The sequence below is a fragment of the Xenopus laevis genome, chromosome 1L (assembly GCF_017654675.1).
Source record: "Xenopus laevis strain J_2021 chromosome 1L, Xenopus_laevis_v10.1, whole genome shotgun sequence".
NCBI classification, from domain to species: Eukaryota; Metazoa; Chordata; class Amphibia; order Anura; family Pipidae; genus Xenopus; species Xenopus laevis.
Genome location: NC_054371.1, coordinates 165,365,823 through 165,426,770, shown reverse-complemented (window position 1 = coordinate 165,426,770; position 60,948 = coordinate 165,365,823). Strand labels below are relative to the sequence as shown.

The 60,948-nt window shown below is 39.3% G+C and overlaps 3 protein-coding genes across 3 annotated transcripts; 2 read left to right on the top strand and 1 right to left on the bottom strand.

Moving 5' to 3' along the window:
- Positions 1 to 821: 821 nt before the first annotated feature.
- Positions 822 to 8,366, top strand: LOC108716029 (leucine-rich repeat-containing protein 75B). Its single transcript, XM_018261818.2, has 4 exons — positions 822 to 1,872; positions 2,367 to 2,495; positions 5,468 to 5,580; positions 6,908 to 8,366. The coding sequence occupies exons 1-4, from the start codon at positions 1,609 to 1,611 to the stop codon at positions 7,383 to 7,385; spliced, it is 984 nt and encodes a 327-aa protein (XP_018117307.1). The 5' UTR covers positions 822 to 1,608; the 3' UTR covers positions 7,386 to 8,366.
- Positions 8,367 to 18,739: 10,373 nt separating this feature from the next.
- On the bottom strand, positions 18,740 to 24,931 carry snrpd3.L (small nuclear ribonucleoprotein D3 polypeptide L homeolog). Its single transcript, NM_001091467.1, is given in 4 exon segments — positions 18,740 to 18,916; positions 20,658 to 20,850; positions 22,810 to 22,958; positions 24,791 to 24,931. Coding segments are annotated over 3 exon segments (381 nt in total). The 5' UTR covers positions 22,936 to 22,958; positions 24,791 to 24,931; the 3' UTR covers positions 18,740 to 18,854.
- A 2,095-nt stretch (positions 24,932 to 27,026) lies between these two features.
- On the top strand, positions 27,027 to 38,140 carry gucd1.L (guanylyl cyclase domain containing 1 L homeolog). Its single transcript, NM_001097779.1, is given in 6 exon segments — positions 27,027 to 27,226; positions 27,557 to 27,641; positions 31,315 to 31,480; positions 32,396 to 32,487; positions 36,073 to 36,314; positions 36,617 to 38,140. Coding segments are annotated over 6 exon segments (756 nt in total). The 5' UTR covers positions 27,027 to 27,147; the 3' UTR covers positions 36,709 to 38,140.
- Positions 38,141 to 60,948: the final 22,808 nt, after the last annotated feature.

Sequence of the window (60,948 nt, the reverse complement as noted above, 5' to 3'; positions counted from 1 at the left end):
ACATGGGATAATACTCGTTTAACAAAAGTGTGTGTGACATCTGTATTCAAAAGGAAATTCCTTCTCTAGTGGCCAACAATGTGCACAAGAATAACTCCCTGTCTGTGTCTGGCGATTTCCATTGATCCAAACAGGAAGGTATTTTGAGGAGCTGTATCACCCACAGGAGCAGCAATTTTCAACAGATGAGAAAACACCCCACCTGCTATCAAACTTAGGGTCACACTGGGAGGTTTACAGCAGGGGGTGCAATATTATCTTACACAATTTTCAAATGACTATGGTATGCAGTGTGCACAGAATCCTGGATTTGGTTCGGGATTCAAACAAATATTAGAACCTGGTTAAACTGAAGCTGAACCCTTAAAACGATGTGACTTAAAGGTGTATGATTAAGGTGATCATAATACTTCACACTTCAGGGGAACTCATTTGGTTCAGGATTTTTGCCGAATCGTTCCTGAAAGAGTTGGGGTTCACAGAAATTCCAAAAATAGGTTATGGGCTATACTTACAACATACTTACAGTGATTATAACATATGCCATCACTAAGCTCTCTTTATATGGACATGTTTAACAGGATATATATATTGTAAAATATGAGGATATTATAAGCCACAAGGAGTTCCATGACCAAATAAATGCAGAAGGCCTAGTGTTTTTATACAGGTCATGGACCCCTCGAGATGACTTATAATATCCTCATATTTTGCTACAGGGGTATTTCATTTATTATAATAGACAAGTTTTAATGAGTCATGTGACAAAAATGGCATCACTACTCACCGTTTATAACGAATGACATCACTAGTCACCGTTTATAAGGATATCATTTACAAGATATTCATGGCTTTTGTGTATTATAGGAATATATTTTATAAGTTCTTTATTGCTCCTGTATTATATGTACTGCTTTGCTCTGTATCTAGCCACAGACTACATGCAACATAATAATGTGTGTCACTAAAAATAATGATAGATAAGTACAAAGCATTGCAGAGCTTCTCTACACATCTTGACAGAGGACATTCTTCCCCACACAGCATCCAATAAAGGTTGGTAAAGTAGCCCTTTCCCCGAGAACCTTCCCTAAATGTACAGCCTCTTTTCCCCCCACTGCTCATCACAATATAATCCCTACCCTTCACCCCTCCCAACCCCCACTCTTCAGACATCCCACCCATAATGTAGCCCTTGTCACCCAGACACACTGTCTCCCTCCTCTCTACACTTGCTGCCGGCCCCTGATTGGTCAGACTCTGAGGGAGAAATATAAACAAACAGAAGCCAGGCGGCTCCAGGCGGATAGGCAATCGGAACCGACAGACCCAGCTTGATCTGTAACCGAACCCTTTGAAACAGACTATAAGAGATATATATATAGAGTAGCATTGAGAGCATCAGCCCCGCGATAACCTGTCCTTAGAGGCAGCTTCAGCACCAGCAGCGGTCGGACAGCTCCACATGTGAGAGCCCAGCACGTAGCCCAAAGCAGCGGGGTCTGCGATCCTCCTGACAAGCGAGTGCATGATGTGGCTGAACGCTGGCTGATTAGGATGGCTTGGTGGTGAGCAGTCCCCTAGTACAAGAGCACAGGCTGTAACAGTATGGGCGGCCGACTGAGCAGACAGAGTAGCCTGGAGGATGAGACAGACGAGGCAATGGATTCGGGGGGCCAAAGTGCGGACGCTTCCAGGGTGGAGTTTGCCCTCACGTCCCTGATGCTGAGTTCAGAGCGCATCCCCGGGGTGCTAAGGAGAAGCAAGCCGGCTCCCTATGTGCGCAGATCTGCCTGGATCCGAGACATCCAAGCGCTGCTCCGGGACCACAAGCAGCAACGAGCCCTGCAGGTCCTGAAATTGCTGCGCAAGGTGAGGAACCGGGACCCCTCTACCCACCTACATACCAACTACTGCCGACTTTATACTGCATGCTTTGTCTGTTCCATAGATCACAACTGTCAAACTGGAGCCCATAATACAGTATTTATAGCAGGTGTGTTTGGTCATTTATTGCAATACATACCACATATGCCTAGAAAGCAATGTGCATGTCATTATTAACCCCTAATGCAACTTGTGCAAATAAATTACACTGGGGATGTCTAAACTGTGCTTTCTCTTGTTGATTTACAACTCCCAAATCAATACCCCTGTCTGAGATGATTGGGGGGTAGTGCAGAGAATAGAGCCACTGAAGGTTAGATATTCCTGCTGTACCAAACACATCTTCACTTGCACAGAGTATCCCTGGTACAGCCCTTTCTTTCTTTCTTTCTTTCTTTCTTTCTTTCTTTCTTTCTTTCTTTCTTTCTTTCTTTCTTTCTTTCTTTCTTACCCTGGCTTTCCGCTTTGTTCTGTTCCAGGACCTGGGCCTGGAGGGGACATTCCTCAATGACATCTTATATAGACACGTCACCGTTCTCAACCTGGTGGATCCTATCTCCCATGAGCTGCTGCTGAGCCTTGCCAGAGAACTACAGTGTCCTAGAAAGGTAAGCATGACAGTGATCTACTGCATCCATTGATTAGCATGCCTATTACTAGAAATTATGTTTATCCGGTCAATTATTGGGTCTCAGTTGTAGAAAGCCAATTTACATTGTAGCCCCAGAGGAATGCATGCACTTCATACATGGAAAAAGTGAGGGTCTGCCCGCACCCCAGCTAATTACCAACACAAAGTGTTGCTTAGTTCTCACAGTAAATGAGTTGAAATGAAATCTTGTTTGCTGCTCATTTGTTACAGATTTTTCAACACATTTAACTATCTTTAGCAGGTTTGGCAGGTTTTTGCCATTCTCCTTCCAGAAAGCACAAGGCAGGTTCTGCATATCAATTATAAGGAGAGGAGCCAGAGAGAGTGAGGGAGGAGATTGGCAGAGAGACAGAAGCATGGAGAAGGAGAGAGAAAGGAGAAACAGACAACTTGGTGATGATGGGAAGGAGAAAAGGTCACATTAAGGGGAAAAAGAGAAACACATGAAGGAAGAACTAGGCTCAAACTGGAAAACATTGTGTGATTGGAGTAAAATAGAGATTTTAGAGATGCTTGATGCCAGGCAGAAAGTCTGTAATAAAACCTTTTCTTCTATTATTTATTACTCCTGTTTTGGGAAGCAGGGAAATTAGATAATCACCCATGACATCATCAGCACATAACATCATAAATCAATGTCATCATCACCCCATGACAACATCAGCACATTACATCATCACCACATGACAACCTCCAAGATTTGAATATCTGTACAGTCAGAGGCTCTCTATCTCTTGCTGAATTACAGCTCCTAATCTTATATTTGTGGTTTGCAAACTAAGCTGGAATGTTATAAATGTCGGCTACCACGACATTTGTAGTTACAAGGTGTCAGAGGATGCTGGTAGTTCAACAACAGCTGTAGAACATTAAGGTCCTTTTACCTACTGCCAGAAAAGATTAGGGTCCACATACAGGTCTGTTGTCCATAAAATGTGCCCATAGACTTAGTGCCCACTTAGCTAATTTAGTGTCTTCTAGTGTACAGATACTGAAATACACATTAAAGGCAAGGGAATTAAGCATTAATAACATGTATTTATATAGCGCCAACATATTGCGTAGCACTGTAGCATGACTGAAACATCAAATGTACAGCTATTGCATTCAATTTTGTTCTGCTTCCCCTTCTTATGGTAATTCAACTGAATAAAAATATCACAAAAAAAATGTTTATTCTGTATAGGTGATGTGTTAACTACTTTTTCTTCGATAGGACCAGGGGTGCACTTACTGTATAATTGTTGGCTTTAGCCGAACACTGCAAAAGGTGCTAGATATTCCCAGTGTACTGAAGGCACATTCACATGCAGAGAACATTCCTTTTCCAGCACGTCTTTCAGTTTTTTAGTTGCCAGGGCCCTTGATCTTAACAAATATATAGCATTTTAAATTGCATTATGGAAAAAGCAGACTAGGTAGGTGCATAATGAGAAACTCCCTTTTTGACATTGTTGGGCTCTTTGTCACAAGCCATTGGTTCAGACACTTGAAACCAACTTCAGTGCAGTTTGCTGGCACATTTGGAAATGTGTATCATTAACCCTTGGGGTTAGTATTCAATCAAACCTTTGTAAGGAATTAAATTAATTAGGGAAACAAGCTTATTTATGTTTTGATTATATCATTTTAAAGGGCAGCTAAAAAGAACGATTGGCTGTAATTTACATATCTGGGCAAATAACTGATGAACAATTCCAGCTGAACACAAGCTTTGAGCAGAGAAAATCATTTACTGTTGAGTTGTTTCAATGTACTTGAAATGCTCATCTTCCTTTACTATGTTACTGTTTAAGTCATTAGCTTCCAACAATCACATGGGGAAGGAATCCTCCTTTGTACTCAAGGTTGGACTAGCAACATTTTTACTGCTGCATTAAAGATAGACTGCACTCTCACACATGGTGCCTTGTACTAACTTGTGTGGGAGCTATTCTTGCTAGCCATGAGCCACTGTACAGACTGTAGCGCTGTACCCAGCACTGAGAAGACAAGCTAGCTCCAGTAACATTTGTCCATTTGTATCAGTGCTGGAGGGAGGTTAGACTTAGTTATCTGGGTTGCACAACCCTCAGTGTTATAGTATTTTTGTATTTTTACAGGTACTATAGGAATTAGTGTGCCTTTAGATTTGGCTGAACTACAACACCCGACATTATAACTCTGCATCTTGACTGCTACTTGACTAACCCCGTATCTTGTGTGTTTCATGATATAGGGTTAATTAATTATTGAAACATGAGCCTTAAACAAGAGGACCCCCTCAATAACCCCATTAAATCATATAATTTATTAAATAATGTTCCCTGCAGGGCTGTGCTGAAATCTACACACATTCATTCATATTTCATTCATATTTTTATTTACTACACCATGTAGGGCTATGATGAGCCTTATGCTGCATAGTGTGTTATCACATCATCCCTTACATTTCTGAGGCACTTGTGTCTAAACACACTCCTTGCACTTCTGCCTGATATGTCTGTCCTGCCTGTTGCTCTGAATCATAACACGTGTCCCTTTTGATATAGTGGACTGGAGCTACGTCAATTGGCACAGAGTACTTGGTTGCCTGTTTACATTCCTCTGTGTGAAAAAAGTCCATGTTAGCTTTAGATTACCCAATTTTTATAATTCTGCCTGTCTCTTTGCTTCCTAATTCCAGTTTCTGTGGAGTGACCCACACGTAGCACACATGTCAACACAATCATGAACAACTGACCACCTTTCTCCCTGTCCCTACCCATTTAACTGCAATTCAATACAACATACTCTTATAAGTATAATATATTGTTCCTACATTTGAACTATTGCTTATGCTTATTTTGTTTATATAGTATTTGAGTAACAATGAGTCTGTGTTTATATATAAAACAAAACTACATACTATATATAGAAACACAATATTTATTTTGAAACTAATTGCAGGAACATGACTCAATGAAATCCACAGACCGTATTTGTCGCCAGCTTATGTACCACCTGACACCTCACTCCAAGTGGCATCGGCACAGCCTGCCTCAGAGAAAAAACCTGACAAGGTAAGATAGCATGGAAGGTGTGCCCAAGAAAATGCAAATGGGGAATAAAGAAGTGTACTGGAGTGCTGCAGGAGGCTAGATTTTAGCTCAGAGCTATTCCAGTCACAGACTGTGTTTGAAAGGACAAATCTACAGGGTAATGCATTTGCTACATGAATATATAGATTGGTGTGTACAATCACTGCACAATATAATCTCTTTCTCCCCTTTGCTGGCCATCTTGGTTGTTTTGTTTTTTCACATTGTTACTTCCCCAATGCTGGCTTATTTGAAAAAACATCAGACCAACAGGAAGAGGCAGATTTACTAAAGGACGAAGTGGCTGTCGCTAGCCAAAAATCACCAAAACAACTATCTGCAGGGATATCGCAATATAAAAAAGGCATAGAGGACAATTCGCTAACAAAAGAGCTCAGCGCTCGCAACGTTTTGGGGCTTTTTTGCCAGGAGATCAATACTCTGCAATACTCTGCAAATTCACCAGCTTATACCTGCCAAACTGATAAGATGACGCTACATCCTCAACAATCTTATGTCAGTGACATCATATCCTGTATTCCAAAAAGTCATAAAAAAAAGAAAAGTTTTTTTCATAGTTTAATGTGGTATTATGTTTTAATGTTGTAACTGTTAAATATAATTTTTTTTAACCATTGGAAGCTCATGCCACATTTGTTTTAGGATGGGCTCATGTCTAGGACAATAGAGGATCTCTTTTGTCTTTATTTGTCTTCCTTGGACATTTTTAATAATAAGTGGCCACTTCCAGAAATTTCACCAACACTAATAAAGACATATATATGACCTGTATGTACCCGCCATATACATAAGAGTACGTATGTTAACAATGTTTCACTAGGAAGAAAGTAACAATAGTGAAAATGTCTGTGCTGATGAATTTTCGTTGATGAAAATTTGCCAGCCATTCACCTGCTGAGATAAAACATCGCATTTCGATGAATACGTGTATTTGCTGTGAATTAACATCTGACAAAATTGTACGAAGTACAGCGAAGCCTTCCAAGGCAAAAATTCGCCCTTTAGTAAATTTGCCCTGAAGGCTAGGGGAAGAAATAAGGGTTACAGGAACTAAATACAGAAACTCTAATTACACACGAAAGTAGGATGTAACAGGTACAAAGTATAAGTCTGTGCTTTGAAAGGAAACTTTGCTCCTGTTATTACATTGCCCAACAGAGTTACCATACAGAGAGGCATATCACCTTATAGGTTAGAATAGATTTTAGATATTTTAAGGTGTTGTCTCTACCCAATCTGCTTAATGCTGCCCTTCTATTATGATCTCTAAATGTTTCTCTTGGTACAGCCTGAAGAACACCCTACTGCAGAAGCTGAGCACTGAATCTCTGGATCTCTCTGGAATCCCACTTTCACCCCGTGATGCACAACGTATTGCTCTCTACTTGCAGAGCCATGGTGACCACCTCACCAGCATAGATCTGAGCTTTACTGACCTTACTGATGGCACTTTACACCTCGTGCAACCAGCTCTTTCTGCTTTACCTAATCTTACGCACCTTGCACTCAATGGGAATCGACTGACGTGCAGCACCCTGAAGGAGCTCAGTGAAGCCATGAAGGATAATGTCAACTTCCCCTGCTTGAGCTGGGTGGACTTGGGCAATAATGTAGATATCTTCTCTATGCCCCAGCCTCTGCTTCTTGGGTTAAGGCGACGTTTGTGCCAGCAGAATCTTCTTCCCACAATCCCTGAGGCTCAAGATGGTGACATTTCTGAGGGGAGCATTCCTGTGTCTTTTCCAGAGCTGCCATGGGACAGGTGACATTGCTAAATGCAGTGGTCATGAAGACAACAAGTGACCCCACACAATGTCCGTCCCACCTCTTAATGAATCAGTGAGTAGGTCTCACCTTCACTGTAATAGTGGTACTCTGTGCCCAGTTACAGAGGAGGAGCACTGGATACAGGCTGCCCACATCCCACTCATTTTCACCACTCAGTGATATTAAACCCAGCAGAAGTTGTAAGGCTGCACATCTGCACAGCTACATTGAAGGAGCACTGGATACAGATTGTCCACATCCCCACTCATTTTCACCACACAGTGATATGAAACCTAGCAAAGGTAGTAGAGCTGCACATAATAGTTTCACACCCGCCTCATTGCTGTGTCCTGCTGCTTAATCCTTTAACAAAAGGAGCCAGGAATCCATCAGAACTGCATTGTCAGGAAAATTTGGAAGGGGATGCTATCCAAGTATGGTAATATTGTGGTTGAAGGGAACATCAGTACCCACCCCTAATTTCTGTTTGAAACTACAGAACCTACAACAGCTACCCACAAACAAAAACAAGCAGTATGAATTATTGGCTGGGTGCAGCAAATCTATCTACTGGCTCACAAGGTGTTTATGTTTTAAAGATATGGGTAGGATATGTGTTTGGCTTATCAACATTTACTAACGCAGTCTGACAATTAAACTGTGCAAATATCAAAGGCTTTCAAGGACAAAATATGATAGAAAAGGCTACTGTTCAGCAAAATCAGACTTAGCATTGTTGGAATTAGTTAAGCCATATTTCTGCATTGCAGATCCCCACACGCGTATAAATTTGTTCTATTAAATACCGCGAGAGTCCTACATTTTTGGCTGTGTAGGTATATTCTGTACTTTTTGTCTGAACATTTGTGTGCAAAATAACGATGCTGTCATATCCAGTGCACAGCCACAAGAAAAAATGCTTACGGACTTCCAAAGCTATTTAAAGTGCACTTCCATCATTAAAGAAATATTCTGTACCATTTATGACTATTGGCATATTTTATTAATATTAAACTAATATTTTATGTGCTGTTAAACTGTGTTGGAAAAGCCAGCTGATTAAACACAAAGGATTAAAATACTTTCGCTTGCTCTACTGCAGATTCATCACAGTACATTTATACAGTATAGGCTAGATTGCTGTCCAAAACGTTAGTCTGCTTATACTGAATAAAAATCTTTATTATTTTCATTTCAAGACCTGCAAGTGCGGATACTCCTTTTTTCAGTATGGATAGCAGCATGGTGACCTTGAACCCAGGCAATAAATTCCTTGTCATATCGTAACATTGCAATCACTGCAATTAATACACTTAATACATATTAGTCACGGTAATCCAACTTAATCACTGGAAATTTCTTTGTTTCTCATTTTCCTGTGATTAAGCTGGATCACTGTAAGTGTGTGCCGCGTGCTACCACTGCATGGTTCTGTGTTACATACACACAAAAGAACTCAGAAAAAACACAGCTGTGCACACATACTGGCAGCATTTCTCCTTGATCTACTATGGCATTTCATAGTTCCAACCTGCCTTCTCTATATACTCATGCTTCCCAATCATTGATCCTGGGAGCTCTAACACTTGATTCCTGCTCCCCTAGTCCTGTCCCTTGTGTTGATTCCTGTTTTTGACCCTGGCTTGTTTATTAGTTTTCCTCTTAATTCAAAGATTCTTATCTAGATTTAAATAAGCCCGTCTGACTACATTTAGTTCTGACTTTACCAGGTCCTTTTCTGCAGTTTACGTTTGTCTGCCTTTCTTCCTCACTCTGTTAGAGTCTTTGGATTTAAATGTCCTGGCAGCACCCAAATAGCCGAGGTCCAGGCCCAAAGGCAAAGGTGGCTGTTATAGGTAGAAGAGCACGCCTAGACAGAAATCCAGTCACTCACAATGGGTTTACCTCACGTCACAACCACTTATGACTGAACTGAATTTCTTGACAGGCACAATCCATCACTGTCGTGTTAAAAGGCACCGATTGCTGTAAGTAAGCAGGCTGTGATTTATGTGATTAAATGTGATGAATACACTTATCAGTGCAGGGAACACTGCCATAAAACAAAGTGCAGCTTGTGTGAGGAGGAAACGATAAATGGAAATGATGTGTTCTGATAAAAACATACGCAATTCCAACAAAAAGCCAATAACCTTTAATAAAGCATTTGTGTGTTTAGGAAGAACAATAAATGGAATGTGAGCACCTAGTGCAAGGAACCTCCACTGTCATTCTTCATACAGCAACTCCTGAACTGCAGCTCCCAGCATGCTCAGTCAGGCATTCATTTCAGACAACGGCTTTGGTTTTTAGATTCAGTCATTTGCAGCCCATGACATGGCGTAGGTTAAAATGAAAAAGATTTAATTTTTTCTTCATTATTTGTTTCTGGCCACTGTATTCATAGATTGGTTGTTTCCAGCAGGCTGACTGACACCCAGATAATATTCCTGGTGCAACATGACAGAGAGCAGCACCAAAATGGAGCCTGGAACTCTCATAATTTCATAGTATAAAAATAAATGATCCTTTTAAAGTTGCTTCACACCGCATTTCATTTGCAGCTAAGAAAAGCTCTGCATATTGACTATGGGGCAGGTCACATGGGCAACTGTAGCAGTTAGTTACTGTCATGCAACCAACATAACTTGTTTTCCCCCTACATTTGAGCTTCATGGATTTGCACTGATATCATGGAGTTCTGTCTAGACATGTTGCGGTCAGTTGTATTTTACCCCAGAGTATTTTGGCTTCAAACAATGTATTTTCCTTAAACTGTAACCACCAAGATGCATCAGATTTACAGATATTAAAGTGCTGTGCTTTGAGAGAACAGTAAGCGCGTACATTTCCTAAGGTGTAATATGATTCACTAGCCGCACAGTGGTTGCTTTAGTTTGTATTCAGACATGGAAAGGGCACAGTTTGTTTATAAAAAGCCTGATTGTTATACAAGCATGGCACCAATATTTAAACGTTGTACTCTCCTACATCCTGAAGTATTTGCCTTACTAGATCCAAATAAGAAATTGACAGGCCGGATAGAATAGATAGACCTGCCTATAAAGTGCCATTTGTTTTAATAGACAATTTCCCCATTAAATGGACAACTATAGTAATCAAAAGATAGATTTATTGGGTATGTATACTATATATTACACAAGAGCCTTGAATATTCTGTAAATTATATGTTAATAAACAGTGCTAAGTAATTGCTGCACAGTGATGTGATATTACTGAAACGATTATTACAATAAATAATGTACCCCTGGTGGAAAATATCAGGATATTAGTAGGGATGTAGCGAACGGCGGAAAAAATGTTCGCGAACATATTCGCGAACTTGCGTCAAAAATGCGAACGGTTCGCGAACGTCGCGAACCCCATAGACTTCAATGGGAAGGCGAATTTTAAAAGCTAGAAAAGACATTTCTGGCCAGAAAAATGATTTTAAAGTTGTTTAAAGGGTGCAACGACCTGGACAGTGGCATGCCAGAGGGGGATCAAGGGCAAAAATGTATCTGAAAAATACATTGTTGACACAGCGCTGCGTTTTGTGCTGTAAAGGGCAGAAATCACACTACGTCACTCAGGTGATGTTTCTGGACACGGAATGTGAAAAAGCTCACACAGCTAGGTGGCACTTGGTTAAAGACTGGGCAAACAATGCCTGCAAGGGCAACGTATACAGTAGTGGGTATGGAATATATTATTGCTGCTGTAAAAACATCACTCAGGTGATGTTTACGGACACGGAATTATTATTGTTATTTAGACAGAATGTGAAAAAGCTCACACAGCTAGGTGGCACTTGCATACCTCCCAACTGTCCCTCTTTTGACCACTCAACCCCCTGTCCCTCTTTTGTACTGGAAAGTCCCTCTTTTCTCTGAACTGAACAGCCAGAAAAAAAACAGTTTCTAACTTAATTAGCTTTTGGCAGAGAGCTCAGAACAGCTAACAGGTGCAAATAAGATACTTTGTAACAATTTTGACTCTGGTTGGTGCTGGTAGTGGTGAACTACTAGGAGGAGCAGCACACCAGTCCCTCTTTTCTCTGAACTGAACAGCCAGAAAAAAACAGTTTCTAACTTAATTAGCTTTTGGCAGAGAGCTCAGAACAGCTAACAGGTGCAAATAAGATACTTTGTAACAATTTTGACTCTGGTTGGTGCTGGTAGTGGTGAACTACTAGGAGGAGCAGCACACCAGTCCCACTCCCCAACACAGCTAGACTAATAGCACTGGGCTCTTATAGTAGCAAAGTAAAAAAACAAAAAAGAAAATAAAAGCAAGGACTATTGGGTTATTACAGCAGTCAGCAGATGAGATCAGAAGCAGTGCCCACAGCAGCTACATACAGAGCACTGCAGTAGAAGGTAGATTACTAGTCAGCAAAGCTAACTAACCTAAACTCACTGTCCCTCAAATCCCTGCAGAGTTCTGTCCCTACAATACAGAGCAGTATCAAGTAGATTACTAGCCAGCAAAGTTACTATCAACTGTCCCTCAAATCACTAAACAGCTCTCTCGCTACACTAGCTCTTCCAAGCACACACAGGCAGAATGAAAAAACGCTGCAGGGCTTCAGTTTATATATGGAAGGGGAGTGGTCCAGGGGGTGTGGGGGTGGTCCAGGAGGGAGAGCTTCCTGATTGGCTGCCATGTATCTGCTGCTCTGGGGTGAGAGGGCAAAAATAAGCGCCAGCTAAGGCGAACCCAAATTGGCGAACGTCGCGCGACGTTCGCGAACATTCGGCGGACGCGAACGGTCGATGTTCGCGCGAATTAGTTCGCGGGCGAACAGTCCGCGACATCCCTAGATATTAGAAGTCACCTCGAAATTCCATGACCAGTATAAAAGCTTTCAGTCATTGGCCCGTACTTCTGTATGGTACATACTAAATGTTAACTTAAAGGTCAACCGCCCTTTTAACCCTTTAAACCATATAGTTAGAGGTTAAACTGCTCTGGTTGTGTTTATTCAAGACTACTTAGATTCACAACATGTTTCAGACCATTTAACCCTTCAGGGTGCAAAGGACTAGCATGAAATATTTTTCTTCCTCATTGGCTGCCAATGTGTTAAAATAACCAAGCTTAGTATAAACAGAAAGGTGATCAGTGGGATCATTCCAGTTTGGTTGGAACTGCCTGAGATTTGGCACCATGTTCACCTCCAAGCTTATTAGCAGTGAAGCGATCACATAATTAGACTTTCTGCAGTGAAGATAATGTATTGTTGCTATAGTCACATCTCCTCTACTGCTAATCCCTATGGGGCATTGCTCAATTCTAACAGAGACCTATGAAGCAAGCAGCAGTGCGAAACCACAAAGTACAGAAAATCGTTGCCAGACTTTCATAATCATTACTGAAGCAATGGCTACCTGACACAATGGGGCAGTGTACAGAGACAAACACATCCAATTTAAACAGACAATATATTATCAAGCCTTTTACATGTCTTATAGGATACGTAAACCTTAAAAATAAGTGAATGTAAAATTAATGAAGGTGCTATTCTAAGCACTTTTTTCATTATTAATTTGTTCATTATTTATTTATATTGAATTCCAAGATATTAAAGGAACATGTTCTGTTAAAGGGATCCTGTCATCGGAAAACATGTTTTTTTCAAAACACATCAGTTAATAGTGGTACTCCAGCAGAATTCTGCACTGAAATCCATTTCTCAAAAGAGCAAACAGATTTTTTCATATTCAATTTTGAAATCTGACATGGGGCTAGACATTTTGTCAATTTCCCAGCTGCCCCCAATCATGTGACTTGTGCCTGCACTTTAGGAGAGAAATGCTTTCTGGCAGGCTGCTGTTTTCCCTTCTCAATGTAACTGAATGTGTCTCAGTGAGACATGGGTTTTTTACTATTGAGTGTTGTTCTTAGATCTACCAGGCAGCTGTTATCTTGTGTTAGGGAGCGGTCATCTGGTTACCTTCTCATTGTTCTTTTGTTTGGCTGCTGAGGGGGGGGGGGGTGATATCACTCCAACTTGCAGTACAGCAGTAAAGAGTGATTGAAGTTTATCAGAGCACAAGTCACATGACTTGGGGCAGCTGGGAAATTGACAATATGTCTAGCCCCATTTAATATTAAAAGATCTGTTTGCTCTTTTGAGAAATGGATTTCAGTGCAGAATTCTGCTGGAGCAGCACTATTAACTGATTCATATTGAAAAAAAAATGTTTTTCCCATGACAATATGAATGAATTTTGTTTCAACGGCGCCACCTGCTGGTCATTTCCCCACCAGTCTGACCACCAAGTAGTCAAAGGAAGCTGAGAAAGAAAGAGGCTGCTCTGATGTTCTTTTGCTTAGAAAAGATTTGAGAAAGGTCTCTATTATTTTTCCTAAGCAGAAGAACATCAGAGCAGCCTCTTTCTTTCTCAGCTTCCTTTGACTACTTGGTGGTCAGACTGGTGGGGAAATGACCAGCAGGTGGCGCTGTTGTAACAAAATTTATTTAAACAGTACATGTATCCTTTAATATCTTTGAATTAAAAAAATAATAATGAAAGTACATTGCTTAGAAGAGCAACATCATCAATTTTACATTTACTTATTTTTAAGGTTTACTCATCCTTTATAGATAAAGTTTAAGAATACTCCTTACATGGCCATATTTGTATTCTAGAGTAAAGAGTGGAGCCTTTATTGTGTGCCTTTCCTGTATATAAATCTGACATTCACTTGCATACAGAAATAAACTGATAGAAACTGTAACTTAGAATTTCAACAAACTATAATTATGCAGCAATACAAGTGTTACTTCACCTTTGATTGTTCACCTTTAACTTAACTTTTATTATGATGTAGAAAGTGATATTTTAAGACAATTGCCAATTATTTTTAAATTTTTTGTTATTTGTGGATTTTGAGTTATTTCACTTTATAGCTATTTAGCTTTATAGCTAAAAAAACCGGTTGCTATGGCATAAATTACCCTAGCAACCATGCATTGATTTGAATAAGAGACTGGAATATGAATAGGAGAGGGCGTGACTAGAAGGATGAGTAATAATAAGTAGCAATATAAAAACATTTATAGCCTTACAGAGCATTTAATTTTTAGTTGGGGGTCAGTGACCGCCGCTTGAAAGCTGGAAAGAGTCAGAATAAGAAGACAAATAATTTATAATAATTACTATTCAAAATGGTAGTTTCGGGCCAACCTCGCTGCTCCTCTTGCAGGACGCGGGGTGATTTTGAGTTGAGCTCCTGCTCTCCCCGCCCCAGACCTTAGACTGCTTCCAACTTCCTGTTTTGTAGGCTCGCACCTGCCCTGCCCCACCCCCTTTGTGATGTCATCACCAGGGTCAGGTCTATAAATGGAGGGAGAAAGCTGGGGGTGGGTTGGGCAGATGTACATCACTAGTACGTGCCTACCCCTAGTACTGGCCCTGGTAGGTGGTATTTTGTAGCGATTGCGAGAGAATTCTGAGCCCATTACTGCTTTAGAAGCATCCCACATATTGTGCTCAAAACTGAATTAGTATTTCATTCCCAATACTCTATGTACTCTAAGGGGGCTTAGTCTCCATGGTTTATCAGAGAGAGGTTGGTTCCAGTGAACATTAAATTGTAGCAGAGAGTGATGAGAGATGGCTGGGGTTTTGTCCAACATACAAAAGAGACTAGTTTATTGAAATATTTCATCTAGGATGGACAATGCAAACAGCATCATTTGTACAGATTTATTAACATTAGAGGTTAATTTGCAGGAGACAATGTAGAATCATACATTACTCATAATGGTCCGTGTGGTTGTCCTTTGCTGATTAAAACTGAGACTCCTCTCAAGTAGGAAGAATAAATCAAGTGGAAGTGCCAGCTTACCCACCGTTTCTTTAAAGCTAAATATTCTTGGCCAGTAAAAGGTCTCTTGGATGGTTGGTATCTCTTTAAATAACTGAACATAGTTAATCTTAGAATCAAGCCCCATAACATTCCATAGAAGTGTTAATTTTGCTATAAGTTCACACTGAATGTAGTAATGTTGCTGGACAGTGTAGAATGGACTCCAGGAATAAGTTGCCTCAGTCAGGTGGATATATTGCCAAGTCACATGAGATGAAATTGTTTTTGTGAGCTGGATACAGAGCGGTATTCCTGGAATCAAGTGCTAACCTGAACATGCCAGGGTGTGCCCTCTGCCGTGTAATCACAGAGATATAAAAAGAACTGTAGCCTTCGTCGATTCCTTCTTGGTGGTTCCACAGGAGGAGTATGGTGTAATTCTGATTGTGGAGTGCCGGTAACACACAGCAAGTTAATGCTGACGGTCATTAAGTAGGATGAGTCCATTAATTGGAGCAGAGCCGAATTTCAGTGGAGGTCATAGCATCATGATGTATTCTCCTACATATATTTTCCATGTATTAAAATTCCAGGTACATTTTTGCTGTGTGGAATTGAAAACTTTATACAGAATTAATGCATGGTGCTACTCCCTGGGTTCTGAATATGTAGGAGAATCTGCAGCAGTAGATTGACAGGTGGTCATAGGCATGATCGCTATGATGTGTTAAGAGTTTATACCTACGAGGATGCACATCACTCCATGGTGGTCTCCATCTGGGGTGACCGCTTGCTTTGAATTGGGCAGAACATATAGAAAACAGTATGTCCTGGGCATAGGCTAGAGGCAATCTCCTTTTGTTTTTACCTTATCACCATAAGGAGTTCTGTTGCAGATGGTTCCCTTACCTGGGGGAGCAGGATACTGCAGAGATGAGTTGCTTGTGAATGGACCTGTGGTGCTGTATGTGCAGAACATTCACTTCATACAGCTGCATCAGACCTTGACTTTTGCTAATGTTTTCACCATTGTTTTGGGCAATATGATATCATGCCCTAGCATGTAGTTTGAGCAGGTTGGTATAGATTACACTGGCAGGATTTTGAGCAGGAGAGTGGTTGGTTCACAGAAATACCGAAAGGTACAACTATTCAGTTATCATCTTTGGCACACACAAACCTGGATTTTTGATGCACAAATAAGATCAAGCCTTTTCTGGATAATGTCATTGCTTCTGCTGTGTAAGGGTAAGGGCACATCTGGCGATTCGGGGAGATTTAGTTGCCTAGCTAATCTCCCTGAACGCCTTCCCTCTGTCTTGCGCCAGCTATAATGAAAAGTCACCTGCAGCAAGGCACACACGGCGATTCGCATTCCAAAGTCGCCCAAAGTTTCCTCATGAGGCAACTTCGGAATACGAAGCGCCACGTGTAATAAGTAGGGATAAAATCCTCACCAGATGTCAGGGCACATCCTTTATACTGTATAGAGTAATTTCAATACATTAACCTAAATCATAGCTTGTAAGGATCAACAGATTCTGAATCCTGCCTGTCAGTGTTGAACAGCAAGTATACATTTAGCAGCTCACAGAGGCTCCAGATAACACTAAAACTAGCCTTCAAACATTCCTTTTTCTTTTCAATTTTGGTTTAATTGCCCCTGAGGAAGACCACTTTTAGTCAAAAAGCATTTTATTTTGAATAATTTTTCTTGTAACCTTTTTCTTTTGATGTAATAAATATTTTTTAATTGGAGTGTACAATCCTTCACTTGATTTTTGTTCAAATCTTCCTGTCACTGCCCTCTAGATATTCTCCAGTGTGTAGCTACTGGACTGTAACATACAGCTATTTTAGCTGCTGTGTGCTACAGCTTTAAAGGAACAGTTCAGTGTAAAAATAAAAACATGTTTCTAATATGGTTAGCCAAAAATGTAATATGTAAAGGCTGAACTGAGCAGACGTCTAACATAACCGATTACAACTTCTTGCTTTTCATCTCTCTAAAAGTGGCCATACACGGAGAGATCCGCTCGTTTGGCGATGTCGCCAAACAAACAGATCTCTCCCTAGGGCCCAACGATCGGATCCTAACGAACAGTAATGGGCGGTCGGATCGCGGGACCGCATCAACGAACAGATGCGGCCGCGATCCGACTGGATTTTTAGTCTGACTTTCAGCCAGATCTCAATCGGGGAAGCCCATCGGGGCGCCCCATACACGGGCCAATAAGATGCCGACTGTCTATTGGCAGCTTTTATCGACCCGTGTATGGCCACCTTTACTTTCATTTAGTGGGCAACATTAAGGGGGGCCACATGAACTGTTCAGTGAGTTTGCAATTGATCCTCAGCATTCAGCTCAGATTCAGAAGCAACAGCCCCCCCCCCCCCATGAAGTTTCTGAACATGAGCTTATTCATTTGGGGCTATATAAGGGACACTAAGGGGCCCATTCACTAAGTTCAAATGAAGGAATAGAGGAAAAATAGTTTGAATTTCGAATGGCTTTTTTGGCTACTTCAACCTGCGACTACGACTTTCGAAATCGAACGATTCGAACTACAAATCGTTCGACTATTCGATAGTCGAAGTACTGTCTCTTTAAAAATTTCTTCGACCCCCTAGTTCGCCACCTAAAACCTACCGAGGCCAATGTTAGCCTATGGGGAAGGTCCCCATAGGCTTGCTAACAATTTTATGATCGAAGGATAATCCTTCGATTGGATTAAAATCCTTCAAATCGTTCGATTCGAAGGATTTAATCGTTCGATCGAACGAATTGCGCAACATCCTTCGACTTCGAAGGATTGTAATACATCTGCCCATAAATGATCCTCAAAAATATATCTATACAAGATAGCATTTATGCGCCTCTCTTTTATAAATAAATACAACTGAAAGATCATTTCAAAAAGTGCTTTTTTTTCTCTTTTAGGGCAATAGCAATCCATCTTATCTGCAAGAAAAAAAAATTGTATATTTAGCGATACCCATTTTCTGCTGAATTAAAATGAATTTTTGGACACGGTCAAGAGAGGCAACAAAGTACTTCATCTGTCTTGCCCATCTGTATCTCCACAGCCAAATGCTAAAGGGGCAATGAACCCCTTGTTCAACATATGTTTAGCAAATAGAGCTTGCGTCAAATATAACCTTTGGATTAACTTTCCATTATGTTGCAGAGGTAAGTGTTGTACAACCTTGGATATTGGTTTGCATTTTGAATCTGCTAAATATATACTGCGTGTATTTTGATGCATTCTGGCAGAATTACAATTAACACATTTCAACACGTTGAGAAGCAATGTTCATACATTTGCAGTTGCCAAACAAAAAAAATCGTAGTTTCTAGTTGTGAACTACAAGGAGAGAATTACATCTACAGCTCTCGGCCAACCACAAGGAGCTGTGAGTGGGCGAGTTAGAACAGCTTGTATCTGCCTGAATATTACAGCATAGAACTACAGAAGCAATGTTCCAGCCACTATAATATGTTGTTTATTGTTTAGAGCACAAGACAAGACTCTTATTCTGTTCATGAAGAGTTTTATTAAGCAAAAAAAAAAAAAAAACTAAACAAAAATGAAAAAACGTTCAGGAACATATCAAAACATATCACATTAAAAATACAAGACCAGTTTTGGTTATCGCCGTTTTTGGAAGATATTGCCACGTCCCATCCCACGGCCTCTTCCTCTCGCTGCCACTGGAAAAGAAAGTACTTGTTAGATGAAAATGAAGTGCCATGCACTATATAGTTACAGCTCGGTCAGTAAGAGATGGAAAAGGTTGCACAGCCTACGCCTCTTCATTATACAAGGCCTGAAATACATTTTGGATAATGAAGCAGATCATTGTGGTCTCTTTGAAAGACTTCAGCTTCAGATCCTAGCATGGAATAATCTAAAAGGGAACCTTGAACGTGCATCAGAATTAATATTTAAACCTACACAGAATAAAAAAGCTGAATTATGGTTGCTGTTTAACAGCAAAAAACACATATTGGGTGCTATGTAGTTAAATGTCTAACTACACTTTGAAAGATATATGTGGAAAAGCTAGTTATGTGTAGCTGCTAATCCAACTCAGCGAGTACACTTATTTGTAACTAACCTTGCTAAGCAGTTAAACAGTGTGTGATAGTGGTTCCAACTAGATGTGTTCACACACTGTCAGCATTTTGAGAACTTACTCTGTACTTTTGGGCACATATAATGTACGTTTCAATGGGGGGGAAACCTGAGAAGTGCCTCTTTTTTAATGTGTGGGCTATATATGAAGCCCCAGTGGCTATTTAAACAGAAATATCATTAGTTGCACCAACTGACATTTTTGCTGTTGTGACAGTAGCACAGCATTGAACTATAGCAGGTGGATAAGCCAGGTGGAGACAGATTCATTATAGGGTATGCATAGTAATTGGCTACTGGTTTTATTTCTGGTTAGTGGCTAAAATGACAATTAGGGACATGAAGGGATCAAGGTGTCTTTGGTCAGAATGTGTCAAGATTACCGTAACTGTACAGGTTTGCTATGCCATGCTAAATCTTATTTTATGTGTGGCTGACTAGTGTAGCAAACAACAAAAATGGGGTTGGTGGTAGGTGATGCCTCCACAAAGTTGTCTATGTAGACAGGTGGAACACCTTACCTTATTAGCATAATTGAGATTCGTAATAAACAATAAGCCATTTAGGACTGTAGACTGCCCAACAGAACAGCTTGTTTTTGTTTGTTTGTTTTTTGGGGGGGGGGGGCTTTAAGAGTTGTACTGTTTGGCACTATTTTACTATGGGATTTGGTTTACTTGAATTTAACATAGCTCAAAAGCACACTGGCAAAAGGAGCACCAAGATTCACAAAAATGACTGGACAAACTTGTGTGCAATGCCATGCAGCTGGACAATTATTCAAGTTCACGTAGCTGTCATTTTACAGCAGGCAGTCAACCCACGTTTAGCAAAAATTGAAAGTGTCTAAAGATACTGACTAACAGCAGCAACAGAACGCCTGTAACAGTCTGAAATCATTCAATAAGATTCAGGGAATTTGTGCATCACTGGTATTACAAATGGCACCTGAATTTATCTATAAGATTAGAGTGTCTCAATGTGGTGGGTACCAATATTGAGCCCAGATCTCTGCCTTCTTGCTTTGGGCTTTTGCAACTTACTTATTTTTTTTCCCTTTCTATTCTCCTTGTGCTAACAATACCTTCCCTTAATATGAAGTGGATACCCATTAGTCATTCATTTTGTCCCTTAAGTGTCAGTTTTCCAGGGGGGTTGGATGATTGTTAATGAAGAAGAGTGAAATTTACAAACTGACATTGCCCTGTTAGCGTGTTACTCATTAACAGTACACAAGAGAGTAAAAAAGTCTGTAATAAAGGGTTGTAGCCTAATTGTATGTTCTGCTACTACAGACCCTGCACAAATAAAACTCACCTTGGGCTTTGAGGATGGCTGCTTTCCCTCTGCCAGCACCAGAACCCTGGTTTTTATTCTTCATACTCTTTAACATAGGAGCATTTTTCAACATGTCTGGGAGAATGAGGAAACGGATTTTGCTGCCTCTGATGTAGACTTGTTCTAGCTGTGCCACTCTGCCATCCCTGTATGTCACAGTGATGTTGGACATCTGAAAAATTCAAGTACAACCTAAGCATCCACTGGCTAAACAAGAATACTTATTAACCCTTGCCTTCACCAACCTCAATGTGTCTGGCTGCACATTTTCATGTTTTTTTTTGGTAACTTAAAGTGATACTGACACGATTCAATAAAAATAGGAACGTGTCGGTATCGGTGAAAAGAAGCTGCACACGAAATATAAGCAGCTAAATGCTCCCCCAAAGCCACCTCCTGCTCGGCGAACATCCGACACATTAAATCATCTTCCTGAGTTGTTTCAGCCACGCTGGGCTGGGGGCGGCGTGATCTCTCCATAGGCTGGAATCCTGTTTTTATTTGTAATTAACCTATGGAGGGATCGTGCCGCCCCCAGCCCATAATCAACTCGAAAATTAAATGGTGTCGGAGAGTTGCAGTTACTAAGGTTCGCTGGGATGGGGACAGCTTTGGGGAGTTTTTAGCTGCTTATATTTCGCGTGCAGCTTCTTTTCACCGATACCGACACGTTCCTATTTTTATTGAATCGTGTCAGTATCACATTAACTGTTTATGAAAGCACTATCTGTCTGGTTGTTTATATTCCCTACACTCCTGGCTCGGACCACTGAAACTATGTTGCAAGACAGCTGATTGAAACAACTAAAACCTGGAGAGCCAACTTCTGTTACATTGTTTTAAGAGTCAGAACAAAAAACAAAAAGGATAAGCAAAAACTGCTGTCAACTGTAATTACATTTACACATTGCTTTAAAACCAAAGAATTTTTAAGATCTACCCTCAAAATAAATGTAAAATATCTCAGGGTGCTCTTAAGGACTCTTAGCAATTTTACATTAATTTATATTGAGGTTTGTTCATTATGCGAAAACAGTTGTTGGATGAAGGACACTTAATTAAAATAGGGGAAAGGTATGGCCAACATATAACCTATTAGACAAGGGGGTATATTGCTGCTTTAAAATGTGACCAGTGCTTTGCAGCACAACATCTTCATTCCACCTCAATAAAAATGAAACCCCGTGATTTCAAAAAGTAAAGCAAGGTTACTGTTTGGCTGATGTGAGTATATGAGCAGAGGAAACATTTGTCCATGTGAAAAGATAATTCTTTTTTAACACAGCAGTTTTTCCCATTGTTCCTTTAAAAACTAAGAGCGAAAGGTAAAAAAAAGTGTGCTCAAACAAAGCATTTAAAAAAAATAAAAATAAAAAATATATTAAACAGGACGGCAATGAGGGTGTGACCACATTCCACTAACGAGTGGGTTAGCTCTAATTATAACAGTTTAGGAGATGCATGGAAGGAAGTGCATAAAAACAAAAGCAATACCATTTTACTCAGCATCTTATGACTACTCCATACTGTGAATACACTGATCTCTAAGGACATAGTTAGGGCACTGCAACAATTTAGGATTAAGGTACAGTAGAAACCCCATTTTATGTTTTTTTAGGAGACCATAAAAAAATGGTGTAAAATTGAGAAAATGTATTACACAATATATATTGGTGGGACCACAGAAAAACTGTGGAAATTCAGGAAAACTTAAAATGGTGATGTAAACTTTGAGGTCTTAATGTATTTGTGCATCTGACCACAAAATTGCTACATTTCCACTGGATAGGGCATCTGGAGCACTACATTTATGAATAGGTTGTCTTTTTTGGTGAATATGTTGCTTCTAACATTCTCCAACTCACACAGTCCTGCATTTTAAGCTAAAGTAGCCTTGTAAATTGGGTCCAAAAGGACTAAAATTAGAGTAAATTCATATACCAGGACTTTTTGGAGGGAAAAACTGGGCAACAGCTGACTATTCAGAGAGGTTGAAAGCAATTCTTAGGCATAGTATATAAAGAAATAATGCTAGAATCAATGTATCTTACAAGCATGGTATGAGGGAAACATTTACAAGTTTTAGGTAAACTTGCCATGTAAATTATAATTATTTGCTTATTGTACTTACCTGGCAATTCATATTGTCCTCTGCTTCAATCAATTTTCCCCTGTACACCTCTCCAGTGTTTGTTTCACATGTCACAATGTGACCTTCAGCCTCATGAAGAACTTTAATTGGTACCCCGATAGACATATTGACAGCTGATGGAAATTACACTGTAATTGGAGAAATGAAAAATGAGCTGGAAAAGTGAAGAGAAACATGCAAAATAATATCCCAGGTTGTGCACATAATGTCCCCATCTACAAACTAAAAGATCCATTCAACTAAATATCCTTACAATAATTCGAAAACTAAACCTAACTGAATACAGATCAATTTAATGATAAGCATTACTTATTAGGTCAATTAAACACAACAAAATAAAAACAGATTGTTAGTTATTCAGAATAAATAATTCTCCAGTTATTCTTCCCAGCTGTGTAAAATCTCCACAATGATCAGATCAACGCGTATAGCCGGCCATGGATGTAAAGATTTTTAAAAGATCCGATCGTCACCGTGAGACCACGATTATCTTGAAATGATTGTACGAATTGTCCATCAACTAAAAAGACCATTTCAGGCGATATTGGCAGGAAAACAAAGGGGAGCTGCCTGCTTGTCCCTGCAAACATAGATTGCACTGGGGCCGATAAAGATTTTTTAACCTGGACGATTAATTTTCTGACAGATGTCGGCTGAAAAATCGTAAGATGTACGATCGTTCGAATCCCACTAACCGCACAATAATTTCGAAGGATTGGTCGGTCTTCGCTAAAATCGGTTGTTCGGCAAGAAAAATCTTTGTGTCTATGGGGAACTTATGGCAGCAGAGAAATAGGGTCCTGATTTATGTGTTGCCATAGGAGCTGATCTATCTGAACATTGCGGAGATTACTTATTAAGTGGGAGAACATTTTCCCAGTAGTGGCCACAACATGAAAGCTACACCTTTACTCATAAAAGACAAAGATTATGCAGGAGCACAAACAATTATGGATGCACTATTTTGGATTCGGCTGAACCCTTCGCAAAAGATTTGGCTGAATAGTGAACTGTATCTGAATCCTAATTTACATATGCAAATTAGGGGTGGGAAGGGAAAAACATTACTACTTCCTTTTTCTGTGTCAGAAAGTTGTGCAATTTCCTTCCCTGTCCCTAATTTGCATTAGCAAATCTTGGATTCAGTGCAACCCTACAAACAATGCACATCAAACCTACAAAAATCAAGGTGAGTCTTGCACACCACACGGGCATCTTTTCCCAGCAGCAATATTCCTGTATCCATTATATGTAAAGCTACAATATTCACCGGCCTAGTTGTAAGTAATCAAAGCCAGAAACCCAGCAACCCAGCAGCACAAATGCATATTAATACATCAGTGTCTGAATGCCCTAAAGATTGTTTCAGATTACCCTGCACAGGAGCAGCCCATGTTCTATATACACACACAGACTTAGTCCATGCCAACACTGAAATTGCTTCCACACAAGTAGAAAACAGCAAGTTTATATGTTTATATGTAACACCACATAATAAATTCACTTTAATAGTATATGAAGAAACTCTTCTGTTCTCTATTCCCATGTTTGTAGTTAAAACAAGGCCGAGGGACCTCCTAACCATAAAGAACTACATTGGTAACAGCATATATTTGCATTTGCTGAGATAGTTTAATACATGCCTTAGAAAAGCATACAAGTGCACATACATGGCTTCCCTACTCAGCCCAATATCTCCCCAAGTGCATGGTTTTTGTTCGGCAGTAGGGAGTGGAAGAGATCGCCTTAATATATGATGCGGTTACAGGGGCCTAAGGACAAGTGTGAATTGACCAGAGCCCAGGCAGGAATAAGGAGTAAAGAGCCTACACAGTGTGACGAGTTGTGTCTGGACACCGCCTGTACAACCGCATGAGCAAAGCAGTAACTACAATGAAGCCTTTACTCACGTTCATACAAAGCAGCCGAACTGACAATTACAGACACAAAATGCACCAACCTGAGAGCGAAGAAACCACAAGTGACCGACACACCAGACTCGCTCAGTTATTCGTACACTTTAGGCCTTGGGCGGATTCTGCAAAGCGCGAACTCAACTTTTGTTTGTAGTCTGTGTCAATTACTAGCGTGGCTCAGTTCTACGATCTAATGGCGTCCCGCCTGCCCCACAATGCACAGCGAACAGGAAACGGGATCTCTTATCCCCGGCCTCTTTTCCCAGCACAAAAACTTCCGGTGGAAACATATGAGTGGCATAGTTCCGCCCACACCTCATGTATCCGAGTGCAGAACTTAAAAATCAAATAGGTTCGTTAGATTGTAACTTTAATATGCTTAGTCAGATTTCCTAGTTGAATTTTGCTTAATGACGTGTTCTCTCTTCAAATATAGACTTCTGGTAACTCTCTGTACAAGAGTTATACAATAATAATAATAATAATCTAGTGCTTTTTCCTGCTATGGATGCTGCCATTTATGGCCAACAAAAACCCTCAAAAGCAAAGCAGGGAGCACGATCAAAAGTATGCATGGGCAGGGGTGGAATTCGTATCTGGCTGGGGTAGAATAAATGGAGCTCAGATGCACCCAGATCACTACCAGTTGGGATCTCTTATGAGGTTACTCCCCCTCCTGAATACTTGTAATGGAAAAATAAATATGAAAGTTTCCCTGTTAGAGGTAATAGGGAGCTTATGGCCAACATGCATCAGACAACCACTGTGCTAGATTTCGTCAAGATTTTGTAGGATCCTGCAAAATCTGATCCCCATAGCTGCAATGCAAGTTGGATGAGATAAAGTTGGATGTGTGCTTTATTCACTTGCAAGATTATCCGAATCAGCTCCAATATCCTCTCATTCTGTGATATCTGGCGCAGGTACAATAATGGGCACTGTCCATTCCAATACAGAAGAAGAATGAAGTACAGCACTTTATTTCAATCGAATAAAATGCCTTTAGTAGATACACATGGTGTGACATCACTTCCTGCCTGAGTCTCCATGCTCACTTATAGCTCTGGGCTCAGGTTACAGAAGGGGGAAGAGGAGCAAACCGAGCATGCTCACGCCCGGGGCAAGGAGGTTTAAGCTGAAAGCAGGAAGTCTAATACAGAAGCCCATGTGTACACAATAGAAGGAAAGAAATGCAGTGTTTATTTTGACAGAGGACTTAGAGCAGCACTACTTTGAGGGGTTAATGGTATATTTAGGTGGACTTTTCTGATAAGGCTTACTTAGTTTTAATATTTCCTACTCCTTTAAGGTGATATACAACACAATGCAGTGACAACAAATGGGGTGACAAGCAGAAGTGACAATGTGATGTGCGACAGTGTTTAATGGGGACACTTTGCTTGTCACCATCACACATTACCACTCTCTCGGTCAGCCTGGGAGCTGGAGTTACAGAAGTGAACTGCAGGTAGGCGGGTAAACAAGGTAAATTACTTCAGCCCCCTGTTGCAACCTAAGCACATGCTTTTTCCCGTAGTTCCAGCTGTTGGAGCAGAAATTCTCTTTACCCTCACTCACCTGTCCTGACCAGAATGATTTCATGGCAGCAGTTTCAAACAGTGATGGGCTAGGGCTCCTATCAGAGAACCGGGCTTCCTCAACCCACTCTCATAGAAACTGGATATAAATAAGGTTACCACTTTTTTTGGGGGAAAAAATACTGGCTTTTCTATATATATAGTTTGTGCTGATGTTAACACAGTAATTCATAACAGTTAAGATCTTCCAGTTGAGTGGCAGGGTGAGAAGGCAGAACAATGACTAAAGTTACAGGAACTGTCATTTGAACCTACTTCCCCATTCATATATATCACTGATCCCCAACCCCTTGGATGTTGCTCTCAGTGTCCTCAAAGCAGGTGGTTATTTTTGAATTCCAGGCTTGGAAGCAGTTTTTAATTCCATAAAAACTAAGTATAGTGTCAAGTAGAGTCTCCTGTAGGCTGCCAGTCCACATAGGGGCTGCTACATAACCAATTACAGGCCAAGAGACTTTTTCATGCTTGTGTTGCTCCCCAACTCTTTTTATATTTCAATGTGGCTCACGGGTAAAAAAGTGTTGGGGACCCCTGATGTATATGATGCACTTCTAACAGAGCTCTTATACTGATTGAAGCCCGGGGTTTCATTTGCACTCATCCTGCATCTCTACAAGTCACAACCTGCACAAAGGTTAGCAGGACTAAGAGGGCGGAAGAGGCAGGTAGAAGTAGACTGCAGGGTACCCTTCCCTGGGCGGCTCGGTGCAACTTCCGGCCCCGCCCCTGACACACGGGGAGTCCCGGGCAGGCGGTGTAGGGATGAGGGAAGCTCGGAGCCTTCGGGACACCTCGAAAACAACATGAAGAACCCGGGACACAGCGACACCGAGGGAAACAAAGCCACGGCAAGAGCTGCCGCTACTTCAGACACCGACAGCAGTGTGTATATCTGCTCCCCGTACTCGCGCCTCTCTCATTGGCTAATTCAGTGGCAGCCTCAAGCCTAGTACCGCCTCGTCTGTTTAGTGTTGTGATAGTTTGGCACTTGTGGTCTGTTCGTGCTTATGTTATACCCGAATCCCCTGGTGTAGTTCTCTCTCTCTCAGTCCGTCTCACACCAACACTGCCCTTGTCACTCCCCTCCCCCCGCGTGTGTGAGTCATTCCTTCCCCGGACACCGCTCTACTTCCTGGTGCAGTTGTTTCAGTGTCTTTATTATCCCCCTCCCTTCACCACTGTCTCACTGATTGTCATGTGTATATATTGCAGGTGATCATGTGCAGCTGAAGGTGCCGCTCATCCAGCAGTCCTTCCACTGGGATTGTGGCCTGGCATGTGCCCGCATGGTGCTGCAGTAAGTACTGGCTGACACTCAACATGGAGAAAGTTTTAAAAGGAAAATGAATGCCAAAGTTCCATTTTTCCAGCAGGCATGCATATAAGCATATTGGGAGTTGTATCCCTGAACTCCTGGATGACCAAGGTTATGGATTTTAAGCAGAAAGTCAGAAGGCTGCAAATATGATTATGCCTTGTTTCCAATCCAACTATTAAAGGGGTAGTTCACCTTCATGTTAACTTTTAGTATACTATAGAATTGCCTATTTGCCTTTATTTATAGTTTTCAAATTATTTGCTTTCATCTTCTGACTCTTTCCAGCTTTCAAGTGGGTTCTCTGCCCCATGAAGCCCATACACTACTGCTCTGTTAAGGCTACAACTGTATTGCTGTTGTTATTGTTTTATTACTTATCCTTTTATTCAGGTCCTCTCCTATTCATATTCCAATCTCTCATTCAAACTACTGCATCACTCTCTATATCATACAAACGTTAATGCATAGGTAAACAAACCCTTTAAGCAACAGAGGGAGCAATTTGTCTCTTTAAAGGAAAACTATACCCCCAAAATGAATATTTAAGCAACATTTCGTGATGGTCTGTGTGCTGTCTCAGAGATCATCTGGAACAGGAAAAAATCGGCACACAAGCATTCAAGTTGCAGGGTACACCCTGCTCGTTTATTGTGCGGAATGCAATGTTTCAGGGTCACGCCCCTTTGTCAAGCATGTGGAAACTGTAGTGCAAACATTACAAATAGAGGGCTCAATTAATAAATTAGCATATATAATTATCAATACAAAAAAATAGCAAAATTTAAAAAGGATTCATTAACAAAGTTCGGATTATTATAAGGTCTCCCAAACTGAACATATTAAGTGTCCAAGGTGTTCATGGTGTAAAAAACTTTGTTAGTCCACAGTTTAAAATATCCAATAAAATCAGTCCATATGTGTTAAAAAAAAATCCTTGGGTGCAAAAATCCTAAAAGAAAACTACAAACCTAAGAACAAATTGGCAACAATTGTAGAAGTTACAAACTGTCAGGTAGTTCTACAACTTAAAAGGACTCGACATGGCAACATTAAAAAGTTACATAGTAACCTACTACCCCTACGTTTAAAGGGAAGGGAAAAGGAAAATATTTTACCTGTCCCTGGGTAAATATCAAGCTGATTTCTTATCTAAGAAAATAAGAAAATGATAACCAAAGCGATAAATGCTACTTCATAAATAACAGGACAAATTATACTACTCATTAAGACCTTTAGGATTTTTTGTTTGGAGTAGCCAATACAAAAGCACTCTCTCTTGAGTAGCTGACATTTTATGTCTCAACCCTGTATGAAAAAAGTGGTGGTGTCTGAAACAAGTGCCCATATTTAGGATCACTACTTACAATAGCCCAATATTTCAGCATGACATTACAAATAGCCTTAGAATTGCTGTCATATGAGAAAATAAAAGTGATTCTTGATGACCTGTTAATAATTTTGTTCTTTTTACTCAATAACAACCCAGGAGGATGATATGATGTGGGTCTAATTAAATTATTTCTGTCGGTTGGTTTAGTATAGACAGAAGTGATAAATGAGGTACCCTTAACCGTAACATTAACATCTAAGAAATGTATTGTAGTGGAACTAGTCTCCAATGTAAATTTGATAGTTGGATGTACCCATTTAGATAAATCAAAAACTCATCAAGTTCTGCCCTTGTCCCTATCCATAAGAAAAATGTATCGTCGACATATTGCATATGAGCCTGAATCAAATGAGAAAAATAGTTGTTAGCAAAAATGAAATTTTTTTTCAAAAAAGTCCATAAAGATGTTGGCATAGGCGGGTGCCATGTTGGCACCCATAGCACAGCCCTGTAGCTGTAAAAAATAATACTCTTTAAACCGGAAATAATTTTTCTGTAAAACCAGATCAAGTAAATCTCATATGAAATTAACCATATGATTAGGTAAACACCCTTTTCCCTGATATGTACGAATGCATTTGTTCCCTTCACAGTGGAGAATTGAGGTGAAAAGGTCCTTAACATCCAATGAGCACAATAGGAAATCACCAGATGGAATAATGATGTTGTCCAATCTATTCAGAAATGCCGCAGTATCACTGAAACATGGTTTTAAAGTGGGTAAAATTTCCTGAAGATAAGTGTCAATATGTATTGCAAACGGTTGCCAAATCGATCCTATATTGGACACAATTGGTCGCCCCGGGGGATTAGTCAATTGTTTGTGAATCTTTGGAAGAAAGTACACATGGGGGGGGGCCTTAGGGTGTTCTGTGGTAAGTAGTTGACACAGTTCGTCAGTAATTAATCCCTGCATAACTGCAGAATGAAGTAAGATATTAATTTCATTCCTATATTTAAAAGTAGGATCATTAGTCAAATTAGTATTTATTAATTGGCGCTCTGCCTCAGTATTGTAATCCACAGTATTCAAAACTACTATCCCACCACCCTTATCGGCCTTAGTGATTATAACCGAAACATTCTCCTTTAAAGATTTTATTGCAGCTCTTTCACCTGGGGACATGTTTGTACATTTATACTTAGCGTGTACATGCTGTATCTTACTTATTTCCGCTGATACAATAGTCTCGAATGCTTCAATGCTGGGAAAGTTCCCAGAAGGAACAAATTTAGATTTGGATCCTAATTTCATTTTTAGAGCAGCCAGGGACAGATCATTATCCTTACTGCTATGTTGCTCAGAGAAATGCACTTTCAATTTTATAAACCCTAAACCTTTGCCTATTCCCCTATGGGGAATAAAGAAAAAGAAAAATTGAGAAGAAACTTTATAAGCCCGGCATTTTTATACACAGGGACACCATGTAGCTCAGCCATGTTGGCAGATATTGGAAAAAGGGGAGGCACGCCAGAGTCGAGACATAAAATGTCAGCTACTCAAGAGAGTGCTTTGGATTTGGCTACTCCTGTTCCAAAGTGTATATGAGGCTGCCGGAGCCTCTAAGATTGTGCACCAGCCTGATCTGCGTATGGGTGTCCGACTATTCTACTTGCTTTGCAGAGATCACCTGACCAGAAATACAGCAGCTCTAACTGTAACAGGAAGAAGTTTTGAAGCAAAAGACAGGACTCTGTCTGTTAATTGGCTCATGTGACCTAACAAGTATAGTTTGTTTGGTACGTTTGTGTGCACTGTGAATCATGAAATCTCAGGGGGCTGCCCTTATTTTTTAAAATGGCAATTTTCTATTTATGATTACCCAATGGCACATACTACTAGAAAAGTATATTATTATGAGAATGGTTTATTTATATTAAGCAGTGGTTTACACATGAGCTGTTTTATGCAATATCTTTTTATAGAGACCTACATGGTTTGAGGGGTATAGTTTTCCTTTAAGTCTGAGATTCCAAATCCGTATCATTTGCGGCTTTTATGACAGTATGCTTTGCAAATCCTAACTTCAGGGTTTACTTCCACCATTAGGGTGATAGGGCACTTTTCACCCACGGAAAGTCTTTCTAAAGGCAATTATGCTATTCTTATGTGGTTGCAAATAACAATGTATTCTCAGGTGTTTTGTTTACCCTGGATAGCCAATTTCCAGTGGGCTATGATACACCAGTGGCTCCAAATGGAACAAGCAAGGGTTAGCTGAGACACTCAAGGAGCTATAATTTTCTATTGCTTCCCACCAGGTATCTGAATCTTCTGCATGAGAATGCGTTTCAAAATGCTATGCATGAGCTCCAACTCACCAAGAGCATCTGGACAATTGATCTAGCCTATCTTATGCACCATTTTGGGGTCCGGCACCTTTTCTGCACTCAGACTTTAGGAGTTGATAAAGGTTATAAGAACCAGGTTAGTTTGGTTGTTGAGTGACTTACAGACACAAACAGTAATGTAATAAGCAATACAGTCATTTTCAGCACGAGTCATAGTGTAGAAAGATGTACTTGTGCTTAATCAGTTAATATTTGCATTTTGACTAAATATATATTGTGGGATAACTCTTGACAGGTGTTGTACAGTACACATGTACCTGTGAACTATGCAAAATCTATTCATGGAGAAATAATTGTAGGTTGAATAGAACATGCACTTAATTTCTAAGAGTTAGGATAAATAACAAAATGCTTATTCTCAGTTTCATGGTTTTTATTTGTATAACATATAACTTGCGCGCAGCAAAAGAACACCTTTTTAAGCCAGCTGCAGGTGGATTTCTGAACAGAATCATCATCATGTCAACACAGGTTGATATGTAAGACGTGCAAATGGATTGAGGTGTGTAGTGCTTCTCTAGTTCTTAGCTGCTGTGGCCATTGCATACTAATTTCTATTGTCACAGTGCAATGTAAAAGTTTATCTAGCAGAAATTATTGTGATCATTGTTAAAGTAGAACTGACCCTTAAAAATTAATATGGCTAGAAATGGCACATTTTATATGCAGATCATAAAAATGAGTATATTGCTTCTGCAGTGAATCGGCAGAAAATAATATGGGGAGTTACTGGGGCATATTCAGAGGCACAGATCATTCCTGCAAAGGAACTGTGGTTGCCTTGGGCTGGTACTGAAACCCAAAACATAATGTTCAACATTTCCAGCCTACTTTTTTTTTTTAGTTAAGCTTTAGTTGTCCTTTAACTGTGATAAGCATGTGAGGCCTTGTGAAATTGAGAGTGAAAATTGTTGCTCCTGTAGATAGCCTATTTAGAATCCAGAGTGCTTCAGGCTGACATGCTAGTTCATTAGCCACTCTCTTTTCTTAGTCATTCTACAGAAAACACTTTGATGCAGAGGAAAACCGAGTAAACCAGCTGTTTGTACACGCCAAATCCCATGGAGTGAATGTGGAAAAACGGTAAACGTTCAGCCATAAGGCCTATAGTTAATATATATTCAATTGTGGGGTATGTGCTATACCTGCTAAATCAGCTCTACTACTCATTCCTTTCTGCAACTCACTATTCAAGTCAGCTGCTAAGGGTAAGGTCACACCTGGAGATGTGGAGAGATTTAGTCGTCCGGCGACGAAATCAACCCAAACCCTCGTCCCACTCTCTCATCATTCCTACCCTCGACTATTCCCACACACAGTTACTTGTCAAGGTCTTTTCCAATCTCTAAGATCTTACTTCTAATCCTGCAAACTTCATTGACATAAAGCCATCACCCTCTCTTCCTTTGTCATGTGTCCTCTGGAAAACACAATCAATTTGCAATTAACTCCCAGTAGTTCATGACCTCTTTTTATCCAAATCTCTTAACCCTCTGGCTATCACTGAAACATGGCTCTCTTCTACAGACACTGCTTAACCAGCTGCCCTCTCCTATGGAGGCTTCTCATTTAGTCATACCCTGAGACCAGGAGATTGTCACAGAGGAACAATCTACACCAACTTCTCTTTCCTTCACAAGTCCATAGCTTATGCTTGCTTTTTCCAATCTCTCTGAACGTCGCAGTCATATATTGCCTCTCTGGTCCCTACTCTACTTTCCTGGATCACTTTGCTTCTTGGCTTCCATACTGTCGCTCAAGCGACACACCAGCTCTTCAATATTCCCATTGACAACTCTGCTTCTCCAGCTAACTCCTCCCGCTAACAACTTCATTTGGTCCAGCTAAATCTTCTCGCTAACAACTTCATTTGGTCTCTCTCAGTGTTCCGACTTTCCTACTCACATTGAGGGTCATGCTCTTGATCTGACACTCGTGCCACCCTCCAACCTTACTAACTCTCCCTTCCCCCTATCACCTACTTTCAACACTTTCACCTGCACTATTGCAACCATCTCTCTCCACCCACAAAACCTCAACACATTCGATCCACAACAGTTGCAGCACAGCAGATCTCTCACATTAACAACCTTTCCTGTACAAATATGGCAGCTTCTTTCTACAATAATACTCTTTCAACAGCTCTTGACTTGCTTGCTCATTCTAACACCCATCACAGTCGACCAGCTCAACCCCAACCCTGGTACACTAGTTTAACTTGGTACCTCAAATGTAGCAGATCAGCTGAACGATAGTGGAGAAAGTCACAAACTGATCCTGACTTCATCCACTTCGAGTTCCTGCTCTCCTGCTACAATTGAGCTCTATCGATAGCTAAACAACTGTATTTCTCTTCTTTAATCTCCTCTCTATCCTCTACTACAACTGTTTGCCACATTTAACTCACTACTATTCCCCTTTCCGCACCCTCCATGCATTAATATAACTGCCCAAGACCTTGCTCATTTCTTTACAGAAAAAAACAATCTCATTAGACTGAGCATACCATCTGACAACATTCTCAGATTATCTTGCAGTCCACTCAAATCCACTTTGCACTCCTTTACCCCCACAACACTAAATGAAGTTAGCAAACTTCTAGCTTGCTCAAAACCCACAACCTGCAACCTTGACCCCATACCTTCTCACCTCCTTTACCCAATCTCTGATACACTCTCTCCTGCACTTACCCACCTATTTAACCTTTCTATTGATACTTTCCATCTTTATACAAAGAAGCACTAATCCTATCTTCAAAAACCTTCCTTTGATCCCAGCTTTCCCACCAACTAACGTTTAGTTTCCCTTTTTCCATTCACATACAAATTGCTGGAAAGGCTTGTTTACATACGCCTGGTCCAGCATATCTCTCACAACTCCCTTCTCAATCCCCTGCAATCTGGCTTCAACCCACACACTCCACTGAAACTGCACTCACCAAAGTAACCAATGATCTTCTCCTTGCAAAGTCTAATGGTCGTCATTCCATACTCATCCTTCTAAATCTATCTGCAGCCTTTGTCCACCCACTCCTCCTAGACATTCTATACTCGGCTGGCATTCAGAACACTGCTCTTGATGTATGCTCTCATGGCATACATCTTATCTTTCTGACCGTTCCTTTAAAGTTGCTTTCTCTAACTCTACTTCTACTACATTCCCTCTCTCTGTTGGAGTTCTTCAAGGCTCTGTTCTAGGCCCTCTGCTGTTCTCACTCTATACTACTTTACTAGGAAAACGTATTCAGTCATTTGGACTTCAGTATCACCTTTATGCTGATGACACCCAACTCTGCTTGTCTTCTCCTGACCTCTCTCCTTCTGTCCTTTCCCAAGTTACAGACTTCCTTTCTGCTGTCTCCTGGATGTCACCGCAAAACACCTGCAACTGAATCTTTCTACAACAGAACGCATTATCATTCCTCCAAGATCCTCCCCTGTCCCTCAAATCTCACTCACAGTTAACATCACCTTTCACTCAAACACACAGGCACACGTCTTAGGAGTTATAAGACTACTCTCATCTGTCTTTCACCAAACACTCGCAAAATCTTGTCATATTCAGCTGTGCTACATTGCCTGAATGCAATCGTATCTCAGTTCAGATATAACCAAAACACTTATCTCCCGCCTTGACTACTGCAACCTACTCCTTGCAGATATTCCAACAATTAGCCTTTCACAACTCCAATCTGTTTTAAATGCTGCTGCCAGACTCATTCATCTATCTCACCGCTCAACATCAGCTGCTTCCCTATGCATATCCCTTCCACCCAATCTCCTCTAGAATCAAATTCAAACTACTAACACTCACATTCAAGGCCCTTAACAATGAAGCCCCTCCCTATATTTCATCTCTGGTCTCAAAATACACTCCTTCACACAACCTTCACTCTGCTTCTGACCTTCACTTCTCCTCTCATCACTTCAGCTCATTCTTGTCTATAAGGCTTCTCTTGGGCTTTTGATTTGTTTTCCGAAGTTGCCTCACGAGGAAACTTCGGACGACTTCGGAAAGCCAAAGTGTTCCGAGTGCCATCCCGCCGGTGATTTACATTCTAGTCAGCGGGAAGGCGTTTAGGAGAGATTAGTCGCCCGAAGAAGAGGCGATTTGTTGCTGGGCGACTAACTCCCCCAGTTGCCTCGTCTGCCACCACTCTTATTATGTTATTCAACATATCTTAATTAATCAATCATAAAGGTATTATAAATCACAAATTTGTTTCTAAAATCAGTCTTAATTGTACCAAAACCCTTTGGTTTGTAAACGCTTGCAAGTAGGGCCCTCTAATCCTATTGTACTCTGTAAAACCTTGTTTATTATTTACTGTTTGTTCCCCATTTATTATCTAATGTAAAGCACTGCATACTGTAACTTGTGGGTGCTATATAAATAAATGATGATATATATAGTTAGTCTAGTTAGATAGTTCTAACTCTGGATAGTTAGCATGAAAAGTTCAGGCCTGCTGTAAATACAGGCAGTTATCAAGGGCTCTATCTACAATGTCCTGCATGATACAGGTTATTTAAAGTAAATCAAATGACCTAAGACATCCATTCTTTACTAGACTGTTATCTAGCTTGCACAAATGCACAGCATATCTTTCAGTTTACTGGTCTCACTGTACAATATCTGGCTTGACTGTATAACATTTGTCCTTTGCAGCACTGTGACCATACGGGAATTACAGGAGCATCTTTCCCAGGGACATGTGGCCATCGTACTCGTAAATGCAGTTCTTTTACTGTGTGACCTGTGCCCAAGACGTGTCAAATACTGCTGTTTTCTTCCAATTGGGCAAAAGTGTTTCTGCAGGAGCAGCGACTACCAGGGCCATTTTATTGTGCTTTGTGGTTACAACAAGAGTTCTGGCAGTTTATTTTACAACAACCCTGGATATGCCGACAGTAAGTTCTACCTATGTGTTCTCAACAACTGCATCCTTCCCATGTGAATTTCTGTTTTGCCTTCTGAACTTACTGTAAGCTGTTGTGAGCAGAACTCTCCAATATTCTATGTGTAACCCTTTGTTTAATTATCTCAGAATTACAGGAAGGCCATCTCCATAAACTCAATTTTAATCAAATAATTACTTTTTTTTCTCTACTTCATACCTGTTTACCTATAGTATTTGTTATAAATGATTCTAAAGCACTGTGTAACTTACTGGCACTCTGTAAATGGATGAATGAAGTGTGTTTGCCCTTAGGATTGTGTCGGACCAGCATCACTAACTTTGAGGAATCACGCTGTAGCTATGGCACAGATGAAGATATTCTGTTTGTTTATGTGAACAGCTGACCCCTGACCTCTGTTTCAACTTTTCTCAGGATCAAGTACAGCACTCAGCAGGAACCTCATTACAGTCAACGCGATATAAACATATATATATATAGATATTCATCTTAGAAGTAAAAATGAAAGCTGGACCATTTGGGAATGAATTTAACCAAAAATACAGCTAGTAATGATCATGACCATTTCATAATGGTCTGCAGTTCAAATTTAACAAAGCTTTGAGATAGCAGTTTCAGGAGGGAAAGAATTTATAAAGGGAATAGATCATGCAGCATTACTTGTAGCTGACTTTGCTATAATCTGAGTGTGATTCAGTAGAAAGGATGACTTAACAGCCCATTCTTACAGATTGACCACATTTGCTTTGTGTCTAGCTGCACAATAAGGGTAGAACTCAGTGGTGCGGCTCGAGCCGAAAACGCATGCGACATGCGGATGTCCTGAATATACAGGAGAAATCGCAGGTAAGAACTACATTTATAACAAACAAGGGAAAGTTGTGCTCACCACTAATTTTTAAAATCATTAGGCGGGGGTGCAATGAGGGTGTGACCACAAAATACATATAGACAATTACAAGAGGTCCTCAGCACTCAACCCATTATCAATATATTTAAGACAGAGATATTTTGTGCATACTGCTACTGAAAAATGCCTTACCCTTTAAACAAAACAGGGATTGTTTGTCCATATATTGCAATATATTTAAGCTGGCCAACTAAAACTTAGTCCCTTTGTAAAATGTATAATGAAGCAATAGAATTCTTAATGAATCAGATGAAAATTGAGCATAGGACTGGCCAGATATGGGATGACTTTGACGTAGTTGGCCAGCTTAAATATATTGCAATATATGGACAAACAATCCCTGTGTTGTTTAAAGGGTAAGGCATTTTTCAGTAGCAGTATGCACAAAATGTCGCTGTCTTAAATATATTGATAATGGGTTGAGTGCAGAGGAATCTTGTATTTTTCCATAAGAACTACATTTATCCAACTGTCTGATGAAGACGCAGCGTTTTCATCCGACAGTTTGATAAATGTAGTTCTTACCTGCGATTTCTCCTTCACTTCCTGTATCCTCAGGACATCCGACACGTCACATACATTTCATTGCATGGCGATGTATCGTTTTGATCCGCACCGGCGAGTTCTACCCTATGTCTTGTATAAACAGTGCTGCTATAGGGTCACTGTCACACTCAACTAATGACACTGGTTAGGAAATGAGTATGTGGGTACGGTTTTGATTTTTATACTTAGAGGCCAGGGAAAGGTGTGGTCCATGCTAACAACACTAGCAATCTTAATTTATAGGGCTGATCAATTAATGTCTGGTGTTCCAGTACTATAGGTGTGAAAACACTTTTCTGATGCAAGAGACTGCAAAATGTTAATGTACAGTTTATAATAAAGAGTTTTATACATATTGCAATGCCTCCTTTTGGTTGTTTGTTTTAGCATTCAAAATCTCTTTGTACATTTAAGACCAAGAATAATGTTTAAATTATTAAGATGCAAACACATTTGATAAGTTGCACTGTAAAATATTTCTGTTTAGTCTGATGAATTGTGATGGTTTCTTGGGTAAAATCTTCAATTGTAATTTGTGCTATTAATGTGTAAGATTTAATTTTTACATCAACAAAACCACCTTTACCTTACCGTAATTTAGATCTTCATACCTTAAGTCTACGAGAAAATCATTTACACAATAAATAATCCCAATCAGTTGGTTTTGCTTCCAATAAGGATTAATTATATCTTAGTTTGGATCAAGTACAAGGTACTGTTTATTTATTACAGAGAAAAAGGAAATAATGTTTAAAAAATAAGGTAAAAGGAAGTCTATGGGAGACGTTCTTTCCGTCACATACATGTATAGCAAAAAAATATGTATATTTATATTGACCGTGCAATGGTAATATTGCAGTTATATTGGTTGTATGTGAAAAACAATATTGTACTAAACAAAACTAAATATTTTCCAGATTCAGTGTAGTTGTAGCCCCTGCACCCTGAGATAATAGCTGAAGGTCCTCATACTAAGAGGGGACCCTAATGTCACCAGTGAATGTACAAATTGTGGTTTTATATCCTTACGGGATAATGTATTAAATGGTCTTAAGTTTGCTACTCTAGTAACTCATAGCAACCAATCATCAAGTAGAATTTACTGGTCAGTTCATTGATTGCTTTTGGTTACAAGAAATGGGCAAAAAATTCCTCTTAGCATCTATGTGGCTGAAGTCCAAAGCATGTGATTCTCTGGCTGTGGTTGCACTACTCCCCTTAACCTTTCACCGACCCTCCTATTTACTTCTACATGTGACCTTACTATAGATATAGTTGATAACAACTCGACTTCCCCTCTTCTAACCACTGCTATTTCCAATGAGACCATTTTATTACTGGAGTCCTTGATTATATCCATATTAGCATCTCTGTGCCATTGGTTATAGATTAGAATTAGTTAATGTACATTTGTTTATTGATTCACATTCTTTTGATTCTGTACTTCACAAACCGATGGATTGTTGTACTTGCAATAGCAGTAATACATCGTGCAGCCTTTCCAACAGCTCCTATTGCTTTAATTCATTCACATAAACAGATCAGGCAGCTGATAATCCCACCAAAATAAGTTTCTCCCTGTTTCATATGATATGTCGTGTTACTCTCGCACGCTATTAGGCTTGAAATCTGGCTGTGTGGCTTTGGTCAGTTTATCTGCGTACATCTCATAGCGTCCAGTCATCTGCATACAAAAATAAATAAATATATATATATATATATATATATATATATAAGTCCTTGGTTATCCGCACTCCACTGCATTCAGCGAGATACCCAGGTGCTACTCAGAAAGTGCATATTCAATATAGGTCCAAGATAAATGAGTGCACACTGGGAACCTATTCACAGGTTTACTTTATACACGGATTACTAAAAAACATTTGTTTTCTTCTTTGGAGTCATAGCGCAATGGTATACGCTGTTACGTCTGTTACTGCCCATAGCAGCACAAACATATGGGCCTAAAATGATCTCTGGAGACTCTTGAAAATAAGTTACACAAGAAATAGCACACTACACTCTTTCAGGGGAAGATTGCCTGGTCCTTGGGCTTTTAGGTGATTCTCTTGGGTATTATGGTCTCTGTGTTTGCTTTAAATTAAATTGGGCAGGAAAAACAGCTGAAATCAACGTGTGCCATTGCTCTTGGAGCAGAGTTACAGTCAGTACCATAAATCTTTGGACAGAGATAATTTAATTTTTTCTAATTTTGGTTCTGTACATTACCACAATGAATTTTAAATGAAACAACTCAGATGCAGTTGAACTGCAGACTTTCAGCTTTAATTCAGTGGGTTGAACAAAAACATTGCATAAAAATGTGAGGAACTAAACCCTTTTTTAACACAAGGACAATGTGAAGAGATTATATAACAGAAAGGCACAACTATCAAAAAATAAATGGTGCTGTTACCTCAAACCAACTGCGAAAAACTTTTAAGTCGAAACCTTGTGATGCACCTCCGCCGTGTGTGCTGCTGAATAGGTCCACAAATATAAACTTCGCAAGGATCGATCAAGACTGCAGGTTAACTGCTCAAGCTTAGTGTTTATTGTAAACACAACATGTTTCGAGTCTCGTAGAACTCTTTGTCAGAGTCCTACAAGATAATGGCTGTAGTATGGAGCCCATGCCTGATACAATTGGTCTGCCTGGGGGATGTATTAAACTTTTTTATGTATTTTTGGCAGTAAGTATAACACAGGTACACGGGGGGGGGGTGTAGTTATAAGAAATTCTTTGTTGTTTTTTGTAATAATACCAGAATCAAATGTACTTTTTATTACATCATCGACTTGTTTATCAATCAACCATGTGGGATCAAAATGTAAAATTTCATAATGGTCTGTGTTATTTAATTGTCTTAATGCTTCATTTATGTAATCACATCTGTTTAGGATCACAATGCCTCCCCCTTTATCTGCTTTTTTTTACTATGATGTCAGCATTACTCTCCAAATTACGTAAAACCTTACGTTCTGCTATAGTTATAACGTTTCTTTTCTGATTTAGGGTTCCAAATTTTCCCCACCTCATATAGGACTACACCCTCAAACAGTGTCAAAGCATCATTACTCACATCAGGTACAAAATAATTTTTTGGTTTAAATCTCGCCATGCATGCATCATCGGTTTTATATGACCTTCCAGTGAAACACTGTTAAATGAATTTCTACAGTACATTAAGGGGCCGATTCACAAAGGGTCGAATATCGAGGGTTAATTAACCCTCGATATTCGACTGGGAATTAAAATACTTCAACTTCGAATATCGAAGTCGAAGGATTTTAGCGCAAATAGTGCGATCGACCGATCGAAGGATTATTCCTTCGATCGAACGATAAAATCCTTCGAATCGAAGGATTTTAATCCAACGATCGAAGGAATATCCAACGATCAAAAAAAACTTAGGACCTTCCCCATAGGCTAACATTGAGTTCGGTAGCTTTTAGATGGCGAACTAGGGGGTCGAAGTTTTTTCTTAAAGAGACAGTACTTCGACTATCGAATGGTCGAACGATTTTTAGTTCGAATAGTTCGATTCGTAGTCGAAGGTCGTAGTAGCCCATTCGATGGTCGAAGTAGCCCATAAAACACTTTGAAGTTTTTTTACTTTGAATCCTTCACTCTTTTTGGATGTAAATGTAATAAAGAAAGAGGACACACTAGAAACAACAAACCTACTGAGCGTAACAACATGCTGCATAACAATAGCTATCACACACCAAGTATGATAAAAGCTATCCCTGAAGGGCAATTTTTAAGTATAAGACGTATCACTTCCACAGATCAGAAATATCTGAATAGTGCAAATGGCCTTCTTGAAAAATTTGTAACAAGGGGATAAAAAAAGAGACGTATTTGGTAAAAAATAAGGGATGAGGTATTGCAGATTGAAAGGGACACCGTGTTGAATAAAACAATATAAAAACAAAGAGCTGAACAAATACCATTTGTATCTAAATTTGGACCTAACAGTGAGACTATACAGAAACTGATTAATCACCATTGGTCCATATTACAAAAAGATGCAATACTTGGGAAATATTGTAGAGAATTATCGAGGCCCCAACCTAGCAGGAAAGCTGGTTTTATGTTGCAAATAAATCTAAAAATAGGTCTAATTAATGTGTACTGGTAAATTAAAAATAATTTTTATAAAATGATATGTGCCCCTAAGGAAATCATTGTTAAATATTTACTAGCTAAGTGTAGCCACAGCCCCTGAGTCCACTTCTCCAGTCTATTACATAATAACTGCACGTTACCCATTCACCTGCCTAGCAAGTATATTATCTCTAAATGAAATGGCTGGATTAGTAGAGAATATTCATTTATGGATTGCATTGCCTTGGTTAAGTATAACATGTGCTGTGCATGACTGCAAAAAACTAAGGGGACAGGAGTTATAAAGTAATGTGCTAATAAAAGGACAATTCAACTCTACAAAATTATAATCAAATACTATATTGCAAATTACTTTCTATTTACCATTTTCTTCTTAAATATTTTATTTCCTTTCATATAAACTGTTAACATTTGATACATTAATTTTAGCAGAATCAGAGCAATGCCAGCAACAAATGTATCAAATTTAACATCTTGGCAATTCATCAATTAATAGATTCAGTTGTATCAATTCAGTCAGTTATCTGCTTCATTTAGAGCCACTGGGAAAAATGAGAGGGGAGAAGCTAAAATGATTCATTTTTAAAAACTTTAAAAAATAGAAAGTAATTAGGATACTGATAAAATGAACTGCCCCTGTAATTACACCAGTGACACAGAGAACCTTCATTTTGCTTTGAATAAATATGCCCTTGGATACCCACCATTGCCCTATTTGTAAAAAAAATAAAATAAATAAATCATGAATTATTATACATGTTTGTATGAAAATGCAAACTTGTTTTCTAGGGTAATTTGGGCCCTAGCAACCAGATTGCTAAAATTCCAGACTGGAGAGCTGCTGAATAAAAAGCTAAATACGGTAACTCAAACACCACAAATAATAAAAAATGAAGAAAAATTACAATTACTTTTATTTTCCATTCAGCACTTCCTAGATGTCACTGCTCTCCCCACATTCCCCCATTCTCTTCACTGTTTAATTGTGTAGCCAGGGCATGGGAATGGACATCAGGTCCCCTATTCTGGTGCACAAACAGGATTTTGAGATGATGCAAGGCTTGTCTTAATAACAGTAAATAACACAAAATGGCTGCTGCCTGCTTGCTATAATTCACAAATTCACAGACTGAAGGAAACAAGATTCAAATAATTTATATAGTGTAATTAAAGTTCATTTTGCTTGTCTAATGTGATAAAATTGGATTTTGAATAATTTATTTGGGTGATGGGTCCCCTTTAAGTTAACTTTTAGTATGTTATAGAATAGCCAATTCTAAGCAACTTTTCCACTTTTCTCCTTTTTTTAATAGTTTTTAAGTATTTGCCTCCTTCTGACTCTTTCCATCTTTCAAATGGGGTTCACTGACCCCATCTGAGAAAAAAGGTATAAATGCATTTTTATTGCTTCATTCTATAAATCATCTCTATTCAGACCTTTTTCTTTTCATTTTCCAGTTTCTGATTCAAATCAGTGCTTGGTTGCTAGGGTAACTCAAACCCAAGCAACTCATAATCCACAAATAATAAAACATGAAAACCCATTGGAAATTGTCTCAGAACATCGCTCTCTATATCATAGTAAAATTGAATTTAAAGGTGAGCAGCCCTTTTAATACAAATTAATTTTGCCACCTGCTGGTCAGATTTTGATGGTGATCTAGTGGAGAAGAAAGAAATTGATAGTGGAGAAGAAAGAAAGAAAGAGGTGCTGGCCTGATGTTATTCTGTGTAGGTAAGACGTGAGAAAAGTTATATTAAGGTTCCTAATGTTTTTACTTTCAAGGTTCCTCCCAGAGTTTTCAGTGCACATGTGATTTGCCCTGTGTTTATTTGGTTGGTCAGTATGCTGGCACCAGAATATCATTGTTAGTTTAAACATGACATTAAACAAGCTGCATTTCCCTCCATCACTTTTGCATTTATCATGAGTTTTAAAATCTAGTTATTATACTGGCTGGCCAAACAGCACCAGACAGCGTTTTTCACTGCATACTAAAGGGACTCATCACCACATTTTCCATTTTTCTCTTTTATTTCCATGCAGTTACTAAATATATATTGTTTTCATAAAATGACATATTTGAAGGCAAAGGCCACACACAATTAGCCCACAGAGTGGTCAATTCTGAAGTAGATAGCTCCAGTTAGGAATTAGATCAAAATCCTCCCCATTTACTTGAATGGCTGTAGCCTAAAAACATGAGTGCACTTTCTAGACAGACAGTTAACTTGATGCTCGAAATCTCCCTGTGTGATCTAACCATTTTTATCTCGTTCAGATTTAATTAATCCTGCTAATGGCTCCAAATCCTGTAATGGTTTAAATTACAAGATAAACTGGCCAGATATTATTTGTTTGGGTTAGTCAGTCTTGCCTGACTGACTGAAAATGACCCACGAGCCAACATGTAATGAAAAATCGGTGCCAAGTTGAGGATTTCGGACATTCTGTTACTACAGTACCCTCTGGTGCTAATCACAGAGAATAACATGCACAAAATACTTTATATAAAATGTATAAAAAAATTCTTTTAGGGGCAGATTTTCAAGGGTTGAATTTCGAAGTTAAAAATACTTCGAAATTCGACCATGGAATTGAAATACTTCAACTTCAAATATCGAAGTCGAAGTTTTTTTCAGCAAATTTGGGTGTCCTGTGGTCGAAGTAAAATCGTTCAAACGATTTGAAGGATTTGAGCGATCGATCTAATGATTTTACTTCGACTTCCAAAAACTTGGAAAAATTCTCTAGAAGGTCCCCATAGGCTAACATAGCACTTTGGCAGGTTTAATTTGGCGAAGTATTGAAGTCAAAGTTTTTTTAAAGACAGTGCTTCGATTATCGAATTGTAGAATATTCGAAAGATTTTACATCAAATCTAATGCGAAGTCGTAGTATCCTATTCGATGGTCGAAGTATCCAAACAATTACTTTAAATTTCTATTTTTTTACTTCGAAAATTCACTTTGACCCTTGATAAATCTGCCCCTAAAAGTCTAAATTCTTAAAGGGAGTGTAAAGTCAAAAAGTAAGAGCCTATTCCTACAAGGGGCATAACTAACGGGGGGGGGGGGTTGGTGTGATCACACCTGTGCCCGCACCTCCTTTGGTCCTGCCAGAGACACGATAAGTGGTATCACGGGAGGAAGGGGAGAATTTCTTGGCAGGTAGAGGGGGGCAGGAGGCCCTGGTGTATGTCCTTCACCCAGTCCTGCCGATTTCTAGTTACGCCACTGATTCCTACAAAACTTCTGGTACATTACGAGGCACATTTCATTGGCCAATGGGAATTTCCTATCTATGTCCAATTTTATAATTCTGGTTCCTCATTTCACTAAGCTCTAGCTTTTTCTTTTTGTTTCAGGCTTACTTTCTGCTTTTCTGTTTTTCAAGCCTCTGTATGTTCTTTCACATATATGAGTCTAACATATTGTACCTAAGTTGATCATTATTATGTATTTAGCATATATATTCACATTTACCAGATTTAATGAAAACCTTCAGTAGTTAAAAACTATCCAACAAATTATTACATTTATGCTCATCATCATGCACCAGTACTCAGGGTCGGAACTGGGGTAAGACAGGGTAGGCACACGCCTAGGATGCAGCTGGGGGAGGAGCCATTCCCAGCACAATTGGAGATGGGCAAATAGATCAGAGGGGAAGTAAGTGACACAAGGGTGACTTTGCTTCAGGGAACAGAGAAGGAGGTGGTGGAGGAGTTGTCAGTGTAACTAGGACAATCCTGCCAGTGTTCTAGGGTAGGAACCTACTGCCTCTACTGGAAATCAATAGATTCTGGAAAATGCCAGAAAAGTCCACTATTTATTGAGCTAAACAAGATTCCCTTGATCAAAAAGAAGACTGGGCTATGTGTTCAAAGAAGTCAGTGGATCTTAAACCATCCAAGGGGCCATAAAAATCTCAGCCTGTGGACCTCAAGTTGGACAACCCTGCAGTACACCACAAGCATAACTAGAATACATATGCGTTCATGTGAAGATGGGTGTAACATGGAAAGTTTGTGCACTTTTCAGCTGTAAATGTCTGAAGTAGAGAGGTAACCCACAATGAAAATCTGTGAGCCTGTCCCTTTTATATTTGTATTGGATTTAAGTGGTGAGAAATAGCCAGGGGTGTGGATGGTAACTTAGCAGTGTGCAGAAGTTGATATTTTATTTTATATATATATATATATATATATATATATATATATATATATATATATATATATATATATATATATAACAAACAAGGGAAAGTTGTGCTCACCACTATTTTTTAAAACCATAAGGCGGGGGTGCAATGAGGCTGTGATCACAAAATACATATAGTCAAACACAAGAGTCCTCTGCACTCAACCCATTATCAATATATTTAAGACAGCGACATTTTGTGCATACTGCTACTAAAAAATGCCTTACCCTTTAAACAAAACAGGGATTGTTTGTCCATATATTGCAATATATTTAAGCTGGCCAACTACGTCAAAGTCATCCCATATCTGGCCAGTCCTATGCTCAATTTTATCTGATTCATTAAGAATTCTATTGCTTCATTATACATTTTACAAAGGGACTAGGTTTTACCTGCAACTTACTTGCTGCTTTCAAAGTAAACCTCCATACTTGGCTGCCCTTTTATTAGACACCAGTGGGATCACCTGACTATAGCTGGGAGGGGTGGGAGCTACAACATGGAGCTGGTCACTGCTCCTGTATAACTATAACAAACAAGGGAAAGTTGTGCTCACCACTATTTTTTAAAACCATAAGGCGGGGGTGCAATGAGGCTGTGATCACAAAATACATATAGTCAAACACAAGAGTCCTCTGCACTCAACCCATTATCAATATATTTAAGACAGCGACATTTTGTGCATACTGCTAGTTGGCCAGCTTAAATATATTGCAATATATGGACAAACAATCCCTGTTTTGTTTAAAGGGTAAGGCATTTTTTAGTAGCAGTATGCACAAAATGTCGCTGTCTTAAATATATTGATAATGGGTTGAGTGCAGAGGACTCTTGTGTTTGACTATATGTATTTTGTGATCACAGCCTCATTGCACCCCCGCCTTATGGTTTTAAAAAATAGTGGTGAGCACAACTTTCCCTTGTTTGTTATAGTTATACAGGAGCAGTGACCAGCTCCATGTTGTAGCTCCCACCCCTCCCAGCTATAGTCAGGTGATCCCACTGGTGTCTAATAAAAGGGCAGCCAAGTATGGAGGTTTACTTTGAAAGCAGCAAGTAAGTTGCAGGTAAAACCTAGTCCCTTTGTAAAATGTATAATGAAGCAATAGAATTCTTAATGAATCAGATAAAATTGAGCATAGGACTGGCCAGATATGGGATGACTTTGACGTAGTTGGCCAGCTTAAATATATTGCAATATATGGACAAACAATCCCTGTTTTGTTTAAAGGGTAAGGCATTTTTTAGTAGCAGTATGCACAAAATGTCGCTGTCTTAAATATATTGATAATGGGTTGAGTGCAGAGGACTCTTGTGTTTGACTATATGTATTTTGTGATCACAGCCTCATTGCACCCCCGCCTTATGGTTTTAAAAAATAGTGGTGAGCACAACTTTCCCTTGTTTGTTATAGTTATACAGGAGCAGTGACCAGCTCCATGTTGTAGCTCCCACCCCTCCCAGCTATAGTCAGGTGATCCCACTGGTGTCTAATAAAAGGGCAGCCAAGTATGGAGGTTTACTTTGAAAGCAGCAAGTAAGTTGCAGGTAAAACCTAGTCCCTTTGTAAATGTATAATGAAGCAATAGAATTCTTAATGAATCAGATAAAATTGAGCATAGGACTGGCCAGATATGGGATGACTTTGACGTAGTTGGCCAGCTTAAATATATTGCAATATATGGACAAACAATCCCTGTTTTGTTTAAAGGGTAAGGCATTTTTTAGTAGCAGTATGCACAAAATGTCGCTGTCTTAAATATATTGATAATGGGTTGAGTGCAGAGGACTCTTGTGTTTGACTATATGTATTTTGTGATCACAGCCTCATTGCACCCCCGCCTTATGGTTTTAAAAAATAGTGGTGAGCACAACTTTCCCTTGTTTGTTATAGTTATACAGGAGCAGTGACCAGCTCCATGTTGTAGCTCCCACCCCTCCCAGCTATAGTCAGGTGATCCCACTGGTGTCTAATAAAAGGGCAGCCAAGTATGGAGGTTTACTTTGAAAGCAGCAAGTAAGTTGCAGGTAAAACCTAGTCCCTTTGTAAAATGTATAATGAAGCAATAGAATTCTTAATGAATCAGATAAAATTGAGCATAGGACTGGCCAGATATGGGATGACTTTGACGTAGTTGGCCAGCTTAAATATATTGCAATATATGGACAAACAATCCCTGTTTTGTTTAAAGGGTAAGGCATTTTTTAGTAGCAGTATGCACAAAATGTCGCTGTCTTAAATATATTGATAATGGGTTGAGTGCAGAGGACTCTTGTGTTTGACTATATGTATTTTGTGATCACAGCCTCATTGCACCCCCGCCTTATGGTTTTAAAAAATAGTGGTGAGCACAACTTTCCCTTGTTTGTTATAGTTATACAGGAGCAGTGACCAGCTCCATGTTGTAGCTCCCACCCCTCCCAGCTATAGTCAGGTGATCCCACTGGTGTCTAATAAAAGGGCAGCCAAGTATGGAGGTTTACTTTGAAAGCAGCAAGTAAGTTGCAGGTAAAACCTAGTCCCTTTGTAAAATGTATAATGAAGCAATAGAATTCTTAATGAATCAGATAAAATTGAGCATAGGACTGGCCAGATATGGGATGACTTTGACGTAGTTGGCCAGCTTAAATATATTGCAATATATGGACAAACAATCCCTGTTTTGTTTAAAGGGTAAGGCATTTTTTAGTAGCAGTATGCACAAAATGTCGCTGTCTTAAATATATTGATAATGGGTTGAGTGCAGAGGACTCTTGTGTTTGACTATATATATATATATATATATATATATATATATATATATATATATATATATATATATAAAAACTACTAAATCAGTGCCCAAACTTTACTAATGCAAGGTCTACTTTTAGTGATGTTGTCCCATTATGATCTACATCCATAAAAGCATTGATGGCATTCTGTTCCATGGAAAATATTACTTAAATATTATTGTATATCATAGTGTAGCAAATTTAAATAAATGAATAAAACACAAAAAATTGGGTACTTACAAAATATCTAATATAGGTACAGCATGAAAACAGATGAGTACAATTCGTTCCAACGCGTTTCTCGTGGTTATCCACCACGCTTCCTCAGGGACAAGATAAATAAAGTGTCGTTATAACAACTTTCTGAAAATGCATTTCTAGATTTTTACAATATGCCTTTAAAGATAGGAATGTATATTGATTTTCCCACAAAGGAAAGTTTAAAAACTTCATGGAAACTAACAGATAAACCACAAGATATTTCTGGATATTAATATTTCCCCGGAAGAGAGTGAGTCTTTCCTTTCAACTGCAGGATAACCCTAGGGTGAAAAGTGAATTATGTTATTAAGTTCATTTTGGAGAACAGATTGAGTCAATTAAACATGGGATTAAAAAATGGAACCTGTTAAAGAAAACAAATTCAATAACAAATAAATTCCTTCCCACATCTCAGCATAATTTCCATCTTCTCGTTTGTTATTACCGAACCTTCCAGCAACTTAACATTGCTTTAACATTTTTATCCCCTTCTCATTCACAGATTGGATTTCTATGGAAAACCAGATATAAGCAGAGATATTCTTAGTCAAGGCTGACTTTATTTTATCTAATGCAACAATCTGTTTCTGCTGTCCTCCCTGCCAAGCCTCTCTCACATCCACCTAACTGAAATGTTAGCTTTTCACTATATTCCTTCTCATATTTTCCATCAACTCGCCTACATGTTTATCCGCATCCTAGATTAATGTGCTCTGTGTGATTATTCATTCCCCTAAAAATGCTTATTAATATACCAATATTAATTTAAAATTAACAAAAAACATTCCCTCTAATTTCCCATAGGCCCACATTGGTGGGGCCAGCACATTCTGAATCCATCATTTTTCTTACCACTATTTAATTATATGATTTATTTTGACAAGGTTGGACTTTGCTGGTGGAACACTGGGAGAACGCCTGATAGGCCCTAGCCCTCATGGGCCCCACCAACCCAAGCCCATTCCTTGACCTCCATCTGGGCCTGGTTAAAGAGGAGGAAGGAGGTAAAGGGCTCTCCTCCTGATGTCCAGCCCCCCACCCAAACATTCACTGCATAGTGAATGTTTGGGTGGGGGGCTGGACATCAGGAGGAGAGCCCTGGAGTTTGTGAGGAAGGCCATCAAAGTCACAGTCCCATTCTGACATTGTATTTTGGTATTCCTCCACCTACCATAATCATGCTTTGAGCTGTTGCCATATTTCTCCTGCTCTAATAGGCTGATTCCAGGCCAAGTTAGCAATTGCAATACACTACTGACAAAGATCAGGCTGAGTTGTCTTAATATTATTGTTCTATCTAGGAGATCTTTCCCCAATACAGCATGGGAGAATAATACTTTAATGTGTTTTGGTCAGGAATTTGTTTCCCCATGAAATGCAGCCAGTCCGGACTAGCAATCTGTGGTAAGGGGCTGTTGTAAGGTGCCATAGACAGTCACTATTGGGCCTGTGGGGGCTGTTGGGCTTCTGTATACTTGAAATGCCAGTCTGGACATAAATGTAACCAACAAGGGAGTTGCCATGAAAAATAGGACCCGAAACGGCTGAGTCTGCCATATAAGGTTTACCCACATGTGATATGGTGACCTGGTTATTTTATGATATATAAAATGCATAGAAATGTTTGCATTTGCACAGAATACATTACTAATATAACATTGGACCAGGGATTGTGCATGTATGCTTATAGTAAATTTGCCCAGATTAATTGCACTTTTACGAAACACCATATTAGTTGCACTTTTATGAAACTCCATATTACTTAACCACTACTCACTTTGTATTTTTGCAGAGTGAATAATCATGATCACAGGATCAGTCTATGAAACCAGTTTTTTTTAGCAAGGAAACATTTTGGCAAGAAACACAACCAAGCAGAAAGGTGTCAGCCTTTGAATAATATGCCAAGAGGTAAAGGTATAGATATTAGAATTCTGGTATCATTAGGGACCTTACACCCTCGCCCATTTAATTTGCCTGCTAAAGAGGTGTCCATCTTTCAACACCACTTCCTTTCCTAGACCATGTACAGTAGTAGAACAAGATAATCGCCTGTAAGAATTTACTGTTTAAATGACAGTTGATCCTCATTATACCTGCAAGTAGCAGATAAAATGAATAGCATTTTGTGGGTTAATTTATGTACTCCTTAACCATATCATCATGCCAAAACCAAGTCAATAATCAATCAAAGCAACATCTGTTTTTGTATTACATACTGTAGACAGGATTATTAACAGTAATAATGAGGATCAACTGTCATTCTTGGAATTCTTACAGGCAATTATCTTGTTAAACTGTCTGGGGTCGTGGAAGGCAGCAGAATGTGTCCATATGAGCCATGTCCAGGCACTGTAAGATGAGTGGACTGTAAATATACCTGGAACTGGTAGCCAGTCCAGTTAAGCAATCAAAATAGTGGTTGATAGGATTCACAGGGACACCCTTAAAATATCTTAAAACTGCCCTGTTAAGGTATAAAATGTATATTCAAAATATTATCTGGAGCAGACAAAACAGACAGAGCTCTCCCTGTGTGGTCAGAGGTTGGTTTGCCAGTTATTGAGCAACACTGAAATAATGATAGCCTGGTAAGGGAAGATCTGTTTTCTCTGTCAATAGAACAGTGCTATAAAAATACTTCAGGCAGCAAATGGACAGTAATGATCCTCCATGGCTAATGGGTTAGGATGTACTATAAGCTTCTTCTTTGCAAAAAAAAAAACAAGAAACAAAAGTACTGCAGCAACACAGGGAGCAATTGGGAGGTTTTTTAATAACACTGCTAATGTAGTATGATCTATCAATATTAGATGCTTTTATTTTGACTTTAGAGTTCAGGCCCAGATTAACAGGATATTCTGGCAAATACCCAAGGGCTGCTGAAATATACTGAAGACCTGTACTTTATTTTGGGCATATGATGGACTGGCTGGCCCTCATTCTATTTGAAATGCCAGCACAATTATTAAATCTCAATCCACATGTAATAAAGCTTGGTGCAGTCTCAGTATAGGATACACTGTGAGTTCTGATAATGTTCTTCTCACTTTGTGCAATGTATCATATGATTGATATTCTGGATGGCACTCCAATACTTTTTTGCTGAATTAAAATGCCTTTATTGCATAAATTTAGCACAGATTCCAGACAGCAACATTACAGGAACTTTTGCAGTCAATGTGGATCTGAAACATTGCTGTCTGGAGTCTGTGCCAAAATGAATGCAAAAAAGGCATTTTAATTCATGAAGGAGTATTGTCCACAATATCAATACTGTTGAACCTAATTTCATAAATGAATTGTGAATGAGAAGTTGAATGGCAGTCAATATTGGTTCATTTGTAGCTCTGTATGTGCCATATTTGCTTTGAAATAAGTGTTGATAATGGTAATTGATATAATGCTCCATCTAGAAGTGGTCATATCAGCAGCATATGTAGGTATTAATATTAATAGAGCACCACTGACAATATGAACGGCAAAAAGACTACACTAGAGCAACTTCCATTGCAAGCTACTGTCAGTTGATAGCTGCCTGTTATTGCTGAGCAGTGTTGCCTCAAGAGCTTGCAGGTGATTACCATGCAAGTAAATGGGGATACTTGGCACTGCATCGTTGAGCTTCTTAAAACACTGAACTTAAAGCTCCCAAAAGGAACTTCATCACTCTTAGGGGTATATTTATCAAAGAGTCAAGTTAATAGTGAAGTTCCGCCACTAGAGTGAAATTCCGCCACTCTCCATTAATTTCTATGGGATTTTTATAGGCATATTTATCAAAGGGTGAACTTTCATTTCACCCATTGATAAATACGCCTTTCAAAATCCCATAGAAATGAATTGAGAGCTGCGGAATTTCACTCTAGTGGCGGAACTTCACTCTTTGATAAATTTACCCCTTAGAGTACCCCATGACATGAGTCAATCAACATGAGCCAGATGCAATTGAAATAAAGATATAATTTAAACAAAGCCACATTGTAGCTGAAACTTTAAAAAAAAAATTACAGTGGATCTCATTTATTAATGGTATGTAAAGTGCTAAGTGCAAAGATTTGGTGAACAGGATGGTATAGGCCAAGGTGCAGATACATGAATATTACGTTTTTGAGTGCAGCAAAAGGGAGGTGGCATGCAGACAGTACATGGGCAAAGACATTCGTTTTAATTGCTTAAACTAACATGGATATTGTATAATAGGGGTGTGTCTTCGCAACACCAATTTAAGGAGTTGTTCACCTTTAAAATACATTTTAGTATGATGCAGAGAGTAGCTTTCTGAGACAATTTGACATTGGTTTTCATTTTTTATTATTGTGGCTTTTGAATTATTTAACTTTTTATTCAGCAGCTGTCGAGTTTACAATTTCAGCAATCTGGTTTCTAGCCATAGCAACCATGCACTGATTTGAAGAAGAGACTGGAATATGAATAGGAGAAGCCTGAATAGAAAGATGAGTAATAAAAAGTAGCAATAACAATACATTTGTAGCCTTACAGAGCATTTGCTTTAGATGAGTCGGTGACCCCCATTTATAAGCTTTAAAGTGTGAGAAGAAAAGGGCTAATAATTCAAAAACTGAAGAAAATGTAAAAGTTGCTTAGAATAAGCCATACTATAACACACTAAAATTAACAGAAAGCCCGGGCCACAAACGACCATATTATTCCCTACTCCATGCCTGAAGCTGCCTGTTTTTGGGTATCCAGTATCTGTCAATGAGACATATAATAAAGCGCTAGCAATTGATGAACTGCCCCATCTACACACACAGGAATCATGCAGGAATCACTATGTATGAACAATGCCCTGCCACCAAGCTAAGGCAACAGTATCAGGAGAAGAAATAGGAAAGTCAGAGGCGCTGGAGCAGGAGATAGAAAATCTGGTTTCAGGGAAAAGCAAACATATCCTGGTTCATGTACAAAGTGACGAATAGCAAGAATTGATCACTAGGAGACCAGGGAGTTCAGCCTATGAATAGATCATTAAATTAGACTACCTGCCAGCTGGCCTATTTCCTTGTTCACTGGTCTGCAGTGCCTTGTGCATGTGGCTATGGATGGTACATGAGGCAGATATCAGAAATCTCTCCTGCCACCTTCCATCTTCTGAGTATGATGGGAAATCACATTGCTCTCCGGTATTTTTCTTGCAACTCATTTGCTTCATAATAATGTCACGTTTATTTTGTTGACCAACTTTATTTCCACATGTGATTCCTTCTTACAGTTTGTCCTCCAGAGGGCAGAATATTCCAGTGAATCCAGAGCTAAGGATTACAGTGTGTCAATAGGAGGAGGCAATACCCCTCGGTTTCTGATTGGAAACGAAGAATAACAGTACCTGTATTATGTATAATGCTAATTGTCAACAAATTATTTACCAAACCGATATGTAATAATTTGATACAGTTTAATGTGAGGCAAAACCATTTGAGTCATGAGTAATTTAGTTTGATTGACCTGATGTCAAAGGGCACAAATAATCCACTTAAATTAAATTTGGGCCCATTTGACTTAATGCCAGCAAAATTTCCCCCTAGGTAAAGGTTTGTACTCAATAGATAACAGCTCATTACCCATTGCAGTAAGGGTTGGCTGCCCTCCCTATGGACAGATGTTACTGGTAAAAAGTACAGTAACGTCCAATAATGAAAATATTTTATATCCTTTTATAGATTCAAGCCAATTGCCCTGAAACTACAAGTAAAGGATTTCTTAGTAGCAACAGTCTGATTTTGTTTAACAAAGGTTTTCATACAATATGAGTGCAGAGCACCATGAATTCCTTTTGATCCCTGACTATCTCCACTTAAAAACTACAACCATTGCATTCTACAGTGCGTATCTGTTTTCTGCTATGCCCCTGCGTGGCAGCCCCTGTGGCTGTATGTATATATGTATTGTTTTATTTATATAGTGCTACTTGTGTACAGCACAGCTCAATAGAACAATATATTCATAAAACAATCAGGGGTCAATAAAATAATAAATGCATTTAAATGCAAAGTACAGTTACATGTAAGATTAAGTGCTAAGTGTTAAAGAGACAAGACAAGTGTAGAACTTACAATCTAAATGTGCATCTAATTCACCTAAATCTAAAAACTTTTATAAGTGCAAGGCAATATTACATTCTACTTACATGTGTTCAAATCCTTTCAGTTTTGTTATTACTGATCCTTTAAATGTAGGTCCCTTAAACCGATAGACATGGGTGGAATTCACAAAAGTATTATTAAGATGAATTTGGAGTAAAATGAAATTGGAGTAAAATGTTTGTTTATGGCAGAAAATCATCAAACAAAAGCCAATTTGTTTTATGTCATCCTACACCAAACTGAGGTACTGTCAAAAAGTTGGAATAAAACTTTTTTACCAGATTAACACCAGATTAACACCATCTTTCTGAATTTGCCATTATAAACTCCAGCAAAATGTAATTATTATTAATATCTTGCACTCCAGATTTGAATGGAGAAAGTAGGTACTCTGAGTTCACTGAAATTCCGTTCTGGAATGCCCTTTTCCCAAAATGTACATTTATGTTAATTTGACATTCTTTTAACATTTCTTACTCCAATTTCAGTTTACTCCACTCCTGTGACTTGGATGCTGCTTATCATTTATTCACAGGTGTTTATTTTGTTGTTGTTCCCTGAGTCTATATCCCTTTGTATGATCAGCTTCTGTGTTCCCTGAAGATTACAGCACACACTCATAGATCCACAATCAGGCCTACATGTCTCAAACCTACAGTTTGAATAGGTAAAAAGTATTACTTAATTGCAAAAACATTACTAATACAGTTTCATATGTTTCCTGCAAAGATGAACTTAATTGTACGAACCTGTATATACACCTTATGTTTCTGTTTGCCCCATGCCCCCAGAAACTTTATAGCTCACTGTGATATTAACTGTCCCCATGTTCAAACCCCAAGGTATGTCAACATTTACTAACAAACAAAGTTCTGATTTTGCCTACTCTCTCCTCCAAGGGAACATATGCAGTAACCATATATCATCCAAAGCCTCTTAACTATTAACGTATCTTAAGAACTGCAACAAATATGGCAGCTGCATTGCTCATAAAAGACAGAAGACTAGGCTGCCTATAAATGCAAAAGCAGTTTTGACGTTTTATTTCATTAAATTATCTTGGCAGATGGGCCGTGTGAAATAACTTTGCATGCTGCCCAGCCACACTTCAATTTGCATCTAGCCGGAGCACTAGGGACTATGTACCCTGTCCCAGTTCTCTGGCTGCAGATAAACGGAATGCGCATGCACGCAATCTGAGGGGAAGGGGCTACGGTGGAAATCCGGCCCTGATCTTTCTGTAATTTGGATCTTCAAACCTTCAGTGTACTATAAAATCATGTAAACCCATTAGGCTGGTTTTGCTTCTAATAAGGATTAATTATATCATAGTTTGGATCAAGTACAAACTACTGTTTAATACAGAGAAAAGGGAAATCATTTGTAAAAATCTGGATTATTTGGATAAAATGGAGTCTATGGTAGAAGAGATAATTCTGAGCTTTCTAGATAACAGGTTTCCAGATAACAGAGACCATACCTGTACACACAAAAAACTGAATGATGCAGGAGGGCCCAAAATATGGTTGAACAGTTAAGCAACAATGGCCAATGGTAAATTCTAATTTATACAAGCTACTCTGATAAAATATCCCACTCTCGGGAGCCCCGCTGGTTACCAGGGGCATAGGGAAAAAAATACCGGCCTTATATATTTAACTTTTTTCCCTATTAATAACATTGGAATCAACCATAATTTTCACCGGCCAGCTCGGTAAAATACCAGCCAGATGGCAACCCTACAGGGGCAGCAAAAATGCACTTCTATCGCAGAGAGCCCAATAGTGCTCTCTGCTCTAGCATCGTGGACCCCCTCCAGCGCCAAAAAGGTGAGTGCAGGGGGCTTGGTGGGAAACAACACCTCACAGAAGCAAAGGGGCTCTCTATGAATTTTACAGGCAGTGTATCTTTGCAGATAATGCAAATAGTATTTATGTGTGCAGGTGTGAAGCAGAGAGTAGCAGCACTGGATTAGCTAGACTGAATCAGGACATGGCTGAGCATTATGGATTCCCAATAAAATGTGTGTGAGAAGAGGCATGCATGTTTGTTGCCTGTATACAATAGGGGACCTCCTTCCCCCACCAGCTGCTTCCTAAACTTCCTTCCCACAGCATTGCTCTGACAAGGAATAAAGGGGGAGAGGGGGCTGATCATTCTTTCCTTGTTCAATCAGGAATACAGAATGTACAGGAGGGGCTGATTCACAGCTCAAACACGTACACCCAAAGTCATTGTGACAAACACTTGCTGGACCTGAAAGAAAGCACCATTAAAGATAAAGTAGCGCAAATGCATCTTGCAATCACATGCCTTGATCAGGGTTTAGCATCCGACTGCCTTCCAGAAGTTGTTCCAGATTGTCTAAAAACATTAGCCATTTTATAGTTGAACAATAAGTCAGCTGCGTTAAACAATATTAAAAACACAAGCTTCATGCACATTTTTCAGGTGACCAAATCATCTTAAAATTACACATGTATTACAGAAACTGCAGTTTTCAGGGCCACAATGGTTACACAGGAATTGCATTTAAATAGCAGATATTGCAAGTGTCCTGTTTTAAAGGGGTCAGCCTTAGCCACAGAGTGACTTTCCCTGCTCTCACTGGGGGTTATTCATGTTCTTTACCCCATATATAACCAATTAGCATTACCAACAGATTCAGCAATTAGCTTGTATCAACTGGTTGCCATTGACAGCAATTTGGCCCCTATATAATGAAATTTAGATTTTTTTTTTTTAAACATATTTAAATGAAAAGCAATTAAAATGATAGTTTAAAACAACAGAGACAGTGACATCAGTAAGCTTAGAGACAATCCTAACACTCTAGCATGTGTGAAATGTTCCAGCAATTCTTCCTGTGTTTCTAAATCGGCTTTTACGAGCTAAGGTTAATAGGTTGGTACTGCATCAAAGTGGCTCTGTGCATCAATTATACACGCAAAACCGCCACTTGCACTTTCAGAGACGTGTTTCTGGGAGAGGCAGCTGCTCCATCTCATCTAGATCATAAGCTGCTATAATCAAATTACACAAAACCTGCTTCCTGCACAAGCACCACAAGTTCCGTCACCAAGGAGAAGTGGCACCCTTTGTCTACACACCATTTCCTTCCCTGGCCCTCCTCTACTGTTTTTGAAACTTGAAAAGTCACTTAAAGCTTTGCCCAACCTGCACCTTCTAACTCAGTGATCCCCAACCAGTGGCTCCTGAGCAACATGTTGCTCATCGACCTCTTCGACAAGGAGCCTCAAAGCAGGTGTTTATTTATGAATTCTTGGCTTGAAGGCTAGCTTTAGTTGCATAAAAAAAAATGTGTACTGACAAACAGAGCCTCCTGTAGGTTTCAAGTCCATATAGGGGTTACCAATAGCCAATCACAGTTCATATTTGGCATCCTCAGGAACTTTTTGAATGCTTATGTTGCTCTCCAACGTCTTTTACATTTAATTGTGGCTCACGGATAAAAAAGGTTGAGGACCACTGTTCTAACTGAAATAAAATGCCTAGTACCCCATAACAACTTAAGGATTTCTGAGATGTTCTGGGAGCTGTAGGTTAAAGGCGTGTTGGCTTTATGTGTCTACTGCCCCAAAGGTCTAGGGTGGCTGTATTGCTGGCACAATTGTGCTCTCTGCACTAAAAGAGCTGAATTTAAAAAAAACCATAAATACATCTCTTAAATTTCCAGAAATGTTTTTTGTTGCCTCTGGTAATCTTATCTCGCACTGCCACCTGCCTCAAGGGTATTCTCCATGCCTCATGGTTAGAGCAGCCCTTTTCATTGCTGTTTTTCTAAATATTTCTGGCTGAGTACTCTTTAATAATGATTTAGAATATGTTAACCAAGAAAATCAAGTTGATGGTTGCTGGGTCTAAACAGGCAAAGTCTGATTTGATGACTTATCAAAATGAGGGTGCCTTCAGATACTGACTGCTGGCCTGGCCCCTGTTGCTTCGCCCAGTTGCCACCTGGTCTGTATGGAAGTAAATCATTATTCTCAACTAATAAAAACTTACCAGGATTTAATCAGTTATTGATTGGGTGGAAAATCCAATCACTGTATTGTTTGTAGGGTAGTCCATCAAACAGCAAATCCTCAAGGCAGTTGTAGTTAAAAAGTATTTATTGAAGTACAAGTATTGATTACAGCCTTACGCGTCTCATTTTCTAACAACACTTAATCATAGGCTACTGGCGAGTTACTATACGGAGATGTCCGCTCCCTTGAGCTGAAGGCTTGAGGCAGCACACCTGGGCCTCCTCATATACATGATGAGTCTCTTAAAATAAATATTTTTGATGATATTGGAAAATCCTTTCAACCTATATTGAGCAATGGATATGCAAATGGCCTCATGTCATTGATCATAACAATAAGGGCTGAAAAACTGCCTAATTTAGATCTGTGCTGGCTAGTTTGGTCTAACATAAGCAAAAAGGCAGACTAAATCTTTACATATATAACATGCTTAAGAAATTTTGATTTATCTTGATTTTGATTCAAAGGCAACAGTAACATACATTATATACAAAATACCTCTGCTAGCAAAAAAGAAGAAGCCTTAAGATTGCCATGCTCACATTTGCAGTTAGCAGCTTATTGGCTCCTATATGGTGGTAAAACTCTCTACTGCTCTACTGAAAGCTGCCCAGGACCTCTATCTGTTGGTCAGGGTTGAAAACCACGGCAAGCATGGACCACACTAGGATGCTGATGCGATACAGCCCTCTTACATCAGTTTTACAAAGGGTCCCTCCCAATATGATCCAGTGATTGGTCTGGGGCCAATACAATAGTCATGGGTGATTGGGTGAAGTGGTGATTGCATATGCAGACACTATTTTGCTTGTCTGAAATGATCAGAGTAGTCTGATTCGGCCCACCACCTAGGTGGCCAAATCAGGAATTGTTACTCTTGTTTGCCGACCTCACCAAACAAGAAGATATTTCTGTGTTTTCTGGCAATACATATATCTACTGTATTTGTGCATTTGCCCAAGTACAGGAACACAGGGTGGATTTCAGCACCAAAATGCAAATGCTACTGCCATAGAATATTAATGGCACACGGGTATATATGATGATCAACTGACTTCCACACTTGCCATTTGTGTGTACTGACAGGCCCCTGAGCACACACATTTCAACACAAAAGTATACATTTTAACATGTTCTGTGTGCGCTGACATGCTGATCCCGTGCCTGCCTGTGCACACACATACAAGGTGCTGAAGGCAAGCGTGTATATGCGTGTATATGTCAGTGAGCATACGTCAGCAGAGAAAACAACACCCGTGTGCTACTAGCCTTAGGTCTAAATTTAATTATGATTTATCTTTCGTTAAAAAAAAGTCCTTGTCACAACTTATTATTGTTCTGGACATCCCAGAGTCCTGCAATAAACATTTAAACCAGCTGTCTCTTATCCAAAGCAACTCCCAGAGGGACTGTTATTCGAAATTCTCCCACCCCTTTATGTTTCTAGTCATGGAATTGTTCTAATGTTCTCACAATAGTCTAGGGGATGCAGAATCTCTCTCACAGATGGGTTCCATCAAATATGTAAGTGACGTCAAATTATCTTTGCTGTAATGGGGACACAGTGAACAAGAACATGCGTATGGACAAAACGTATTCTGCAACTGTCACGTTCCTGTCAATGTCGTACTTCCTGATAAA

What these genes read in the sequence shown, in the direction of transcription:
- LOC108716029 (XM_018261818.2), top strand. Translation starts at nt 1,609, where the DNA reads ATGGGCGGCCGACTGAGCAGACAGAGTAGCCTGGAGGATGAGACAGAC. An exon ending in TCCTGAAATTGCTGCGCAAG is followed by an intron (nt 1,873 to 2,366) that starts GTGAGGAACCGG and finishes GTTCTGTTCCAG; the next exon opens with GACCTGGGCCTGGAGGGGAC. An exon ending in CAGAGAAAAAACCTGACAAG is followed by an intron (nt 5,581 to 6,907) that starts GTAAGATAGCAT and finishes CTCTTGGTACAG; the next exon opens with CCTGAAGAACACCCTACTGC.